Here is a 60948-nt window from a genome sequence, read left to right on the forward strand (position 1 = left end):
ATGCTAGCATTTTTTTGTTAGGAGAAAGATTTCATTAATTGAGAACTAAGGAAGAAATGTATTAACATGCTTGACATCAATATATATACCTAGAACGAGTTTAAAATCAGATATTTTTAGAAAGCCACCAGTTTCAGTTGCAATAAAAGGGTAACCTATTACTCTTAATGTAGGACTGGCATAATTTCTAATAATTTAGAAAGCAAACAAATTTGATGGGCTAATATAGCAAACATTTTTGAATTAATTTTAGAAATTCCATGGCTAAGGATATGTAAGTAAAATAAGAGAAAAGGGCAGATATTAGTGTTTCTTTGGAGGTTTTTTCAGAGAGAAGCTTTAAAACCATCTCAGCCATTTTCCAACTATGTAAGCAAGGGTTTTAATGTTCTGTATTTTTATGTCTCTGCATCATATCTGAGATCATGCTGAAGTCAAGTCCTCAGACATAAAATAAGCAAAATAAAATTCTTAGATTAGCATGGAATATTTTGCATGAAATAAATACAAGGGGTTTTCAGCAAGATAAAGCAATTTTAAATCCAGCTCAAAGCAAACTAATCTAAACCAGTGTTTGTTTTGCTTTATTTCCTGACTGGCAACCAGATGGAGAGATGAGTTTTCACACAGGACAATCTGGTGACAGTAGCTCTCCATAGTCACATTGAGGCAAAATCCTAATTAAAAATCCAGTTCTGTTCTAGGATGTCCACAATTATTCTTTACATAACAGTGCATGAAGTAGTCCAGCTAAGCAGTACAGTGTGGGAAAATGAAGGTAGCTCTGATGGGGAGTAATGCAGATCTTGTTTCCTTTTTCACGGCTGCCTGAGAATGATCAGCTGAGGATCTGTCACCTGGCTGTGGCAAAGGGGCAAACGCTAGATAACACCTAGATGTGAGATATACTCCTCCACCATACCACTAGCTGAATTTGCAGCAATTTTCATTTTCCTGATTTCAGGTGTTTTGGAAAAGGAATCCAGAAACAACTTCCTTCTTTTTGGTTTTTTTGGTTTTGTTTTTTTTTAATATTCTAACTTTAGGCTTGAATTTTCTCTCTTCTGCCCCGTTTTATAGCTTTATTTATTCTTTTTCTGCCTGAGCATCAGATGTTTCTACATAGCTAGACAAAATTTAGAATCTTGTAGGTAATTTCAATTCAAAAGAGAAATTTGTGTTAGATGCAGAAAGCAACAATATTTGGATTTCCTCCTCCCACACTTCAGAAAATTACAATAGCCTGCCATCTGAAATACAGCAGACATCACTCCAGTGTTTTCTTGCTCAGAGCTATGAGTTTCTTTTAGTCACTGTCAATCAAATGTAATCAAGAATGATAACTGACACGTTTTGGGATGCCTTCTGTCTTAGTGTTTTCATGTGCTGCTTTTCCCAACTTGGCCCACTCTTCTTTAGCAGTACCTGTCAAAGTTACATTATGAAGGGTTCTCTATTTCTGAACAAATTGATATTTCTCCTTCATTTTTTGGAAGAAATAAAGGAGTACCCCATGGACTGTTACAGCTATAGTAAGTGAAGACTGGTACATAATTCCTCAAGCTCTGCACTGATAAACAGTAAACTAGCTGTGGGAAATTGGGATTTCTCTGTCTCTCTGGGATAGCAGTTCCCTCATTGATCACACAGTTTGTGTGCACTGCCCCAGCGCATCTGATCCCATTTCCCAAGAGAAATTGATACTTACTACCTAGGGAGGAGTTCAGGCAGAACCTGAAATACCAGGGACATTTCAAATGGTTGTGTTGGCTCCCTGATGCCAATAGCATTCCAGGTATCCAGAGAAGGGTGAGAGCAGTCATTGCACCACCACGCCTATGCAGAGCAACTGGAATGCACTGATGGCCCAGTGAATTCTTCTGGAAAGAAAAGTACACTCAGCACTGGTAGAATAAACTATCCATTGTCTTGAAGAAGACAAACTATGAAACAAATCCCCAGAGAAAACACAGCCACCAAAACACCACCCCATGACAGACTCACATAATAACCAACAGTGCACCCACTGCACTGACAGCTCCTGCAGACTCCAAAGGGGACAGCGGCTGCGGGAAGCAGCATTGCAGAGGTCCCTCACTCACTGCACAGCCAAACTGAGTGAAAGAGAAGTGGCCAGCCACCTTGCAGAAGCCAGAGCTATGCAGGTAGTATTAGAGTGGCATGAAGGGGGAAAATGGCCTACAGGCCATATCTAGAACTATTCCTGAATGTCAACCACAAAACTGTGTGGGAATGAATAAAGCTATGGAAAACAGCAAAGGGTGGAAGCATTAGGATAAACACATCAGGCCAGCTAAGGTGTGTCAATGGGTAGTTCATCAGAGACATTGAAGACCAACGTGAGCTCAACATGTCAGTGCACCCATCACAAACAAAAAATTGCAGGAGAAAACAAGAACAGAGGTGTATTGGGTCTGACTGAGGCAGAGTTAATTTTTTCCCTTGGCAGCCCCCACAGTGCTGTCTTTTGCATTGGTAGCTGGCAGGGTGTAGATAACACCCCAGTGCTTTGGCTACTGCTGAGCAGCACTGTCCTCCCAACATTCCATCCTCCCACCAAAGGGCTGGGAGTGGGCAAGATCCTGGGAGGGCACACAGCCAGGCCAGCTGAACCAAATAACCAAAGGGACAATCCACGCCCTGTGATGCCAGCTCAGTCAAAACAGCTAAGGGAAGGAAGAAGAATGGGGGTGCATTTGTTATTCCTCAATGTCTGCCTTCTAGAACAACTGCTATGCATGCTGAGGCCTTGCTTCCCGGGAAGTGTCCAAACATCGCTAGCTGGTGGGAAGTGGAGATTAATTTCTCCCTTCGCTTATGAGTGCACAAACTTTTGCTTGTTTCTTTTTTCCACTTTAATAAACTGCCTTATCTCAATGCACTGGTTGTTTTTAATCTTATTTTCTCCCCTGTCCCGCTGGGAAGGGGAGTGATAGAGCAGCTTAGAGGGCACCTGGCACCCAGACGAGGTGAAACCACTGCAATGGAGCCAGTCAGTGCTCCAAGCAGAACAGTGCAGCCAGCACGGACTTATTAAAGGGAAGCACTGGCTTCTTGGCCTTCTGGAGTTCTCTGGGTGTATCAAGCAGACATGTGGATGAAAGAAATTAAGAAAACTGATTCTAAGTGATTTTTAAAAATATTTCTATTAAATAAAACAGTTGCCACAGAACAGGAGGGGGGAAAAATATTTCACAGTTTAATGTGAATCAAAAGACAAGGCTTAATGAACACTTTGCAGGATCAAGAGGAGTCTGCTGACAAGTTCCCCTGGGAATTATGCTGGTTACAGCTTCATTCAGTTTCTCTATCAATGAGCTGAAGAAACCACTGTACTGTGAATCCTGCAAGCCTGAAGCCAATTCCACTCTTCGAGGTGGCCCAAAGCAAAGTCATAGGTCCAGAATGCAAAAAATTCTTGACAAACTTTCTCAGTGGGTAAAAAGGTGGCAGCTGAGTTAACAGAAAAAGGTGCAATAAGGAAAAACTACCCTAAATTTTGCATACACTGTGCTGCATTCATTAAAACTCAGTTGTAACTTAGGAGGATTTTATTAATTGTTTGCAGTTCTCTGAAATCATTGTACAGCAATAAGCTAAAAAAGCTAATAAAATATTGGACATCAAAAGAAAGGTGTTCAGAGCAGGACATCACTGTGTCTTTTTAAGAAAGAAATTTTGGCCTTGTCCAGTTTGGGACTGCTTTGCCTAGTTCTGGTTTCTGCTTCTGAGGAAGGAGATGGAGGTGGAGAAGGTACAGAGAAGAGCAGCCAGACAGTCAAGGTACCTGAGAGCCACTTTATGAGAAGAGATGTAGAAGTCTGTGAGTCTTTAGTATGGGGCTAAAGAGGTTTTAAGGAATCATGAAGGCCATAAAAGGTCTGAAGATAAAACTGTTATTCATAAAACCCTGCAATTAGAGAGCTAGGAAATGCTTGTTGAAACACTAGTGAGAATCTTACTGAAGACAAGTTAAAATACTTCTTCATCCAATGAGCATTATTAAACTTATGAATGACTGGAAAGCATGGTAAGGAAATTATATCATCACACACAAAAAAAAGAGATAGACTGATTCATGGACCACAATACCAGACTAAACTAAGAGAGGTTAGGGATGTAGCATCTAACATTCCTAATACAATGATTGGGAGTGCTGGGTGAGTAAAAGGGGAGTGAATGCTAAACACGACAAACTGAGTCTGTCTTGTGCTGCCCAAAGTAGAAGAAATATGAGATATAGCCAATCTTTTAATGTCTTAAAGGTAGATTGCATAGTATTAATCAACCAACAGATGAGATACATGTCAAAAGTTGCAATACAAATTCCTCTTCCCCATGTCATTCCTTTTCTCCATTAACTCTTTAGAGACATCTGCCCCCATTTTCACATTGGTTTCACTTGCTCTGAAATGTCTTCTTCAATACTTTAGGGCTGGTAGATTTTGATCTACTACTACTACTACTAAAAGCAGAAATAAAAACATCTTTAAAAGATTTTTTTTTTTTAACTGACAGTAGCCCTAACTAAGGTTGTCAATCTATCTTAACCCAGAAATAGATGTTAGTATAAGGGTTTGGAGTTTTCTCAACTCCAAATTGTCAGGAAGTGTTTAGGTGTGCCACACCATATCCAAGCTGACAAAATTTGAAGATTTCATTCCCAGAGGAGATGTCAGCAAAGAGGAAAGAAACAGGAGCTGTTCAGAATCCTAAACACAGAACCAGAAAGACAGCATTTGCTAATTCAGTCCCTTCTACACTAGTCTTCTTATACACACCATTTCAACTCTGTCATAACTTTGGCAATGTTTAAAATAGTTTTCTCATAGTAAGTAGAGAAGGGAAACACATGGAATGAGGTGAGAAATGCAGAACTTTGAGGTTATAATGAGACTGCAGGGTACACCCTTGCTGACATTTGACTGCTCTTTTGAGATTTACTATGTCAGACGTGAGACTTCACAGGACAGTGAAATGAGTAGTTTTTACCCATATATGCCCCTAATTCTCTGTGAGAAGACTACAAAACCATCACATATGTGAAAGTTGGATGTGTCAGGGAACACAGGTACTCTGGTGGCCACCAAAGCCACTACACATAACCACAGGTCTTTTAGTGGAGAGAAAAAGAGAAATGGTAGGTTGTACACACCCTTCCAAACCGTAACATGACATATGCTAAAGCAATAGAAACTGAAGTGCTGCAACCCCATTTTCATTTCCCCTAATTAATAGAATTATCTTGCTTTTGACATCTTCACTTTATCAGAGTAAAAACACAGAGATTCACACTAAAGAGTTATGATTTTGGACTGCCCAAATGACATTTCAGCTTAAGCATGTACTGTCTGCTTTCAATATATAAATCTATTCTAATCAAAGTAATTAAGTTCAGCAGAGGAGACTGAACATCGGTGAAAAATGGTGGAATTCAGCCTCCTGTATCAAGCAAGTCTGCTTTTTAAGTGCTTTTATGTGTTGTCTAACAAGATTTAATTATCAATTCTGTTAGACATAATGTTTAATTATTCTAAAGTTTGAATGAAGTAAAACATAAATGGAGAGCAGTATAATCTCAATATACTTTTTAAAAAGATCATGTTCAACACAGATTTTCAACATTTAAGTTTTTTTTTTGTATGTAGCTCCCAGCTTCAATTCCAGAAAGAAAAAAATAATGATAAAGGCTGTTTAAGGGTTTTTTTGTATGTAACTCCCAGCTTCAATTCCAGAAAGAAAAAAAAAATAATGATAAAGGCTTCATGTCAGAGAATGAAAAACTGTTTTAAACTTCCCTTCTTTATATTTTAATTTTGCTACACACATTCTTGATTCAATAAATGGGGGGTTTGTCCCTCCCCTGGTCCTTTTCATGCCAAAATTAACTATTAAAATTTAGCAGGCAGGACCCATAAATATTTTTTTCTACAGATTGTAGATGTTATAAGGCATTGCCAGAATTTTGATCTTCTGATCCGCGTGAGCAAATCTATCAAATGACTTCTGCTAAGAAAACAATAAATTTCACCGCGAGGGGGTGCTGAAGGCAAACCAACAGAACTGTTTTTCCTGATACCAGCGTCCTCGTCTGATTTTCTGTGTGAAAACTTCAGGTTCAGATTAGAATTTCATCCCAAAACACAACAGACCAGACATGTTTGGTCAAATTGAGTCAGCAAAATCCTGAATAAAAAAAATATTGAAATAGTCTATACATTTACCTTTAGGAGAACAAGGATGCTATGTAAATAATGGCCCAGAAGCTTCTCAAGTGCTGATATACCGTAATGCATTTAGCACTGTTTCTCATAAATGCACATTTACATTTATGTAGTCAACTTAAAAAGAAAGGTCTTTTATTAGTTCTAGGTTCTTGGTGAGTAGGATGTACAGAGGAGGGAGAAAAATGCAGAAAGAATTTGGGGGGCAAAATGAAAATAGAGCTCTATTTCTCCCAACAATTTTAGTTTTGGAAGTGATTTAATACTAAAATTAGGTGAAAGCCTAAACTGATGTAACTGAAGGACACAAAGTTAAGATACTGTTTTACTGTTAACATAAAAACTCATCCACAAGAACCAAATGGGAAAATGACTATCAAATATCTAAATAATTCCTGTCAAATCATCAGTGTGGTTTTGTAGATTGCACGTCAGTGAGGAGTGCAGAAAAAGATAAATATTTTAAAATACAATTTCTTGTGAAAAAAGACAAGATTTTAATTTTTCTGGTTTTACCATTAAGATCTTTTTCTAGGCATCCAAAAATTAAAAATCATTTATGTCTTAATTATCTTAGAGTCACTTATCTTTGTTGCTACAATACTCTTTTCACTTGGAGTTTACAGTCTTTGGAGCCACTGACTTGATCTTGCAACTAGCAAGTCCTCATGATTTGGCCAATTTACATGGCTTTTTAAAAAGAGGAGAGAAAAATAAACTTCTAACTGTAAACTAGTGCTTTCACCCAGCAACCATGGAAACTTTCCATTGAAATTGAACGGGCACCACGTGGTACTGTGAAAGCAGGGCTCACATCTGAGCTGTGGAGTAGCTCTCTGGCATGGCACTGGAGCAGTGAAAGAATCAAAAATTAGATTATTAACAGAAAAAGCTGTTTCAAAGCTATGCAAGAACCACCAGCTGGCCAAAATTCAGATTGTATACAAACCCCTTCAGAGGGGCAGCACCATAGTGGTTTAGGCTTTACCACTTTAGCATCTAACCTGCTCTAGTTGGCACACCATCTGCTGAAATGGGACTAATGCTTTCCTGGGGAAATGAGAGATAGGTAGAATTACTAATAATTGGCATGGGGGTTATATGAATATGTATGATCTGAATTCTCTGTGTGTGTGGAAGCAGACCACTTTGGCTGTTCTGGCCATTTTTATCATTATTTGATAACAGCAGATGGAATTCACTGTGTCTTTTTAAAATATTGAAGTCATTTCTCTTCCCTGCTGCAATAAAGTTTGAAAGTGACATTTATAGTCTATAGGTCAGATCCTGAGGGGTGCAGTCACACACTTGCAAGGATATCTGGCCAATTCACTGTATGAAGAAAGAGTCCAGTTCCATAAGTCTTGTGGAACTAAAGTCCCTGTCGGGAGTTCCTTGACAATTGATTTTAAGAATGAAAGGCATTCAAGTTAGATTGGACTAGTCTTCTGTAGGTTTGTAGCTTCCTCTGGAATGAGAACTTACGTCTGTAAAGCTGTATCTAAAATATTATGCCTTTCTAAAGCTACCATTACGTACTGGCGTTTGTATCATATTCTTATGTGCATGTCAAATCCACATAGATTTGTATCAGACTGGTTTTCTAGTCCAAAGTCAATCAAACTGATTGAACTGAGCCCAGAGAGACCAGCAGTGGCTGGGAAGTTGCTATTCACAACTCAGTCATCATTTCAGTCTGCTCAAAATAAAGTCTCAAAATTTTGGTGTCACCAAGCTGGACTGGAGCGAGTAATGAAATCTGATATTTCTCATATGCAGAAGGACACAGAAAACTGTGTGCTTCAAAGCTAAGCGTAGTCTGTAACTAAGATGTATTTATGGGCAAAAACTCACCTATTTTTCATAATACTGATAGCAGAAAAGTATAATGATACTTTACCTATCTTTTCACAGCTGATGTGTGTGAGAACATAGGTCTTTCACGTTTCTTCCTCTCCTCCTCCAATCCACCCTTCCCATTCTGCCCCCATTAGCCAGAAATTAAAAGAGGTACAAATTGTGCACTTTACTATTTAAAGTTTTTGGGACCTCTTCCCTGTCACAGTCCTTTCTATTGCCCAGTCCCACAACAGGATTTGCAGGCTCCCAATAGCCCCACATGTGCTGTAGTTCTGCTCCACCCTGCTCCAGGGTTTTCTTAGGAAGGTGTAGGAGTGGGATAACCAAGGAGAGGACAAACACAATTCCAAGCTGCTACTCCAGCAGCAATTGAATAAGAAAAGGGAAGAAAGGTATGCTGCACAGAAGCAAAAGCATTTGGGGTTTGCAGTGCTGTGTTAAGTAGTACTGGTAACATCAACATTAATAATGCTGGCACCTCCTCAGTATAATTTGCATTGGGAACAGTGAAAATATATACTGAGCATCAACAGAATAACGTAGTTGTATACATCCACACATGAGGAAATCCAGACATTTGAATCACCCTTTTTTCTCATTCCAATACATTTCCATGGATAAAATGTATGCTCCGTGCACTTCTGTAGCACTCTTGAGAAGGTGAAGGGAAAAACTGCAAAACTGAAAGGGAGAATGAACTCTCCATATGTAGCAGGCCTGACTGTAACCACCATTTATTTTGCTCCGTGTCATAAACAAGTGGGATTCCAAACAGATCCCTTTATCCCATTTCTGTTTGCCAATATCTACATAAGCCTGCTAAGGAAGGATGCAATACACCACCTCTTTAGGCTGCTTGCCTTAGCAGTTACCTTACCAGTTTTTCCCACTTATATCTCAGCTCAATCTCACAGTTAAGTTGAAATTTATTCAATATTCTGTTCATTCTTTGATTTTTTTTTAATGTTTGTAGGATGAAATAAAAGCATACATGATATTATTTCTTTAATTCAATTAAAAGCAAAAGAAACCAGAGCTCTTTTATTCCAGATGCAAACAATTTATTATACAGGTCTATTAAATTAAATAGCAAGTTACATCATTTTGTTTCCAGGATGCATATCTATATGTATTTATCTGATTATTTCTTCCAGGGCTGGATATATGCATAAGAGTGATATGCAAGTGACACAGCAACAAGGATAATTGTTCTTACCTGGTTAGCAACACATACAGTTCTGGCCATGTTATGCAAAATAATTGTATGGACTTCATCCAGTGTGTTAAATCCTTTTATCTCTAAAGCAGGGTGAAAGTAACAAGACTCATTAATTTCATTCTGCTTTTTAAACTAAAGTCTGTTCAGAATTTATCTGCTGGATCTCCACCAAAAAACTCTGTCACAGGTGCAGCCAGATCACTGAAAATACTTAAAACCACAGGGTCATCTTGATCAAGCCCACATGGGTCACTCATAGCTGCCTTAGAGAAAAATAAGAGAAAGATACCATGAGAAAAAAGAATCAGCTAACCTGAAAGAGAAACTTCTATTAAAAAGACCCCAAAAACCACCAAACCTAAAAAACCAAACTGAAATACATCCGCCCCACCCCCCAAAAAAAACTCAAACAACAAAACCAGCCCAAGACAATCTTGACTGAGACTTCAGTTGTGAGCAGTGTGGTATAAGTGGCCACATTTGGGTCCATATGCATTCCCTCAGTCATTCCTGTGCACTACAGACCTCTCCAGATTCTGAAACCTGATTCATTCTCATAAAAACAAAGAGTCAATATGTCTGCGTAGCCCCAGTCTCAGAAGCACTTTTAGATCCTTCTGATTAGAACCAGGTTTGGTAGTCAGTCTTAATGACTGGGGAGCACAATCCTTGACTGTCTGCCAGAAGAAAAAAAAAAAAAAAATCAGGACATGTCGTGAGAAGTTTGCAATTGAAATTATTAGTACAAACCTCATTAAATAATTAGGGAGCATTTTGTATTTTCAAAATAAAAGATGAAAAAGAATTAAAGCGGGAAAGATCACATGTGTGAAATCTAAAGACCTTAACAGAAATTAAAACAAAACAATGGGAAAACTTGTACTAGTAATAGCTGCCAGACCTTGCAGAAAACACAGATTCCACAAGAAGATCAGTACACCTTACCTAGAAGGCAGCCTCTTTCGCTTGAACTGCTGTTCACACATGATGGTCTTGTAAGGAGTGCTGCTTGATTTTTGAATCAAAGAACTCTGACTTCGCTTTGTCTGTCTGACAGCTTCAGGATACTACACCTAAATTATACCTATTCCAGCACAACTTTCATCCTCCTCTAACTTGCTAAATGTACCCCAAATTCAGGTATCCTATTAGATCATCGCATCTGGAGATTTAAGAGAATAGAAACCACTTGCAATGTGTGAACAGTTTTATTCCTTGTGGCTCTACCCTGCCAGAGTCAGCAAGGCACAGTTATATAAAGACTGTTCTCAAGTGTGAAACAATGTCCTCAAACACCAGTTCAGGCTGCATCTCAGCCTCACGGGCTCCCACAGCTTTAGTACCAGGGCTAAACTGGTGAAAACAGACATGTTCACCCAGAAAGAGACATGTTGAAACTGAAAATTAAGAAAAATTGCAGCTGAGGATGAAAAAAGGCATAAATTGCTCTCTGATTAAATGCTTTTGAAGTTAATGGAGAACTTTTCCCAGCACTCAAGGACTGGAAGTACCATCTTAAATCCTTTTTTGGTCCTTATTATTGCTAGCTTTTCACAGAGAGTAACAAGAAAATATAGAAGTATTTCTAATAATGAATTTAACCTGCTTTTTTCAATACAGATTCTGTAAGCAATTAATATCCTTGAACATATTCATTTAATTAAATGTATTTATTACTTTAATTTGCTCAACAGAAGCTGGCAAGAATTATTTCATTTAATCTCTAGGCTGCACACCCACACACGCTTTCCTGCAAGAATTTTAGATTTCATATCAGAAACCTGAGATCTTTTAGTTGCAGAGCATCATGAATATTGTTTATCCCTTTTAACTGGCTCCAGTCATCAAAGTGTTGAGGAAAGCAGCTGGGACTGGGAATCTCTCAGGAACAGAAAGGCAGTACTAGGGAATGGTAGTAAATTTACATCTCTGAGTGATTTGAGGGCAGTAAAGACCCTCCTAGGAAACAGAATCCATTTTAAGATGGCATGCATACATAGCTGCATCCAGAACTTAATTTCTGAAATGGATTTTTTCATGTAACAGTCATGAAAATTTTTGACCTGTACTGTTTAAAGGCTCTGGCACAGGGGCCATTTTGCTGTTATCGTCATTTCTTGCACAAATACTGTAATGTCTGTCATTCACTGAATCAAGAATTTTCTTTGTGTTCCTGAATGCTGTCTTTAATCACTTAAAAAGTGAACCAATCAATGCTGTTACATTTCACAGTTACATTTTGAGAGTATTTTTAACATTAATAGAACTTTCTACATTGCAAGTGGTTTTGTTCATTTATTAATTAATTGGTCTCTGCCCATGCCATGGCATTTTAACAGCCTGTTCTGCAAAGCTGTGATATTAGATTATTGGATGATATTTCTAGCAGTTGTAGAAAACTCACATGAATCTTCAGTTAATTTTTGAATACATTTCTTAAAAGCCTAGATTTGCTTGTGATTTAGAAGTCTTGTTTGCAGCTGACAACAAGACAGATCAGGTACCTGTAAAATGCCTAATAAACCTCCTCATCGTTCCCAGAGGAAGATCCATTATCAACGAACCTTAAAAAGGAACATTCAAAGGGCTCTGATGGTGACCTAGGGTGCATCTCACCAGGCTGCACTGTGGGAACAGACCTGCTCCTGGGAGGCTGTGGAGAAACCTTGACAGAAGTGAAAATATAAGCAGCAATTTCTCTTCTGCCATGGTAAGCAGCTATGGTCTATCAAATCAAAGCGAGTCCATAGGACTGCTGCTTCTTATGTGATGGACACAGGCAATGAAGGGGTTACCATGTCATATTTTTTCCCAATTGCTGTAAATGTGGCTGGCTAAGGATTCAGGAAATATTTGCTATAGTTCTATGCCAGCACCTGATTGTGAAAGTCTGATTAGATTGAATTACTGAATGTATTGTCTGGTTTGCATAATAGAACAAAGAAAGGACACACCCTTCTCCTAATCCTATACACAGTCCTGGTGCTGTATTTCCACACTGAACAGATTTGCAGGTTTTCTACGTTAATTTACTACTCTTATGGGGTGAAAATATAGGTTGTACTTAAAAATAGTGTCACCACACTAAATATTACTCTAGCTTTAGAGCTGTTTTCTTCTAGCCATTCCTAAGGTTATCTACCTCCAAGCTATCATGTTGTTACACATCAATGCATCATTTACTGACCACAGTGCAAAACATTGTTCTCTCTGCCTAGACAAACCCACAGCAGTAGTCCAAGAACACCTAAATAGACCTGAGCCTGGCTTTATTTTACTGTGACAATATTAAATGTAGCTCAAGAAGAAATTTTAATTTTGCCAACTACAAGGAAGTCAAAAATAAACTGCGAAATATTCAAAAGGCTTTATTTTCCACTGGTTTCTTTCAGCCTCTCATTCTCTGTGGCATGAGAACAGTTTGATCATGTTTTCACAGAGGAGTGCTCTGTTTGGACTTAGATACACGTGAATGTATTGCACCAGTCCTTACAAACACATCTGTCATGCACTGGGGAGTTGGGCATAAACCTATCAGCTATTTGATGAATATACTGAGCCTGTTAGTCCATCTTGTCGTTCCTGCTGCAAAGTGCCTGCTGCCTCAGTGGAGCTGCTACTTTTGTCCCTCTCTTTTGTTTAATATTTCTTGCTTCCTGTCTTGTTGAGGCAGAGCTGTGTCTGCTGTGATAACACAGATCAAACATTTTTGAAACAATGAAGAAACCCGAGTGTGCAAGGATTTATTTTCAATATATGTGATTCACAATCAGAGAGCTAGGAAATGGCAGGTACAAATGTTAAACTGTAAGATTTGAAGTGTAGCCTGCTTTATATATCTTGAACGCAAATGAAAAATGAAGCTGGGAAGCTGCAGCATCCTGGAGTGAGTACCACAAAGCCAGTCATTTATAGAAGACAGCCACAAAACCATGAATGGGTGGAGACAGGAAGAAAATCCACTGATGTGAACAGAAGAATGATGTGCTTTGGGGCACTGAGGTCATTTCATCAGTTCAAGAGGACAGAATCAAACGAGCATGAGAAACCTTGCAGGAAAGTCGTCATAGCTGTAAAAATAGGAGCTCCTGTAATGAAAACTGATATAGTCCAAATGACATCAGGGAAGGAGAAAAGTAAATGGGATTGGTGTCATTTTGACATCAGTCAGCTCTACAGTATAATCAATAATTTGTTTTTTCAATTTTTTTTTTCAATGGACTGCAATTTAAAATAACCACAGAAAGTCTGACACCCTCACAGAAAATAGAGCTGTAATCTGTGGTCATAATTGCTCAGTTACATATAACTCTCATTTTTAAGGTTCAAACCAATAACTTATGGGATAAGCAGCTTCCTACATACTGTTGCAAACCTTGTAATGGTACAGTGGTGTTCATCAGACATCAACTAGAAAGATTCACAGAATCATTCAGTCTGGAAGGGACCTCTCAAAGTCATCACTAGATGACTTTCAGCTTCTGCCTCTAAAAAGGTCTGCTTCAAGTAGGTCACTCATGTTCTTCTCTAGGTGAATCAACCTCTGAAATAATGGAACTTCCAAAGATGCTTTGGGCAATTTGTTCCAGTGTGTGACCATCCTCAAGATTAAAAATAAATATCCCTATTTCTTACATAAAATTATACCTGACAATCACATCTAGAAGAAAATTCTCACCTACCAACTCATGTCTCCCATCTCAAAACCATGTGTTGGCAAGAGAAGTCTTCACTCCATCTTCTACAAAGTCTCCCACTAGGCAGCTCTGGACAGCAATAACAGTATTGTGTCTCAGTATTTTCTTCTCAGAGCTTTCAGCTAAAAGCTGGATTTGTTCAAGCCCAATCCACTCAGCTTTTCCTCATGCACCTTTTACTCCAGACCCTTGAGCATCTCAGTGGCGAGTCCAAAATGGGATGCAGTACTTCAGAATTGATTTCCCAAGCACTCTGCAGAGGGGAAGAGTTTGTTTGCTGGCTACAGTCATGCTAATACAGCCAGGGGTGCAACTGGCCTTCTGCATTATAAAGAAACACTGCTGGCTAATGGTCACTTTGTTGTTCACCATGATCCCCAGGGCCTTTCCCAGAAGCTGCATTCCAGCTGGTCATCTGCAAACTGTGTCTGTGCACAGGGTTATTCCATCTCACATGCAGGACTGTACCTGGTCATGTTTGACTTTTCGCAGTACCTGCATTTTTCCAGGCCACAAAGATCCGTCTGAAGGGCAGCCCTGCCCACTATCATCTGCTGAGAGCACAGTGAATATCTTCTCTGCCTCATCATTCAGTTCATTAAACCATATTACACAGCCTCAGAACTGACCCCCAAAGGACGTGACCACTAAGCAGCTGTCAGATGGACTTTGTCCCATCGATCCCTCTGAGACCAGAATGACATGCCCAAATGAAAAAAGGGGCAATTATAGCTCTTCCCCCGGCTGTGACTGGTGAGAGCATATGATTGCGTTGGCAGAGGCTGTCCCAGGGCAGGAGCTGCTGGACTGTCCAATTCCCCAGCTGTGTGAGGGAATGAATCATCCGAGAATGACGAGACCCACACTAATCATTCATATGATGCCACACTATTCATCCTACAAAACTAGACACAGTTGAAGCAGAGAAGCTTTCTGCAAGCTCTTATCATCTCCCTGGTAGTCAAAAGGGTGGTCACCTCTGATCTGGGTTCTGTTACCAGTTTTGCAGTAGATTTCCTATATATATATCCTATATATTCCCTATTAACCAGGGCTATCTTGAGCTATTTACTTGGTTAAAATCTATGCAAAAAATGCTATCATAACTTTAGTGATAAATATAGAAAGTGACTTAATAATAGAAAATAAGACTACTTTTTTCAATGCATGTTCCACTTTTATTAAATACTATTTATTCTTATTAGTGAACAATTGAGTCTAATGGTATTTGCAAGGGGTTTGAGATATTTGGAGGAAAATGTAAAGTGGTACCATTGTTTCTTAATCAAGTACTGTGACAATTATTTCATGGGGTATTTAGATCAAGGCATTGACAAATCTCCAAACCAACTTCCTCCACACCCCAGCTCTTCCCCTGATGGTGCAGAGCTTGCAGTGCTCCCATCAGCTAGGCGGGTCCCCTCAGCAGGAATATGAGTGAAGCCATCCAGCATTTCACTTTGAAAAAGGAAATGCATTTTCCTGAATATGTGCCAGGTTCTACTCCACCCCTAACTCTCTGCACTGCTCAGTTATACGCTGTTTAATGGCATGAAAGCTACAGAATTAGTGATCCATTACTACACTATCACTGCATTTTCAGTGACAATGACTGACTTTATTGTTTTATAAATAGAAGCATGAGAATAGGTATAACAATGAACCGTGTAGATAAATGAGCCCCTGACTCCTAGATGATTCTAAAACTTTCTTTTGAACCTGAAAAATAGAGAACCAATTGTTGAAATGAGGTAGGATGTGTTCTAAATACCAAGTATTCAAAATAATGTGAAGAACCACAGAAAATATACTCTGTCTATATGAATATTAAAAGAGTGATAAGTTATCTATGATAACAGTTTTGTAAGCTCTACAATACTTAATTAGTAGATACAGCAATTAATATGAAAACCATTCTATCCAAGGTAGACCCTGTAAAGGCATAGAGCAGTGAAATAGTAATAAAGATCAAAGACAAAAAGCAGTAAATATGAGAGACATAGCTACATCAGTTATAGTTCTTCTGTGTTAGTAATTTTCAAAACAAAACTCAATAATTCTGGAAGGGTCATCCAAAGAAATAAGAAGAAGAGGTAGCAAAGGAAATTACCTCTGTCTCCAGATTCTGCCCTTTATTACCAAAAAATTTAGCCAGAAGTATTCTGAAAATACCAATTAGTTTTACAGTGAGAGTAATTATTCATCAATAATGAATACGGTTGATGACTCCATTTCATTTCACATCAATCCAAAGCACCTGTTCATCCTTATCACTTCAGCATGATAGAAAAAAATTATACTTCCCTAAATATTTCATTGAATGTGCCATTCACCCTATTTTTAAAATAGTACCAAACTAAGTTTCAAAGTAAGACAGTGAAAAATTTCATTTGGAGAAGAATGACATAAAATATTTTTATGTTCTGGATTTCTTCCCCTCTGCCACACTGTTTTTCAGATAAAACTACACACCAGATTCAAAAATCCTGAAAATATAGCAAGAACTCTTGTACCATCTGTTTTCTGCCCCTCTGCTGAGGTAACATCCTTTCTGCAAATTTATGTCAGCAAAGATTATATTAAGGCATATGCTGAAAAATATAACAGCTAATTTTTCAGAGAGGCTAATCTTTAAGACTTATTTATAAGAGTAAAATTTAAGTTAAGAAGGGGAGGTTGAATTTGAGTTGAATTTGAAGTCTCCATACAAATATAAAAGGACTAGTATGGCAATATGCACCTGGGGCACCATTATGAAATTCCACTTACTGCGTGTTAGGCATATCATTTTCTGAACTGTGTATTTCCTTCTATAAATAAGGTTTCCAAAGAATAATTGCATGAGAGGAAAAAAACACAGAGGATAAAAATATTTTTTTAGTAAAATAACTTTTAGCTAAGTACACACAAAAAAGTTATCCGTTTTTGCTTTAGACGTATTTTAAATTAAAAAAATAAACTCCAGGTTTTTCTACCAATTGTTATTAGAATTCAGAAAAATGGCTATTACTGAAAACTATTTTCTCTAGGCCTTCTCACCACATGCATAAGTATTTCTTGTCTTAAGACTCCATGATTTAATGTGAACTGTGAGTAACATGCTTCACAGAAGTAATTAATAGGTGATTTATTTTGTAATTCATGACTTAGGCTCAGAAATCCATAACAAAATGGGATCAAAAAGTAGGCACTTGAAATTGAATTTCTTCTTGGAGGACACCTGAAAGCATCACCCTGTTCAGCACCATTTTTTTAATGAAAGATTAGGAGGTTTCATTTGAATTTTACTGAGCACTTAATTGTTAATTTTCACTCACGGACATTTTGCTCATAAGTTTAAGACTCAAAAGTTGTCCTAAAGCATGGGACTGGAGCTTTCAAGTGGTTTAACTGCCTCAAACCCTCTGGACGAGGTCCTGCTTTCAATTATGAGGCCATGCTTACAATGAAATTTCATTATTTTCTCTTTAATTCAGAAGATACAAGGCTACTTCTACTATTTGGTTTCCTCGGATGTGTCCTCTTCTTCTTCCATATGGGATTTGAGGACTCTGGATACTTACAGGTTTTTTACTAGCATTCAGTAATGCCATCATATCACATGTTTGAAAAATCTTAGAATGCCTCTCAGATCCACCTTGCTGCAGTGGAAACCTGCCCATGCTTATATCTCTGGAAGTAGATATTCTCAGTGATTCAGGTTAAATTTTCAACAAATCATCTCAGGACTGAAAGCAGTAACATTTTATGTACATGGCAGTGGGATGCATGGGCTTTGTACAGATCCTGTATTTCTAGAATTTATTTACATAGGTTTGTATTATCTGTGCTTTTCTCTTGGGCACCAAAATCCTCCATTACCCAGAAATCTGTGTTAATTACAGCTGGTTCTCAAAGGAGATTGGATTTTCAAGCTCACAGGCACAAAAGAATGGCAGAGCACTGTCTTCCTCTCCCAGAGCCTTCATCTCCTCTGACCTTTGCATCCCAGGTATCCCAAGTGAGCAACAACATTTTCATTCAAAAGCAAATTGTAAATTTGATCTCAATGCTGCAAATTCTTACCTATTTAAATAATTTCACAGCTCTGATCATTTTTGAGGAAATTCATGGCTGTGGTACATCATGCCCCTAGAAGCACAGACAAGGCCTGAAAGATCCCACAATCTGGATACTACAGGTTTGAGGCAGCTCTGAAAGAAATAAGTCATTTTGCAGAGTACTGAATATCACTACAGTTAGAAAGATAAAGCATTAAAAAGTTATGTTTTTTATTAAGAAGATAAAGTGGTTTGCTATAGCTACCAAGACTCCTGCTACATAAAGGCATTCTCTGTTCTCATGTCACCAATAACAGGAGACAGGTTTATGACAGCACTTGCCACTGGTTGAAGGGACAGGTAAGAAGAGGTAAAGGGAAGAAAGAGCAAAATATGCAGCTATGGAAGCAATATTCGAGTTAGATTAAATTTAAACACTCTTCTTTCTTGGAATTTATTTTTGATTAGAAAAAAAAAAGGTCGCAGCAGCAAGCAAAGCTAAGGTAATTCACAGTAACTACTTTTCTTCTAGTTTTGCAGTTCTCTTTCCTTTCCATACTCCCTGTGAATAAAGCCTACCTTAGAAACCCTAACCACAGTCTCTGATGAGTGCAGTTGTGAATTATGATGAATAATTATGAAGCAGTCTAGATTTGAAGATTTTATGTATACAATCATGGCAGAATACCAACAAGGTCATTGCTAAGATCCTATGTAACTTGAAGTTTTTATTAAGGACTTCAGAGGAAGAGAGCAAACCAAATAAATTCAGGGTTTTCTAAAGGGCCACTTGTGAAAACATCTAGAAAAAGTGATCCAAACAGTGAAAATTACACTTCTTAAGTGAGAATCAATTCTTCTGAGAAAATATAAGTATTACCAAAACCTTCTGTGCCCCTTTCCTGATTTGAACCTCATCAAGTCAAACAGCTACTGTCCTTACTTCATACTCCTCCTTAAAAAACTGTACCAAAGTTCCTACTTTCTTTCTGTTTGTTTCTCCCAGATTTTGATATTTGCATATAGTCACATTTTTCACTAAATTTATGGGGAAAATTTAAGAATAAACAGAAGTTTGTGCTTTGTCCTTGACAAACCTTTTCCATGTGATTCCAATAAATAGTCAGAATAGCGCCATACTTCACCCTGTAGCATTCAGAGAAGTTAATTATTAAGGGAAGATGGATAAAGAAGGCAGGGTTAATCTTCTCTTTAGTATAAAGGAAGTTTTATTCTGATTTTTCCTTGTTCATAGAAAGAAAGATGTTGTCATGTTCAGCCACTTTACACAGGAACTTGTCCCAGTCATCCTTTACAATGATTTAGGTGTGTCCCCTAAGCCTGTTACTCTGCTTCTGTGCACAGGGTATGAAGAACCAACATATGTCATTAAAATTCAACAAATCCCCCTTTTCTGTCATTTCCACCAACTTCCTGCCTGATAATACTCCTCTTCTTTCTACAGCCCATACCAGCGCAGCACCAAAACTATGCCTTTTCAGTCATGTTTGTGTACTTTCAAAAGGAAAAAAAAAAAAAAATTCCCCAGAGAGCACTACTTGTGTTATTGCTGCATCAGCAGGTTCTTGCTTGCTTCCTGTGATCACCAAGCAAGGAGCAGTAGCCACAGGCAGAGCAGCTCCCAAAATCAACAAACAGCCAAGCTGATGGGTAGGATCTGGTTTTAAACTGAGAGCAAAGAACTGAGCTGTGATTTAAGTCATAACTAGTAATAAAAAAATGAGGAAGATAAAAGGAGAATGGGAATAGGCTCAAATGTCTGGGGACCGCTGTAATAGCTCTCATTCCACTGTGTATTGAAAAGTATCAGGTCAGCTGATAACAAGAAAATATATTCTAATCTCATTATTGCTGCTGAATATTGAAGTGGGAATAAGCTAGGTGAGCCTGTCTCAACCTTCCCATTTTGTGTCATTTTAACATGTAAAAGACAGAAGAATTAAAGGCTTGTCCTTGAATAGATTACCTCTTCTACACATACAGAAATGCTGTATAGGTTACTGTCTCTCTTATCTTCCTTCCAACCATTCTTCATCACAATCAGAAATCTACAGCTAATTGTCAAATGGCACTCTCCATGACTAATTAACTATCAGGGAAGCTAACATTACCAGGAATAAAGTGTTTGATGGGGTGTTTCCCTCTATTTCACATTCAAAGAGTCTGTTATAAATTGATGATTCCACAGCTGACTTTTCTTTCAAATGCCAAAGCCTTTCCTATGTAATAGAATGTGAATTTAAAGTAGAAAGGCATTATCCTTTATGAACCATATCACTGCAACACCATAAATCACTTTTCTAAATGATTTCTTCATGTTACATGAGTAAAATGCTGAACCTATCAATCCCTCTTGCTTTATGAGTCTCGGGACAGCACAAAGGCGTGAAAGCTGAAGGAGTATATATTAATCCTTCTGAAAACTCACGACTCAGCTAATGTAAAGAAGTGAGCAGGCCTGACACAGCTCATTTGAAAGCTACAAAATGAATAACTCAAATGGGGAAGGTAGTGCTAGCACGTTCTCACAAGGAGACATAACTAATGGCAATCTACTGAGCATATATCAACAAAATCTGAGCACGCTAGTAGAAACATCTATGGTGGAGCTGTCAGCACGACAAAGACAGTGGGTTCAGAGGAGTCCACAAAATTCATCAGAGGGCTGCAACACCTCTCCTGTGAAGACAGGCTCAGAGAGCTGGGGTTGTTCAGCCCAGAGAAGAGAAGGCTTTAAGACCTTACAGCACCTTCCGATACCTTAAGGGGGAGTATTAGAAAGACAAACCTTTCAGCAGGGCCTCTTGTGATGGCACAGGGAAATGGTTTTAAATGGAAGGAATGTCAGTTTAGATTAGATACAATGAAGTTATTTTTTTACACTGAGGGTAGTGAAACACTGGAGCAGGTTTCCAGGAGAGAACTCCTCATCCTTGGAAAGTCAAGGTCAGATAGGATAAGGCTCTGGGAAACCTAACCTAAACAAAGATGTTCCTGGTGATTGCAGGGGAGTTGAACTAGATGGCCTTTAAAGGTGCCTTCCAACCCAAACTATTCCATGATCCTGTGATCTTCCTTAATATATTTAACTGGATACTCTTGTTTTACCCTTTCTACTATCTGGTAATCGTACACTGCAGTCAGATGCTACAATATTTGAAAAAGCTTATTACAGCAAGATTTTTAAATTGCTAACATTTTAACAGTATCACTAAATTTGAAGTGGTTATTTGATAAATTCCTTATTATAGTGAAATGATGGTTATACAAATATTCCTTCCCCTGACAATTACCATCCATAGCGACCAGCCTCAAGGCTTTAGGTCACCTCTTTCATCCAGAGGTGAAAGAAGGAGACACACACCCCACAGCACCTTTGCCTTGTTGGAGAAACTTGGGAAATCAGAGATACCCCTTGGATATTAGCTACACCAAATCCAAGTGGCAGTAGCAAAACCCAGAGTCCTCAGCCAGCAGCTGTTAATGGTTAGCATACTTTTAAAATATAAGTATGCCCCTAACTTCCTCCAAAGAGCAGACAAGGCTGAGGGAAAGGTTTTGCTTTTAAAATATATTGTCTTTAACATCCTAACCTGTGGAATCAGTACTTGGCCAACTGTTGGACGGCTTCACAAAGCAGGACCACTGGTGTGTAACTTCTTCTAGGACAGAAAGAATCCTTGTGCCACTTTCATCAAAGAACCAGAAGCCAGAGCTGTAATTTTTGATTGTGTTTCTTTAATAAAATAAACATCCATATACATAAACAAAGCAATGACATGCTGTTGAACAGAGATTTCTCTCTGTACACTACAAAGGCTGTATGGAGCCCTCCACAGGCATGTAAATTATGACATCCACTGGAGGATGTTATGATCAATAGTTTAATTTCAAATTTGAAGAGTGATTCCATGTATCTACTGATCAATAATGATCTGATAACCTTTCCAAGTACCTGCCCATAAAGACTGCCTCTTTGAAGACATATTCCAGCTGCAAAATCACATAAAAATTAAAATAGGCTGTACTGTGAAATCTGAAAAAAATTTCAGTGTTATTCTAACCCCTCTGAAGGCAAGATGCTTTTGATTTCAATGTGAATGGAACATGAATTCTCTCCATATTGCTTTCCAAGAACATATAAAAGTTATGACACGGTGAAGTAATGAATTCAGCTACAAATTTCTAAACTATTTCTCCTTTACTGACTGTATCATCAGAAACTTTGAAAGCTCTAATTAAGGACAAGGCTGTCTCATACTTTTATGGGGTTTGATCACTTTTAATTTCTTCTGTTCAGCAATCTGGAAAAGTTATAATGATAGACATAAATATCATACTTTAAAATATACAAGTGAGCACTTTGTTTATTGCATTTCTTCTCACCTCCACAACATCACTAAAATAATTATCAATGTACTTAAAGAAATCACAGTTGACAGGATCTAAGAGACACTAAGTTAGCCTAGCAATATAAAGAAAAAGGTAATTTAATATTTGAAGTTCTTAGCAAATTCAGGTCCCCTAGAATAAGTCAATATCTATTGGCATTGGAATACTATTTAAAAAAAAAAGCCCTCACTACATGACACAAGTAGTTTCTCATACTGTCTGACAAATTAGCACTTCTGTTAATTTGGCACAAACATTTGGCTTGAATAATTTCCTAGAATTATATCCATTACAGTTTGATGCCTGTGGCTGAACAAATTTCTCCCTTGAATAGAGCAGAGATGAGTTACTATTGACACCCACAGAAATGTAATTGCCTCCAAAATCCTGACTAACAACAGCCTCTGAACTCTGCAATGCCCCATCAATGTTTGTCAGCTTACACTGGCTTTAAAGCAATTTGTAGTTTGTCATCAGAACATTTGTCATTATATGAATTGTTCCTGATTTCTAGCCAGAAAGATCAAATGGAACTACTTGTTCTACATTTTTGGTTCAAAATTTTTGGAATTGTGTTTATAGAATGCAAAAACAAAATAAGAGTATGCCTCAGTCACCAGTCATTAAGTCATTAATGTATTTTTTTCTTAAGTCATAGTAAGAAACGCAGGCTCAGAAGATACTTATTCAATAATTTAGTTTACAAGGAAAACCAAAATAAGTTTACTAGTTTCCAGAGTTCTAGGAGTCATCTTTTAAGCAATGTGCATTGCATACCATTTAGCCAAAATTTTAACTTTAGTACTAAGCTACTGTGCTTCATTTTCCAGATGCAGTTTCTTTCCCTGAGTCTACTTAACACAAGAGAAATCCTTTGCAGCTTAGAAAAAAAAAATAACAAACAAACAAAAACCCCCAAAACCAAACAAAAAAAAAGAAACAAAAAAGCACCCAAAAAACCAATCACGCCCCCAAAAAACCAAAACAAAACAAACCCATAAAAAAAACAAAAAAAACACCCCCCTCAAAAAAAACTAAAGAAACCCCCAGAAGGTACACAAAATGCAGAAAGGTACTTTATTTACTTTTAAGCTGCTTTTTTTGATGTGTGCATGAATATTGCATGAATTTCAAGCTATTCATGCACATAGGTGATTACAGAAATTTCCATGCAAAAGAAACATTTGTCTGCATGTTATCATGCTGCTTATGATGACATGAGACTAATTCACAACTGTAATCACAAGGTCTGAAATGCTCTTTTGACCTGTCTGAACTTCTCCAGCATCCTCTCCCACACAGACATGAATGTGCACAGCCACCCAGGCACAAAAATTGATGGACAGATTGCACTTCAGATCAAAAACTCAGTGGGATTATTGCTTTGAGTACGTTGACTTACCTGGATAGTTTAGGTGATCTCTTTGGAGTCTCATCCAGTCCAATGCTTGCTTCACATCCTCCCCTCAAATTACTCATCCCAAACCATAGTGCTTTGTGTAAAATTTATTTTCCTTTTCCATCTGTGTTATCCAGTGGTTTTTTGTTCTTGTCTGGCTGTCCTGTCAAGAGGCTCAGGGAAATTAAACAACGGGTGCAGGGTCACATATGCGTCAGCTCAGCCACAATTGGCATCAAGTTTTCAAAACAGACATATAACTGCATACAAAATAGGAAGAAAAATATGAAACCTTGTCGCTTTGAGTGCTGTTGAGTTTGATTTGGTTTTTTTTTTTCTACAGATAGGCTTAGGCAAATTATGACGCTATCAAGAGAGGTTCTCTTCTCCCCTTTCTCCTGGTAGATCCTTGATTGTGTTATAGAACCACCTTCTTGCTCAGAAGTAGTAAAGTTCGTAAGTTTTCCACTTCTTGTACCACCTCAGAAGGACAAGTTGTAGAAATGAACAGTGCTGTATCCAATTTTTAAAAAATGAAAGACATTTTTGGCTGTTGGCACCTATATTAAACTCTCTGTTAGACAACAGAGACCCACTATTGCTGTAATCTTTCTTGGAAGCTAAGAGAAAAACAGTACAGCAGTTCACTAACGTGAAGAAAATTAATCTCCTTTTCTGTCCTGATTTCTAAACTTTCCTGCTTTAGGCCTGTAAATTACTGCATTTAAGAGAATTGTGAGATGTATAAAAAGACAAAGGATTTTATGAGGTAATAAAATATTTTCTGTATTTATATTACTGTGTGCCAAAGAAAAGAAGTAGTAGATTTGAAAAAGAAACTCAAGTAAGATCTGTGTAAGGCATGGACAAGCTTCAGTTTGGCTCAAAAGTTGTTCAGATACAGTTTGACAATAAAGCATGCATTACTATTAAGAATATATGAGGATATAATACTGTACTATCTTACTACTAAGGATAGATGAGATTTTAATAATATATCACCTCTCTATATTCTATGTTTTACTTCCTGACATCTTCCCAAGACGCATGCCAACTGCCTCATGATTATTTAATGCGTGTTTGTAAGTTTAAGATTTGACACTTGTAAAAGGTCTTCTGAGGAGAAAAAATTCGTGCTCATCCATAATTTCTTTTGTAATTCCACAGCTCTACAAAATAATTTGTGTTTAAAATCAAACACTGACTATCACCTTCTAGAAAAACCATAAGATTTTCTGGTCCCAACAGATTCCTAGAGAAAGGCAAGAATTTTAGTTAATTTGCCAGATTTTCACAGCATCCACTCTCTCAAATTAGAATTTGAGATTAGAAAAAAAAAAGTAATAAAAATTACTTCTTTTACTATATAAAAGACAAATTATTTCTCTTCTTGCAGTACTATTGACTAGCTCAGTTCCTAATATGGAATATTTTCATTTTCCTTGACCTTGAAATGGAACAGGTGATGCATAGGCATCTATGGTTCTATATGCATGAGGCTCCAGATTTTCTTCTATGTCCCAGCACTTCAGATTTTTCTAATACCCTTTTAGAGTCTGGAAATCACCAATATGGGCTTACTACTTTTAATTACTTCACACCGCTTAAAAAAAAAATCTTTGGTCAAAATCCTTGGTGATTTTCAGTTCTCTCCTCATGAAAAAAAAAAAAAAAAAACTACCAGAAAAACACCCTGCAGTATTTGGCATGCCCTTCAGCATTAGTACTTTTAGAATAAAATATGTCTTCCCTTTGTTCGTTATCAAAATCTATTTATATATTTCCATTGGGAAATATCTGAGACTTATAAAGCAATGAGAAAAAGCACTAATCCATTCATTAGCTGAGCATTTGATCTTTTCCAAGACTATTCAGGACAAAAAAATTAGGCTTCACTATTTTTCTTCTACAGCAATATAATCTTTAATGAAAATAATCAAAATCACAAAGCTGTTTTCTGATAGGTCTTTGAAAACATAATCTCTGAAGCTCTCTGAAAGCAAGCTGCAAAATGCCTTTGAGAACAAATATATACTGGTGCCGAATTATGAAGCTCAGACACTGTATGGGGGTAGCATGACCAAACTCAGCCATACACACTCTGAAGAAAAATAAATACTAAATCATTTTAATGTAGTGTTAATCTTTACTCAAGATGTCCCCAACCCCTCTAGTAGTATTTTTTCTCTTTTTTACTTGCCTATAAAAATAGAAAGATGAAAGATATTTTCCTCATTCTCCTCCTTCCCGTTTTTTTTCATTTCCCCTTATCTATTTCATCAGCTCAGCAAATTAAAACAAACCAACCTCCAATACAAGAATTAAAATATAACATTAAATAAATATGTCATTATGTTTCAAATCAATTTTAAGGATAAGCAGGTCAGATTTTCTCCTGATACCAACTGATACACAGAGATTTCTACCATTTTCTATACAGTTAAATATGCTTATGCTCTGGCAAACACAGGAGGAAGAATGTAATTTCAGATTTGCTCTTGCTCTTCTTGTTTGCTGAAATATTTATACTACACAGATTCTGTGTTGGTTCAAAAAAATGTCTCTCTCAAATATGATATATTTCAAAGCTTTCAGTGCTAGAATGAATCTGAAGCAGATCTTGAATTAATTTTAACACTGGCTTTGCACTAAAAAAAGTACAGAAGAGCTTCATGAAAAATCTCTTAGATGCTCCAGTTGGGGACAATCCTTTACCTTGCAAAGGCCAAATTATTTACTGTTCTGTTTAATATTTCCTTAAAATAAAATTAAAAAAAAAAAGGTAGCACTTTCCACAATGTTCAAGAAAGTACTTATCCTAAAATTTCCCTCTAACTCCAAAACATAAAAAAAATAAAAGGTAACACTTTCCACAATGTTCAAGAAAGTACTTATCCTAAAATTTCCCTCTAACTCCAAAACATAGAAATAAGAATTCTTAGACAATATTTCAAGATTTACAATTTCTCATCCAGTGCAAAAACATAAACACAGGCGTAGAGTCAGACTACAAACCCTCACATGTCAGCATTATGTTTGTCCAGTCAGAAGCCAATTCTGGAAAAGATGACCAGCACAGGAAGTAAAAGTAAATAAAAGCAAGTAAAAAAGAGAAGAAATACTACTAGAGGGGTTGGACACATCTTGGTTAAAGATAAACATTAAATTACAGGGATTTAGTCTTGCCTTGCATAAACAATCTGCCCTTCAGATGCCCTCCTAGCCATCCTGTGCCATCACTGCATTTAGGAAAACAGCACAAGTATTTCTAACATATGAACTTACCGTGTTCTTGCCCACACACATTCTTAGCATGTAAAAAGGCCCATGAAAAGGATATTCACACCTCAAGACCAGCTGTATGAAGCACATGCTCCTTTCTTTTGAACCTCTTCCTCTTACTTTTCCTTTTTCTCCTTTAGATCTTATTTTGGGAAAGGCAATGAATCATTGATCCTAGTTCACACACAGTTCATCAGCCACCTGAAATAATTCCTTTTGTCCTTGGCCAGCAACTTGCATGTTACACCCACAGTGGGCTCGTTGTGGTGACCCTGAGTAGCTGCAGGTTATAACTCAGGGCAGGTAAATTGTGATTAGCAGCACTGGTGCTAAATGGAAATTCACTTCTCTTACATATTACACTTATTCTTATTATGACAACCCTTGAAAATGCTTGTCTTAGACTGCTAAAAGTCTTAAGTATTAATTGTGAAAGTTTTCTACAGAGAATTCTAGAAGCTAATAGTTAATCTGCTCTAACCTTAGGATGACTTCCTTCAGGTCATCAAGCAACAACCACTACCACCTTGCTGGAACCAGACCAGGCTTTAAGCCAGCAGCTTTACCTGGAGCCCCTTCCCAGGGCTGCACAGACCCTGGAGCAGTGACAGCACGGACTTTGCCAGGCACAGGTCTGATGTTTGTGTGGTGCTTCCTCCTCTCTGCCATGTGAAGGGATAGAGGTGATCTTTGAGTCACACTGCAAGTTTTAATAGGAATGTCCCACGAAGTGAGCAGGGAAGAGGTGCTGCAAGGGGGAAATGGCATCAAAACAAGGGATAGAAGCTACAGGAGAGAACGAGCTGTAAGTGATCAGGCTGGGCAAATTGTGGGGAGGAAAACTGAGCCACAGTCCTGAGGAGAACTGCTGGCTCTACACACTGGTATGCCCTAGACTAGGTAGGTATATGAATGTGAAGTGTCAGCATTGTAATACATAATTCTTCCTTTTTTAAAAAAATCGTAATTTTTAAAACATTGGTAATCTTCAAGCAGATTTCCTTAAAACTTCTATTTTATAACAGAAAAAAAATACATAACCCTACAATCTCCGTTTTGAGTAAACTATAAAAACTTTTCTTCAAATTTTTATTCTAGGAGCTCAAAGCTATTATTATTATTATTATAACTGTTTTGTTCCCTTGCATTTCATTGTACATCAGATATTCTATACTATAAAATATTGACGATTTTACAAGGACAATAACCTTCCAATGATTGAACACATTACCTAAATTTCAAGAAAAGCTAATCTCTATGAAATTAAGCGGTTCCCTATCTCAGCTTGTGCAAAATATACCATTAACCTTCCTGAAACTGCAGATGTGACAATACTGGAAAAAAGTATACCTCTACCTCCACAAAAATCCCTCTTAGGTACCATTACAAGTTTAATGCTGATATAAGTAAATTTATATAAACTAACCAAGTAATTTGGGTATTACCTAGGAGGCATGACATCTAAAAGTCAGTCTCTGTTGAATAAAATTAAAAAACATACTTGGAACAACTAATTCACTAAAGTTTTTCAAAATAATTTTTATGTGTGTTGTAGGCTTTTCTCAGGGTTCTTAAAATTGTTTCTCTTTTCAATATGTCTCTTTTTTAAGTGACACCATCATTTGTATATTTAAGTACACCCTAAGACTTCTCTTGAACATTGATCTATTTGTATGTGATACATGCCACTGATGTGATTACCTATATATGGACAAATCTCAAGGGTTTATTATTTTGTTGTTCTTTCACAATCCTTTTTCATTCACAGTTGTGCACAATGGTAATGTATAAAATAAATTGGGATTTTGGGGTAGCTTGAGGCAGGGATTGCTTCATTCTCTTGAGACAGACGTGGTTTTGCCACTGAACAATGAGGTTAGCTGATCTTAGGAAGTTACCAGATCATCTCAGCAGTACAGTAGGGTAACATCAGTGAAAGCAATATTTAGTTCTTACTTTTATGTATTACAGTTGGAAGTCCTTTTATTATATTAGAATCATATATTAAATTCATACATTACAAGCTGTTGAGAAATTAGTCTTTAATTATTACAACAGCAATTGCTGTTTCTGAAACAATTTTCAGGCTAACATTCTGCTTCTTGGCTATCCACAGAAAACTGTTCTAGGATTCAATTTAAAATTAATTAAACTTGAAAATTGATTGGGGTCAATGTTAATTTGAAGATTTGACAGCGCCTATTTTTTTTTTAACATGTAAGGATTTTTTTTCCCCAAATACCACTGTTGGAGAAAAGGTAATGATCTAATTATGAGACAATATGGCTTTCATTTTAGCAATAAATTATCTTCATAAGAAACCTAGATATACAGTAAATTAAGTACCAAAAGATGACAGTGAGGTTATCTTCACTTTCACTATTATATTAACTGACATGAGTGCACAATTCTTTGATGAACACATCCTAACAGTTAACTGGTATGAAGATGTTAATGATGTCAATATTGAAGTTTATGTAACAGCCTGTAATCAGAGAAAAAAAAAAAATTCTCCCTGAAAATACAACAATAGTAACAGTTGCCATCATTCTGTAATTTTTTAATTTAGATTTATCCACTGAAATAAAAATTACACTTGAAGAGAAAGAAAACATAAGGGGAAGTTAGAAAACTTTAAATTGATTGATTGTCACAGGTGAGTGACAAAAAGGAACAAGTCTTCCATGGTCCTGTGCTTTGTTATTTCCTACTTTTACCATAGCCCAGAAAGACAGGAGTTTCTAGAACATTGCATTTCTGAACTTCATGCTCATGAGAACTACAGAGCATCTTTGAATTTGTTGCACAATGAAGTCTTGAAACTGAGACTCTCAGAGATTTCGGCATCATCAGACTGGCAGAAAACTCTGCTTGACTAAAACAGTTCAGGTAACTTTTCCATTAGCTCAAAATAGGACTTTTGAAAGAGCTTTGCTTCAGAAAGATCAGGTTTGAGGAAGGCTAGAACGCTCACAGACTTATTTTCTTCTTGGAGTGATATAGGGCACACAGCCAAGGAAGAAAGGCGCCCTGGAAAAAAGTAAAGTATGCTTTTCAGGGGAAACAGGCATTTGTATTAGTGGGCACAGAAAACCTTTTGACAAACAAAAACTCCAAACAGAAACTGAACAAGACAGCTGCTGTCTCCTGATGGAAGCAGAGAGCTGGGGCAGAAGAAGCCCAGCTTTTTTTGGGAAGCAGCACTACCAAAAATCTCTTCTGCCCAGATAGCCCTTTGGTTCCTGTGGTGTGCTCAAACACAGAAACACCCAGTAAAAGTTTAAGAAATTCAAGCTGTTTTCCTTTCTTCCTTAATTGAAAGGTGTATAACTGAAAAGCCACATGAATTAAAAAATAGATGCAATGATCACACGATAATAGATGCCCTATCTATTTTTCAAAGGGCTGCAGCATCTCTCCTATGAGGAAAGAATAAGAGAATTGGGATTGGTCAGCCTGGAGAAGAGAAGACTGACCTAATTTTGACCTTACAGTACCTGAAGGGAGCCTAAGAGGAAGGTGGGAGACTTTTTACCAGGATGTGTAGTGACAGAATGAAAAGGAATGGCTGTAAACTGAAGGAAAGTAGGTTTAGATTAGCTATTAGGAAGAAATTTTTCCTTTGAGGGTGGCAAGGCACTGAAACAGGTTGCTCAGAGTTGGGGATGTCCCATTCCTAAAAATGCTCAAGGCTGGGTTGGATGGGGCTCGGAGCAAACAGGTCTAGTGGAAGGCACAGCAGGGGTGTTGAACTAGAAAATCTTTTTAAGTCTCTTCTAACTCCAAGCCATTCTATGAAGCTGAACAAAGCATCTGCCCTGGGGCAGAACAACTCCTATTTCCAAGTCATTCCTCAAAGCCTAAGAAATAGCCATTGGTCTCCACTCCCTACAATATCCTATTCCTATTCCACATGGCATTGAGAGGAACCAATAGCTATTACCTTATCAGAAAAAAAAAATCAAAGTGCATACTAATGGTGCAAAAGATGCCAAAATTGGCTAAACCTTAGCCTTCGAATAGGAAAAACATAAAACCAAAACCAACCAAACCAAAAAGATGGACTGCAAGTAAATTGCATGTGCTAGGGAAAAAAAACAGAATATTGGAATATTGTTTCCTAAGTATCAAGGACTTAGCCACTAGATCTGGCAGCTTTGTAAGTATTGAGGTCTTAATTGGAGAAGGTGACATTTCAGGCCCTTGCTTGCTTTGGTCCTGCCAAACCTTGCTTTGGTCCCAGGGTTGCATTATCAGACATACAGCAAGATTTCAGCATCAGGCAGTGTCTCATTCCTTCTCTTCTACCACAACTATGAAGTTTGAATGTGGGGTAGAAATAGTACTGTAAGCATAAAATATGCAGCTCTGTCTGGATCATGAGAATTTTACAGGTGGCTGAAAAATTACTTCTTACTCACCTTTCACTACTTACCATGGAAATATTTGAGATTAAGTTTATTTTTCACTGAATTTCTGGAGTGAATAGAACAAACATAAAGAAGAACATCATGCAGACCTAGTAACAAAATCCCCTGCAAGATTCCCCAGGGGAACAACCACACAATGTACTGAGCATAAAGCAATACCAGCCCCAGCAGCAGGAAACAGGAGAATGTGCTTTTCTCTTAAGCAGCAAAAGCTATGAATCCTTCCTGGTTACTGTTTGAGGACTTATGTTACAAAATAAACAGAAAAGTACATATTGTGGACAATATGAGCACTAATTACTTGCTACCAAGGCTGGACTTTTAGTTTGTTTGCTTAAAAAAAAACCCTCAAACCAAACAAACACCATCACCACCACACCTGGTTATAAAGCAAGAACTAAGGAACTGCTGGCACTCACTTGAATTTGAGTAGTGACTCCAAGTCCGAACTACATGAAAAAATGTGAACAATTGTTCATATCTTCTGTAACACACTATTTATCTTCGATCTTCTGTTTTATTTGTGCAACTTCCCAGCATCAAGTGAATATATGATGAACAATACAATGTCTAAATTTTTATTTTGGAGATACATAAGAAATATGTGGTTGCTTGAAAGGCAAGAGGCAATATATTATCTTTGAGGTACATCTGGATGAAATGGAGACTTTGGTTATGAATTCTGTAAATTTTAAATGGAAAAAATGATCAAAATGTTAACTTAATATAGTATTTATGCATACCTTTCAAAAATAATATTCTAGTTATATCCTGGCAATTTTTTTTTAAACTAGAAATTACAATAATTGGTATACAGAAATACATTGAAAGTCAACTAGTAAGGGTTAAAAAATACAGAACAGTTAAAATAGTAACCATTAAAATTTAAATGTTTAAGTCGGATACCCAAATTTTACAGTGTCTCTCAGGATGTTCTTCTGTTTTAGAACGTCTTTAATGTATAGAAGACTCCACAAACCTTTTTGTGAATGAAATTTTTATTTACACACTGTATCCAGAAGCAGATACATAAATCCTTATACAATTATTTTTCAAAAATGTGCAAGAAATTACTATAATTTTGTTTACAAACCAAAACACATTAAAATCAATGGACTTTGGATAATTCACTCTGTGGCGTGCTTAGTACAAATAGTGCACACCAGGTCTGAAACAGAGAAAAGTGTAAACTACAGCAACCTGGATTGCAAGTATTAATTTCATGGCACTCCACCATCACTATAAAAATTCTTTAACCCAACAGGTATTCATAAAAAATTCCTTTAGAATTTTTCATTATCTGTGTAGAATTTAGACCATTTTCCAGATACAACAATGCCATATTTTTCACATTATGAACTACTATCTAGGTAATTTTTTATTTATAAACAATGCCTGTAATTTTTATCCTTTGCAGTCATAGAAAGATTTAAGGAAATTAAATTGGCAATCATTAATTCATCTATAGCTTAGCTCAGAATTTGAAAGTTCAGTAACAGAGAAATACTTCTCATCATAGCCCATATATTGCTGGTATGCTGTTTTAAATTTATAATTCCAGTATTCACATAGATGAAATGCATCAAAACAAAAACTGCACAGATTTTATTTAGGCCAGCAGTCAACATTCACAGAAAGAAATTGGCTTTAACAAAATACAAAGTCAGCTCATCTGAGAACAAAAAAGTTTAATTAATAATTGCATTTCTGATCCTTCTGACATAATTACATTTTGATAAAAAGATGGCATTCACTATGTCAACAGCAGGATAAATGCTATATCCTTCAAACAGATCAAAGAATATACATCACTTTCAGTTGTTTATAACACTGGCTTACAAAACAAAACAAAATTTTAAAAAACCCCAGGAAATTGTGCAAATTTATTATTTCTAAATACAAGGTGTTGTTTTACTCTTCTAAATGGTAAAGCAAAGTTATCAGTAATGTCAATCATTTCAGCCACTGAAAGGAGTTTTATTTTGAAGTTTCATTTTCAAAAACCTTTTTCCTCAATTCAATTGCATAAAAAGCATACCTTTTGAACCCTTAAACTCTTGTGCTGAATAAATAGCCATATTTCTACTCTATAAGGACCATAGTCTGTTAGCTTTTGTTCCTAGTGTATTTACTTCCAAAGGTCCCCAAAATATCCTCCATCATCTTTCTTTTATTTCTCAAGGACACTTTGTTCCTCTAATTCTCATGAAGCAGAAGTCAACACAAATTTTGTGGTTATTCTGAGTGTTATAAATTGACTCATAACTAAATGCTACTGTGTTTCTTTTATATTAATCTTTATAATAAGAAATTGTAAGTGTCTTTAATATTTTCAAAGTATTTTTTCTGAGTTTATTCTCCTGGTTGGCCAGACGCCTCAGCATGAAAAAGTACTGTGAGGTTCTGATTAAAGAAACCTGTAAAAATAAGTATCTGTGTCTACTGATTTAAAGTATTTGGAGCTTAGTAGAAATATCACCACCATTTTTTATTCGGAAGCAAAGTGCTCTATGGTTCTTACATCCTAGACCTCAAACACTTTTAAGTGTTCCTTTTGTGGTAGCTTTATGGCAGGGGAAATGACAAAGTTAACTTGACCCAATTAAGTTCACAGATGAACAACACAGCAAGGAAGGCAATTCAGAAACTGGATAGCTGTTTTAAAACAGTTTTGTTTTTTTTTTATTTTAAAAAGCATCATTTATGAGTGAACAACTGAAATTTATAAAGGCATGGGCAAGAATTTTAGTATGTGTGTTCTTGCACGTTTTTCAATTCCACAATAAGACCAGGATATCGTAGCTTCAAATATTTAGGTTTCAACGCAATGACTGCTAAATTAATGCACGTGGCATAGTATAAACATATGTTTAATGTATTCAATAGTGGTATTAAATGACAATGAAAATATTTCATATACTATAATCTTTCAAAGATTCTGTAGAATGCATAGGCCCTATAGTATGGGGAAAGAATTTTTAAAGTGAAGAAAATGCCAAAGGTTTTCTTCCAAAAGTATGCATCTGAAATCCATAAAAAATGATTTTCTTTTTCCTCTCCACAGACAGAATCAGAACACTGTACCATACAATAGGTTATTGTGCCTTTTTGAATAAAGTTAGTGATCCTGATTCAGGGGAGGGGGCATGGGACATGACTGGGGAGGGGGAGAAGTCAGTAGAGGAAAAAAAAGAAAACAGAATCCTCCCTTTCATACATATATCTCCATGGCAGAGCCAACAAATCACATGTATAGACTGCTCTAGATTATTTTCTTTTTTAAGTTTAAAACTTTATCAGACTAAAGAGGAAATCCTTATTCTCCCTCCCTTAAAAGCAAAGGCAGTCTTTATCTACCTTTGATTTTCTTTTTTTATTTTTTAGTTAAACATTATGGTCAAAAAATAAATTAAAAAAATATAAATTTTGTCTATCAATTCAGGCAACCCAAGATGTAGTGCTACTGCACCACCTTGCAGCAATACTGTATTCACTTCTAAAGACTCATTTTAGGGGACAGAAATGCTAGATTAAATAAGGAGAAGAAAATGACCCAAACAAGAAAGATGTATCAAAGATGGACTTTTTTCCTAAGGTGATCTTCACTCATTAGCCACTTCTACCAGAGAAGGGCAATATGACATTTTAAAACACAAAACTGTGTGGCAGAGGCATGCAAAGCAAGGCCTATCAGCAATGCAGAGGCAGGCCTCCTTCCCAAACCAGCTATGACCCCTTTAACAAGTAACTCATAAAAGTGATAAAAACATGGGAGAAAAGAAAACCAAACTAAAATAAAACAGGAAAATGCCATGGATTAACCTTGCATGATGAAAATATTACAGTGTAGAACCTGTACTCCCCACTGAAAGTCTTTTTTTCCCTACAGAAGGTTAGAATAACTGTAAGCTTTCCAAATGCCAGAATCTTTGACAGATATCATAAACACTTACCTAATTGATTCAATATTTCATATGTCAAAACATATTTCATGACAGCAAACTGAAACATATTCTGCGGTCACTGTATATCCAAACATCTCTTCCCAATAATTTGAAAGGCTAGGAGAATAGCACTTTAGAGATGCATTTAAACATCTTCCGTATAAAATGTTATCAGTCCTGTTCCTTCCTCCTCAAAGGATATAGAAAAAAGGGGAAAATGATCCAAAGGATATTAGTGTATTCCTGTACTTTCTGAAGTGAAAGAAAAATGTAGAAAAATGGAAATGATAAAATTTCAAGTAACTTGAACATAAATATGGTAGAAATAATCCTATTAGAAGTTTTACCCCATCCCCAAAATGGCTTACAAATTTATGTTCCCATGATAACAATTCTTAGAGTCTTCCCACAAATCCAGGAAACTTCCTTCCCTTACTCTGCAAGAGTAGGCAGGAGGGAAAAGGAAAGAAAGAGTGGACCTGGTAGATGTTAATTTATTAACTGATGGCATGATTTCAAGAAGTAATATTTTACAAGACCCCAATACCACAATTTTCTTCTAGGTACTGTACATTGACTTTCATAAACTGTTTTTTAAAGGCCATTTTTTGAGGACAAAACACTGAGACGAGAAGAAGGCTGAACCAACCTTCTCAAACACAAGAGTGTACAGACAGTACAAGGCTTAGGAGGAAGGCTTTTTTTTTCCCAGAGATATGCTGCATAACCATGTTCTTATCACACAGCTCTGTCTATACATTGGGGCATATCTCTACAGAAATGTCTAATTACAACACTAGGAAACAGTTTTTAACTTAGATGTAAAATCAGTAATTTAGAATACCAATATGTTATTTATCCATGATCATTTTTTTCCAGAGGTTGTTTTAAAGGAAAAAAAAAATCCATTCAACAAGTTTCATTTAACTTTTACTTATTGTTGAATACACATGAAATGTGCTTTCAATGCATAAAAATCACAGTGGATAGCAGCAAAGGACTTGGGGGAAATTAAGGAGAATTTGATCATTCACATTGTGATTAATCTGCACATTGATGAAAGATAGCTATTTCACACTTCTAAAAATAAACTTGAGATCATTCTTTCCAACAAAACAAAACAAGAAAAAAAAGCCTCCCAAAATACACAAACCCTGCCCCCCCAAAAAAAAACATAAATCCAAATGCATTACTTTTCTTTTACAGACAAAAATGAAATATTTTTATGGCAGCAAAAGATTTTGATAATAATGAAAGTCTGTAAACTGTAATTCAATCTCTTTTTGTTGTTGTTGTTCCCAAAGTGCAAGATGCAAGATTCCCGTAAGCTTTCAGTAGTGCTTTTCCTGTAAATAATCCTTCATTTTGTTTGGCAAAGGCAGTTTTTGAATCAGGTCTATTCTGGTGTACTGACGTATTACAAAACGACACAGGTACTGTAAAGAGCGCACCTGCATAAACCGGGACACTGGATTTGTCAGTCTCACTGGGTAAGTTGCAGATCCTGGTAGCCGGGATCTGGAATAGCAGAAAGCTCCATTTTCAGAGTCCCTGATTGAATGTTCAATTAAGTCAACTATAGATGTATGTCCCTCCACATCTGGCTGTTCATAAAAACTAAACCTACCATTTGAGTGTTCAATTCTAGTGTGAAGAGTTTTTCCATGGGAACGAAAACTCAAACTTAAAAGATAACGATCATCAGAACTATCTCGAACAAGAAACGAGCCATCAGGCACATTAGCTAATTTTCCCTCTGCCTCCCAGCGTGTAATGGGGCCCCAGTACCATCCTTGTTTTGCAAGTTTTTTCAGTTCTTCTGTGAGGCTTGTCACAACCATAGGACCGCTGTTCTGTACAGAGTCATAAACTCTTCCAACTCCTGGGGCAGTGTTAGGATCAAAATTCAAATGGCAGCGCATACTTTCAGCCACATGGGCATCTGTGCCATTTAATCCATTGAAGTTCCTTTGGATTTGATTATTCTGCATTGGAGGTAGCAAAGGTGAGAGTGGAGGGACATCACTATGATTAACTCTTGGGCTTTGCAACATGACTCCTGTGGTACCAATCAACAAACCATTCACCGTCTGGTCCACAAAGATATCCGGTGCAACGACTATGTCCTGATCCACTTGGCTCTCATCTTCATGGAAAGCATTTCCCCCCACTTGAGAAGAAACAGTCGAAACTTCCATGGGTGAGGAACTATCCAGACAGTAACTACGTGATCCTTCCAAAGGATACATTCCCTCATCTAAAGGCACAGTATACTGAATGTAGTCCTGAGGCATTAATCCAATAACTACAGGCACATGTTCATCAATATGAAGATGCAAGTCCCCGTTCTGAGATTCCGTACTTTTTAATGCATTGGTTTGTTCCTGGAACACATTTTCTGACTGCAAGTCATGGAAGTCCTTTCGAACACCATTCAGCGCTGGGCTTGGATTAGAGGAATGGACCAACGCCTTGACTTTCACTTCCATTTTGATGCAAGTCTCTTCTGAATTTGTAGGTCGAAGTGGCCATGGAGTTGGGCTGTAATGGTGATTACGGAGGGAAGTGGATCTCAGAGGTCTTTGAGCTCGCACATCTTTGAAGGTTATTGGAGCAGATGAGGAAGAAAATGTGTCATCATCTGCAGAGCTTACAGATGGTGTGCTGCCTTTGCCTTTCTGTTTTTGTTTTGCTGAAAGCCTCCTTTTTAACGTACCCATTAAACTTTCACTTTTTGATCTATTTTTGCCTCCTTTTTCATCTTCACTATTGACTTCACAGCTAGCCAAATCTTTACCATAGCAGCTGCCAAACAAGGAGTCATCTTTTCCGAATTCACTTAATGATGGCTGCTGAACCACTACAAAGTCACTTTCATCTTTACTTTTATTTAAGTTAAAGGACTTGCGAATTGTTTTGAGACTAATTTTCTTCATTATGACAAGTTACCAAATCTGGCTGATCAGCAGTGCTTGCGGTGATATAGCCCTAACACACGAAGAGCAGCTTCTGCTTCATTTACGTGTTTTATCCAGCCTCATTTAACTTCAAGAGCCATTTCCTAGAAAGAAAAAAAAATAATTACATTCACAAAATAAAAATTTCAAAAATTATCTATAAGGGTTCCCCTTCTCCAAGCAGAACAGAAATTGCAGTACTTTAACAATGGGCAACATATAAAAGTAAAAATAGGTTGCTGACTTTGAAACAATTAGGCTCAAAAAATGAAACTCCTACATTTCCACAACTTCATTATGCTTTCAGCATGATAATTTTTGAAACATCCACACACCTTATATTACACTCACAGGCACATATATTTAATGCATTTATACATAATTTTCAAACACATGAATACTCTTCTCTTTCCAAAAGCTCCTAAAAAATCCCCCCACAAGTAACTACAGAAGATAAAACTACAGAAAACATTCTAATCAACAGAAATCCTACATCCAGGTTAAACTGAGATTGGTTCTAAAAACAGTGTCTTATAAGGTTATACTTTCTCTACACAAGAAAGCTGAGTAATATTTAGAAGGTTACATATTTAGAGCAAAACTAACTGTAGTGAAAATACAGATTTTCCTTAACAGCAAAGTAACATATATTTACAGCAAGTCCCCTCCTGAACTTCCGTGAAAGAAAGGATTTCCAATCTGTTTTAGCCACAGAAAACAAAGTCACAGCCTCTTATTGCCTAAAATTATTAGAACTTTTCTTCCTCCAGTATTTCTGCCAAGATCTAGTGGACACAGCTGCAAGATGCCAGAATCAGGTACCCATAAAATTGATCTTTTGTATTGGTATTTTCCTCAATTGAGGGTTGACTGTGTTTTGGGGGGGGCTTTGGAGGGGCATGGTTTGTTTTGTTTTAATTTTAGCTAGACCTTCCAAAGTAAAGAGCTCTGCAAAGAGAAGGACAATGCATAAGAAAGAGAAGAGAGGGAAGTTGCTACTCGCACAGAAGTAGGTACTACAATTAGTAGTAACTGTTATTCCATGTACCTCCAAATATGTGTGATGTTAGCAGCACAACCTGCAGCAGCAAGCCTGGCTCCAGGCTAAGCATGGCAAGCTGAAGGAGTCTAAGAATCTTTCAAGAAATCTTCCAACCTTGGTGGACTGAGGAGAAAGTAAAACAGCCCTTATATACGCACTTCCCACTTTTCTCCCGGAGTATCACAATATAAGCAAACCGAGAAAAACAGTGCAACAGACTGAAATAAGTTTTATCAACTAAACAATACTGTTTTCTTAAATAAACATTCAAAAACTGCATAAAAGCCTGGAAGGACAATGATTACTATAACCAAAAAGCAGTCTACTGCCTATTGTTGTTGCCCAGCCCAACTTCTCTGGTCCTCAAGTATACAAAAGGTAAAGGATCACATCCAAAGCAAACTAAAAGGTAATGTGAAACATGTACGGATTCTGAACTTCAAAACACCTTGAAAAACTTTAAGTAAAACTCTGCTGCTAGAGGGGTGGACACTGCTCCATAAAAAGCAGAAGTAGTAAAGACTGATTTACGTGGATTGTACCCCAGTCCTATCTGCATCAACCTATTTCAAAGACTGGTTCTGTGTCCTTGTCATAACCTCTGATATTTCCCAAGTTCATCTTTAGAACACATTCAGGTCTTTCCATTTCATTTTCTTAATTTATTAAACTAAATTATACTTTTCTTTCTTTCAATGGGGAGGAAATAAAAGGTTACTCCAGTCTCTAAACTGATTTACTTTCTACCAGCAAAGAACAAACATGACCAAAACACTTTCTAAACAAAAGCCTAAGAATCAATTACTTGCTATAAATGAGTATTAAGACTTAAAAAACCAGAACCAGTATTTTATGATATGTTCACTAGTTATTTTCCACTTTTAACAGGATACCTGTTGTATCAGGAGTCATGAAATCCTAAAACACCATCCTCCAGTTACACAATGTGAACACAATCCTGAGTTATGGGTATGAATTTTCAAAGATTAAGACACTATGTTTACTTTCCTACAAGTGCAGATAAAGGGAGACTTACATGTCAATTAAAAGGAGGCTCAAAATGTCATTGACTTTCTAATCCTAAACCATTTGGATTTTGCCACCTTTCCAATTTGCAGAACTCTTTTTGCCATATGTAACCAAACCTACAAAATGAGTTAAAATTGCAACTTCAGGATTGCATTGCTTCTCCTAAACTAACAAAGTCAGAGCATTGATTCATTTGAAAAAATTAACTCTGCTTTTGTGCATATAGTACCAGAAACCTGGGAACTATCACATTAGCTCCACCTGTGAAATCCACAGTGTTCTCCAACTGCTTCTGACATCCACAACCTGATATTATTTCCACTTTTCCAGAGATGTTCCCCCCTCCTTGTGGATTGTACTGCCTGCAGATACCAATCTCATCACTCTTATGACCAGTACCAGGACTCCAGGAAACAGCCGGAAGCTGAATCAGGGGATATTTAGGTTGGACACTAGGAAAAGGTTTTTCACACTGAGCGTGGCTGGGTACTGGAACAGGCTCTCCAGGGAAACGGTCAGAGCACAAAGCCTGACAGAGTTCAAGAAGTGTCTAGACAACGCTCTTAAGCACATGATGTGATTCTCTGGGCTGTTCTGCACAGAGCCAGAAGCTGGACTCGATTACTCTGAATGGGTCCCTTCCAACACAGTATATTCTGGATTCTATAAAATGGTTGGTTTATTGGTTGTATTCTTGTAAAAACTCATGTCAAGGTATAAGAAAGGTTTGATAATCAACTGTAAAGCCCATAAACAACATGCATCTATCCAGAAGCCCAGTTCATTCATGCATGAGAAGATGATAAAAATCTAGTGACAGTCCAGGTCAAAGCTCTTCAAAGTAAACTGAACAAGCTCATGTCACGAGAGCAAGTCTCTAAACAAGTTGTCCATATGAGACTCACTCTATGATACCTCCTACACATATTTTATGCAGGACAGGAAAAAAAAAAACACCCTGAAGTCAAATACCCTAATTGATCCCGATACTCCTCTTTCTTTGCATGTACTTAAAGAACACCAGCTAATTCTGCATTGCATATCAATGTGTTTATAAACACTGTATAAACAGCCCTCAATATATGATACACTCGTATGCTCGCAAGTATAGAATTCGTTGCGGTCTTCATTTAATAGAGCTGGAGCAGAAGAGGCCAGACATGCACCCCTTCCTGGAATACATTAAAATGAATTATGTAACTTCTTCACAACCCTCAGCACAGCAACAGCTTCACTAGTCCTTTGCATGAATTACGGCATGACTGAAGTCTCCCACCGATGTGCTCTTCCAGTGCCATCTGCTGAACAGTGAATTAGACAGCCAAACAAGAGACAACTCTAGAAATTCTTCTGGCAGTTATTTGCAACTATAAACAGACTTGAACTCTACCAATGTATTCCCAAAGCCTGGTGACTATATGTGCAGAAACACCTGGAACACATAGATTGAAAATGAGATTAATCAAATCCAGAAAGAGAATGAGATCTTAATGCACAGAATAATGTGAATGAATGAAATTCAAACTTATAAACTTTCATCACGAATTCTGCATCTCAGAATTTTTACTATTATGCAGGTTAACAAAATACAAGCCAGATCTCTGGATGAAAACTACCAGCTTACTACACAGTAAACACCACATCCTCTTTTGCACATAAAAATAATGAAAACCAAATTTGCACACCTCACTTGGAGGAAGAGCAACATTTATCAATCACATACAAATGTGAAATTACTAGTGAAGATAATTAGGGCTAAAAGTTCACTTTACAGACTGCTTCTTGGAAACATGAAAAGCAGGCAATGCAATGGTACATTAATTATTATGATGGCTAACACTGATGTATGAAAAATTATGGAAGTTTTAACTATATATTAATTTCTGCAAATCCGGTTTGAATATTCCAACACTTCAGAGTAGTTTCAGTTTGATGGTACAAAACAGTTTCAGTACATTGGAATCACATAGCTAACTCTACGCAGTGTTTGCAAAAGTACACCAACAAAAAAAGTTTGATTGTACTGTCTTTATTAATTTCTGATCTTTTTCACACTTTTATGTTAGACATACTCATTTCCCAAGACAAATACTATAAACAATGCTACCAAAATGCACTACAATAGAAATAAACTAGGAATAACTTTAAGGAGTTAGGACAGAAAACATCATACTGGAAACACACAGCAAAATACAACTCATGTTTGAACAAAGAATTGTCCTTAAAAAGTTTAATAAAAAAATTTATCACAAAAATGACTTCAAATTATTAGTCAATGCTATTTCAGAAAAGCTTTCTAAAATAAATGTTAATCTGCTTATTTATTTCCTTAAAGTGAAACAGTTGAGCATTGAACTTGATTTGTTTTTAGCCCACATCATCCTGCATCATTCCTGAAAAGTCTGTCTTTCACTCAGAAATACATAATCTTTATTCTTATACTGGTTCATCATAAGACTTCCATCATTTACAATTTCAATTTATCTTATTTTAACATAATTATTTATATTAGGAAAACAACTAAAAATACCTCAAAAGTTTCTGCATTCCTGGGCATGAAAACAACTAGGTTCTCATTACAGTCAGATAATGAATCCTATTCTAATCTGCAGAAGTATAAGAATATATTCCCCAGCTTTCCCCAAATTGTCACTGAAATATATTCATGTGTTCTTTGGAAGAGCATGTCAAACACAGAATCTTAAGGTAATGCAGATTTCAAGTGCTGTATTTTGGAAATTTCTAAATGTCTATATTTTCTCCAAAGTTACTAAATCTATTAATATGCATTATTAAGAAGTTGGTCTCCATATGCATTCCCATCAATTTTACTTCAGTACTGAAGTCTGTATAACTGGAAGTTTTTCTTCAAGCCAGTATACAAAATATTGACTCGAGGTATTTCCTGCTATGCACTTAGAGTTTCAGGCTATATGAGTAGAAAAACTATGCACAAAATACTCAATAAGTAAAGAGAGATTCAGTATCTACTTCAAAGACCATCAGTTTCTAAAAGAACATACACACTACAAGGCAACTTTTTGCTTTTTCTCTACACGTGCCATAAGCACGCTGAAGATGGTGAGTTTTTTCCCTTTGCTGATCTTCAAGCAAATTCCTACATTATACTCCTTTTCAGTAAGAAGAATCTTTAAATTAAGCAATCTAAATTCCATTGCATACTCTTATACCTTAAAAACAACAAAAAAAGGTAAATGGTTTTAGTAGTGGCTTCCTTGCTAATGGATAAACACTCCCCTAATATGATCACAAATTTCATAAAAGCCCTTCTGACTCACACACTGCTTTTCCAGTGAGCTCAGATGTACAACTTCACATAAAATTGGAACAAGGAAAAAACAGATGAGAAGCTCATCTGACAGTGCATTACACTTATAACAATTCAAGAGTACTTAAAGCCTCCTATTTTTAAGCTAACTAATCAAACACCTGAACCATGAGTTATTCACTACAAATTTAAATTTATACCCTCTATGACTGGAGCAGTTGAGGAAAGTACCATCAACCTCTCTACAGGGCAATATAATTGAACAGGTTTTATACAGATTACAATTTAAAACCAACCAACCAAGAGTAAGTCACATCATTTAGTCACATCATCTCTCCTATTTTTTTTCCTCCTTTTACAGAACTTAAACATAAAACAGTCCATGGGCACTACTGTTCCAACAGAGGATAGTGTAACCCTAATCACTACCAACCTTTAGCAGAGAATAACCAAGGTACACCTTTGGTAATACATAGAAAAGTGGAGTAAATTAATAATGAAAACTTGACACAATGAAATTTTACTTTGTCACTTCTGATTATGGGAATTAAAAGTATGTAAAACCAGGAACACAGCCACTGGAAAAGTCCAAATACCTTGACTTCTTTTCCCTGGCCTGCTGTTGAAAAAGAATGTCCTTTAACATTCAGATTTCCTTGATTTGATTTTTTTTATTCATTTGCTTGCTTTGAACACTATTTTATCCATGAGTGCTTGCAGTAGGTCCTGTTTTTTCCCATATTTGGTTGCAGAATGGAATATTTCTATCTGATTGGTGATTTTCCTCTGGGGAGTAACTTAATGGCGTTAAATGGCATCTCTGTTATGGTTTGTATGTGTATATACAGACTTGTAACTATAATAATTTCATCACTACAACAGCCAAACCCAGTTACTAATATTAACAGTCCTCAGCCAAGGTTACATCTCTGTTACCCAAGGATGGCTGGCTGGGATCTGTATCTGCTCCCGAGCTACCATGGGCACACTAACATGGGGGTGTTAAACTGAAGTCGGCACCAATTGGTGTCGGCTCAAGAACACACAAAACATTGTGATACCAGAGCTGCTGTTGGAGGAGGAAACTCCAGGGAAGCTGGGTGGATGACAGCCAGTAACCACTTGAGCCATTCCTCCTAGATCTCTCACAAACTGAGAATCAACACTTAAATAGGGAAACAAGCAGACTGTACTTTGCAGACATTTACTAAAAGACAGACACAAGCACCACCTTCATCACTTTCTTTTAAGCAAACATATGACAATAAAGCATACTGTTAACAAATTGTTTCAAGCATGTGGAAAAAATACCAGGAAAATGAAACCACAATTTGGCTCTAAGACCATGATTAACAGCAAGGGGAAAAGGAGAAAAAAAAAAAAAAAAAAAAAAAAAAAAAAAAAAAAAAAAAATTACCCAGCAGTTCTATGTACACCAAGGTGCTGAAAAAGAGAAAAGAACATTTTTCATGAATCAAATGGGAAAAGTCACTAAAGAAATCTGATGTGTTAATGTGTTTCACTGCAGAAAATCCCATCCATTGACTGCAAATAAACGTTTGCTTTTAGTTTTCACACAGCTATGCAGAAGCAGATGAAGAGTGAGAATAATGCTCAGTCAGGCTCTGCTTTCATTTCTTACTATTTTACAGGAATGCAGCAGCCAGCCTTGGAGCAGACTGTCAGGTAAAATTAAGTACTTTCATAAGCAAAGGTTAGACTTACTGGGAGATAATGCATGAGAATTCCTTTCCAACTAAGGGTCCATCCCTCATTCCATCCTTACAGAAGATTACACCAAAATGTTTTCCCTCCATTGTAAGGTATGGGGTAGCCTGAGCTTGATAATGAGGATTTATGCTTATCCAAGATATTTATGCAATCCTCTTAAACCATAACACAGTTTGTTAGGAGTCTGAAAAGCTGTAAAACTATAATGCTCTAAAAACAGCATTTCATTTTACAATACAGACCAACATCACATTCTGTAAAAGGAATCAATTTTGAAACATTTTTGCTCTAAGATGGCAAGGAACAGATTCTGTGCCTATGTATTTGAGCGCAGCACAAGTGTTTGAAATTAATATCAGGAAAATGAAAGGAAGAAGAGGAAAAATACAGTAAAAACAAAATAAAATTGCATTTCTGCACTTATTTTCATTGAGAACTATACATAAATGTCTAAATGCTGGAATGTATGCTGAAAAGAACACAATATACGTAACTGTACGAATGCAGGTACTAAAACTTAATGCAGTTTGGTTTCTGAATCCTCAGTTATGCATTTCCAACCATAATTTTAGAAATGCTATCCATCCGTTCAAAGCATATGCCAGAAAGACAGAAATAATAAAGCAGACAATTCTCTCAAAGTGATTTTTTGTGGTCAGCAATAATCTGACCACTCTTCATGTCAGTGACAAAATTGTGAGAAACACTTTTCTAGCTCTTCCCAAAAAAGGAAAGAAAACACTCAGCAGACATGAAACAGCTAAATAGTACCACTTCACATTGACTTATATTAATTTTGGTTTCATTTTCAAAGTTCAGGCTGGTGTTTCTACAGCAAGCACAGAAACACTGTTACTGTGTACAGCTTTCAAAACACAAACCAAGACAGCTGAAAAAGGCCTGCTGCAAAAAAAATATTTTGACAAGGAGACATTAAACAGGTACCATGAACGATCTTTTCCTACTGTGCTATCAGAACAGACATTCAACTTCCCAGGCCAAACATCTGTCACCAAAGAAACCCACAGTACGAGGAGCACATACCAAATAGGCAATACAGAAATATACCTCTCAGTTAACGCCTCTAATGCTACATTACCTGTTTGTTTCCTACTTCCAGGGAAAAAAAAAAATCACTAGAAAAAATAAAAAAAAGGGAAGACATTGTAAGGAGAAAGAGGAAAATACAAGAAAAGTAATAGAAAGACAAGCCTCATACCATATGGTACCATTACAGAGATGATCATTCTAGGAGGTATTGAAAAACATCTGGAGGACAACTCAGTCACTGGTCACAGCCAGAACACTGTCATGAGAGGAAAGCCCTGCTTGTTAAACCTGACTTCCTTTTATGACAAGGTAACCCACTTAGGTGATCAAAGGAAGAAAATTGATGTTATCTTTTTGGATTTCAGTACTTTTTGGTACTGTCTGTCACAGGATCCTTCTGGACAAAACGTCCAGCACACAGCTGCATAAACACAGCATGGGACTGGTGAGCAACTGGCTCACGGGTCGGGCACAAAGGGTTATAGTGAATAGGGTGACATCAGACTGGCGACCTCTCACTAGTGGGGCTCTGCAGGGCTCCATCCTCAGCCCTGTGCTTCTTTCAACATCTTTATAAATGACTTGGACACAGAACTCAAGAGATACTGAGCAAATTTGCAGATGAAACAACATTGGGAGGTCCTGCAGAGAGACCTTGACAAGTTAGAGGGCTGGGCAATCGCCAACCATACAAGTTTCACAAGGGCAAGTGCCCAATTCTGCACCTGGGATAGGGCAATCCCGGATGTACAGACAGACTGGGGAATGAGATGCTGGAAAGCAGTGCCTCAGAAAGGGACCACAGGGTTCTGGTCAATGGCAAGTTGAACATGAGTCAGCAGTGCCCTGGCAGCCAGGACGGCCAAGCCTGTCCTGGGGGGCATCAGGCACAGCATCACCAACCGGGCAAGGGAAGGGATTGTCCTGCTCTGCTCTGCACTGGGGGAAGCCTCACCCCACCTCGAGTCCCTTCCAACTCAAAATATTCTGCGATTCACGTTTCTGTTGAAAATTAAAAGGGTTTATACAGCATCACTACATATGTCACTATAATACAGATTTTTAAATGTTGCCCCCTAAATTACGAGTGGTTAATTTGTTATAGTCATCTTTTTTTGCTTCTGCCTGTCCCAGTCACCTGACATGAAAATAAAGACAGAGGAAGTAGTTTTAAATTACTATAGCACCAAGCAAGCATGACTGATAATTTTGCTTTCTTTAAGGTGCAATATGGGATACTCTCTTCTTCAAGAGCAAAAAAGAGAAAACAACATATCAGGAAAGCTATGAAGTCACATTCACAAGGGGAAAAGCAAACCAAAAACAAACAAGTCCCAAAACACAACAAATCCACAACAAAGTTAAACCTAACTTTTAAACACCTCACTTGCCACACTATCTAGCCAACAGGTGGCTTCATAGCCCATGTTTGCAAAACAAGTATCTTCACCAGTAAGTGGCAAACTGCTCATCTTTCCACTTACATTTGTCATTTATGCTTGCTTATATGATGGACATCCAGGACCATATGTAATTGGCCTTTATTCTTACAAATAAGAACCACCTGGCATAAAAGATATAAAAAAAAAAAAAACCTGCATAAATTAGCTCCAGGTAATAAGAATTCTTTCTAAATATCCAGATGGAAAAAAACCACCAGCCTTTTAAAAAGTATGCCAAAAACATAGTAATTAAATTCTTCAAGCAATAATTCAAATTTAGTTATCTAATGTATTCCAGCAGGAATAAAAGAAATGTTGTTAAACTCTAAAAGATAAATATATTTTATAGTGGTCTGTCTACCAAATACACGAGCTGAAACAAAGGCACCTGAAAAAAGTTTTCAAGATAGTGACTGGCTTTATAATTCACTACACAGAAAAAGAGGATTTTGTTCTTCTGCCATATGCAGCACAGTCATGTTCTGCAATTGGAGAATGTGTAATTGCAGGAAGACTCATTTTCCGATTTTTCAGCTCTTCTAGAAGGCCCGAACAAACAGCAATACACAGCAGCCTTACACCATCTTGTACCATCCTGCCTTGGATCTCATGACTGAGGCTGACTCCAAATTAACCTCCTTAGTACAGTTTTTCATTGAGACTGAATGACCCTTTGAACTTGTATGACCAGGTAGAATCTCCAATGTTTTTACTGTTATCACCCCCACCTGCTTCATTCAGGGCATTTTCAATAAGAATAAAAGCATTCTTTCCTTGGAAGATAACACGGTCCTCTCAATTCAAGCTAAGATGCAGCAATTCTTTATGAGACAGTTAACCCTCTACATAAATGGAAGGATTAAATGAACACATTTATGGTCTGATGGGAAAGAACACAGTGCCTTGATTAAAGAGAAATAAAAGTGGAAAGATCTTCCACAACATCTGAACAGAGTTCACACATGCAGAGAAATCTCCAAGCATGCTGAGGAGTAAGCAGCTAATAAGCACAATCCCCAGAATCACAGAGAAGAAAGGTCTGACCTCTGTTTTGGGACTTTCTTCACTAAATTATCAGAGAAATACAATGTATTTGCTACACAGATGTCACAAAGGTCCCACTATTCCCCTCCAGACCATATAAAAATGCTTTTAGCTAAAGGCAGCAACATTTTCCAAAGCAATAACCAATTGTCTTACTAAAATACATACATAACATACACATAATTTGAAAGTGTATGCATCCTTTCAGTAAAATTCATTGAAAAGAGAAATAGATATCCAGTGAACTATGAAAGACCTGGGATGAAAAGGCATTGCCTACATTTCAGCAATAAGTATATTTAGTCAACCAAGTTCATTCTAATCCCTGCAACAACAACAAATACATAAAATACTGCAATAGACTGTCTCACATAAAGTAAGAGGCTTCTATTCCAGAAGCCAAGTTCCCTAGTCACTTCTCAAAAGTTCAAGAAAAAAAAAAGCTCAAGAGTTAAACTCACATTCAGAGACTATTGTTTGTTTTAGCATTACTTCCCATAGAAAGAAAACTCAACCATGCAAGGTTTCTGTATATGCCCTGAAGTCCCTCAAGGGCTGCCCAACCAAGTTTTATCAAATAAGTAGAAAGGCAGTGTCCCAACTAAGAGAGCAGCCATGGCAAAAATTCATATATTCTTACATATACAAAAATCCAAGGGCATTTCTAAACACAGGAAAAGCTTTATCTGGAACTCAAAAGTATTTTGAAAACCAAGGAGAAAAGTGACATGAAACATCTCCATTCCTCAGAGAGATGATGTTCACAAAAACTGCTTCATTGTAAGATAAAAATGTTTACCTCTGACCTTAAAGATACCACCCACGTTCACTAGAAGTAAAAGTATTTTGTTACTGTGACCTGTTTTTCAATTCTGGTCAACTGTTAAAAAGCAGAAGGCTTAGGAGATACTTTTTATATCACTGCATTAAGAAATCAGTAGCGCAAAATATTAAACCTTTAAAAATTATCTCTAAGTTCCAATGACAATTTTACTTTCTTGAAAATTTAAAACATTATCACTGAAATAATCACAGTCAACTTCTCTCAGCAAGTAAAATCCTTTGTGCTTTACCTCTCGAACAGCATAGTGAGAAAAGTAATTTTATATCCTTTATCTGAACCATTTATAGAGGAAACATAGTAGACAATTTCATTAAGGTTCCAAGTCTAAGAACTCAGAAGTTGAGAAAAGCTAGAAGGGTTTCCTAAACAATTCTCTTCTTTTTTCACATGTGGGACAAAAATGTTTACATTATTTTACATTATTTACATTATTTTACATTATTTACAATGTTTACATGCTCTTCAACATCCTTCAAAATGTATAGTCCTACCAATTACTTACAGGACACCAATTAAACTCAAAATTCCAGACAGAATTATTGACTTCATTGAGGACATTTTTGCTGTCTTCATGTCCAACATTTAAATGTTAGTGCACAGGCACTCAACGCTCTATTCAACACTTCATGAGAGTCAGAACATAGAGAGATTAATTTCCACTTTTTTAAGATGGATTCATAAGCTGAATAGTATGCACCACCAGGCAAAACTAAGGTAGTTTAATTCTGAAACCTAAATTTGGATTCACGTAATGTGGAGTTATGGTGAAAACGAGTGAGAGCTGCTGGGGTTTTGAGAAAACACCTACCCTACCTAAATCTGAAATCTCCCACACTTCTCTAAGATGGCAGCGGAACTAAACAACAGCAGCGCCAGGAGTTGATTGCAACAGCAAATTGCTGCAAGAGATCACTTAAACTTCTGGTCCCTTTCAGAGGTTTGCTGACAATGGAGGAATCAGTAAACCTTCTATCACTGTCCTCTAGTCATGATCCAACTTCCCGACTTCCTTTAAAATGTCACAATTCAGCAGATATTTTACAAAGTTCTTTCAGCCCAGTTGTTTTATTTATCAAAGCAGTAAGCAAATGCCCACGTTACAGTAAGAAGATGTATCAGGTAGCAGGATGAGGAGCAAAGGATCCATCAGTGGTATGTAGCTAAAGATGTTAAAAAGATGCAGAAAGAAATAAAAGCAAACCACCAAAGTTACGGAGAACAGTAACAAAAAAATAAAACAAAGCCCCTTCTTCTCTTAAAAAAAAAAAAAAAAAAAAAAAGTGCAGCAAAACCCAAACACCTTTCAAGGTTAGTTCTAAACCATTAATTAAAATGATTGAAGTACAAACCACAAAGAAAGCTAATTCAGACTAAAAAACAGGCCAAGGCCCAGAGTTTAAGTTTTGCATGATACAAGCTCTGAGTTGGCTAAACTGGTGTCACTAGCATGGCACAAAGCATTCTCACAACCCCCACTCCATTCTGCTTGTAACAACAGATCTGAGGTTGATGGCCTGCTTTCCAAAAATACAATTGAAAGCAAAGTACATTTTGACAAACTACAAAGGTCAGAACTGCAACTACTCTTACTTAAAATAAAGAAATCTGGCTTTTGTCCAAGTTAGGATTATTTTTTTTTCAGTATCTAGGCATAAGCAGTCCCTCTAAAAATCTACAGGAGTTGCAAGTACTTTGGGCATACTACAACAATCAGGTTCCTTAAAACTTTCACAGACATGCGGACCTTTGTTGTTCTTGAAAATCCTTCACATACAGGGAGCAGCTTAATTGAGGAAGCATCAGAATTTCAGAGATTTTTTTTTTCTTTTAAATAAAAGCTCCTCAGTAGCCTTTAGTCTTATTTTTTGTAAAAGCAGAAGTACTTAGTGTTAAAAGAACAGTATCGGTGGCTGCCCTGTCGTTGACACCTTTATCTACATGTTTAATACTGTCTATCATCACCCAGAATCATGCCATATAAAATTCACTGGAAACCACTTCTTTTTATGGACATCATGAGAAGTGGAAGCATGATCAAAGAATCCTTTTGGATCACATACGGAGCTTGCACAAATGGAAATCAAACTACATAGTCTAATTTACTTGGGCAGAGGTCCTAGACACCACAAAAGGAGAGTCTCACTTAATATATCCTATGTGCAGCAACAGTTTCAGATGCAGGATGAATTGGGAGAGAAAGTCAGATGCAGGTTTTCCCTCTCCAAATCAGTTGCTTACTCCACCAGGATGAGAAAAAGCACACTATCTAGATCATTTTCAGCTCTGTTAATCTTCTTCAGAATGGCTTTAGAAGAAGGAGTAGAAACCTTTTCACACTACAGAGCAACCAAAAAGCTGCTGTTCAGAGTAGTCCTCATACAGAAAGGACAGAACTGGAAAATTACTGTGGTTATCTTACATTCTGAATGAGGGCTCCACCTAGCAAGCTGTTATATCCTATATTTCTATATCACTGGGAAATGCAGCCTGTACTGCTTGCAGTCTGTGCAACCTATAAATGCAAATAACAAGGAAATTTTTACCTACATACCTTTGTATTTAATTTCATATTTCACTGCAGATACATTTTGTCCTTCACATAGAAGATATGCCCAATATCCACCTATTATCGATGGTCCTAAATAAATAACAGTGACAACAATCCACTCACACACACTTGGGAATCCATTTAAAAGGCAAAGGAGCATTTAGTATATCAAGCATAAGGAACCCACTCTTACATAGTTGCACCTCAACTCTGGAACACACCTACTATTTCATGATACAATTCAGCTGAGATTGTCATACAGTATCAGCTACAGAACGATCAGTCTTTCATGGCCAGGAAAAGAGATCCAATCAGTGAAACAGAAAGTAAGGTTTATTTTACAGACAAGTCAGCACAACACAACAAACCAGAATGCAGAGGGTGAAGGGGTAGGAACAGAACTTCCTTCTCCTTGTTTAAAGACTGGGGGGATCTTGAGTCAGGTGGACCCCAAGGGGCAATCATCCTGAGTACCTCTAATTAAGCAGTCTCTCCTGGACTATGCTCCAGTAACACTATCTGTATCAGTCAAGCACCAAGCACTATGTGCCCACTAATCCCCTCTAGTGTTTGGCCTCGCTGCCCCTCCAAGGTCTTAGGACCCACTGCAGAGAGTAATCCAACCTCGGCATTTCAGAAAATGAGAATGCAAAACACAGCTTATTTAAAATATTTCCCTTCCCGATTTCCCTGGCAGGAGGCCAAATAAGAACAGAGTAAATGAATCATCTTCTTTATGGTTTAGAGTCTTTCCACACATAGGAAATAGGAGATATGGCTGTACTTAAAGTACTGTCAAATACACCAGGTAAACACACCTCTAGAAAGAGTATTATCTGCAGCTAACATCACAAAATTACTTTAACACTCTGTTTCCCCTAAAAATGAAGGTGAAACATTAAATAAATTTCTAAATTCACCCTTTTAAATCCAAGGGTGCTTTTAGGAAGGCACATACCATTACACTGCACAACTTGCATGCTGATCAGAATAGGAACAGAATTTTGACTGCACAGGCAAAGCTGTTCAGCCATCTTTTTCATAAAGTCCTGACTTGCCAGAGTAAAACCTTTTTACAGGACTAGACCAGTTCTGACAAAACTTATTCCACATGCAAATTTTCTCATTTTGGGTCAAAATGAGAGAGACTCTTAATTATTCATGATTAAGATCAGGAAAGTCTTTCTTTCTCCTACACCTACATTCTCATCACCTGCAGAGAGAAACAGCTCACTACTCCAACCAGCGAATCTGATGGCAAACATATTAATGGCAGTTTTTAGACAGACACTGTTTTGTCCTGATGCACGCTGGAAGATGGTTGGTTTGGGGTTGTTAACGGGGTTTTTTTTAATAATTGCCAGTAGCAGAAAATCATTTTACACTTAGCCCTAAACTATCTGATTTTGTTAATATTCTGTCCTAACCCAACAAAGATTAATTAACTGTGAGCAGATATTTAACTCAATGGGACTCCTCACTGTACATTGTATTCAGCTTGCACATGAAAAAATTGGGCCTTACACTGAGCAACTTCACATCAGTGTATAAATTGTTATACACAGACAGGATCAGAGATAAAATTTTCACTGTCTGCATGAAGTAATGCACTCTATCAGATTTACACAAACTCAAAGCCCTTAAGATAGCTATCTCCAGAGCAAGGTCAAATTTCTGCAGAGCCAGGAGTATCGAAGGCTGGCTGCAAAAGCTAGCTAAGCTTCAAAGTTCAACCACAAATAAAAAAGTCATGTACATGCACACTGACTTTCTTTTCTCCTGTTCTGACATTAAATTTAAAGACACACTATAAATAAAATGAAGGAAAAAAAAAGTATTAGCCCAGTTTTAAAAAAAAAAGACAATCAAGGGGATACATACTTTTCAATGCTGATACATAGAACTTAAGTTCTTTTTTTTCCTCCCATCAAAAAACATTTAAAACACTGCAGATTCCAAAAGCACTTATTTTTGTAATACATAGGACATTCAAGTCAGTACTGATATAACAACTTCTATTCAATGTCTTCTTCTGATCATCACTGGATTAGACAACAGCTCAGGTAAGTGCAGCTGGTGAATAGAGACTTTTATCCCTGCAGTAAGGGACCATACAATATTTACATTCACAGCAAGTATTTTCCCAAGTAACTGGATTTTTTGCACAAAATAATGCCAAAGGCTAACGGCTAGTATTTTATTACGTCTCAGTTTTACTTACTACTACTAACCAGCAGCTCCCTTCCTTTCAAAAACCAAAGAGAGGACAAAAGTCAATGTTTCAGTGTGCATTGATCAGCACTGGTTTTGCCTTTTTTCCACTGAAGAGAGAACAGGGAGGGGAAGGAATAAAAAAGCCACCAGCCACCTACCTTACACAGACTGAGACTTAAGCTCTTACACACAACTCAGTGACTCGTACCTCTGAATGCACAAACCAACTATTCTAGAGCCGGTCTCCTAAGGCTAACCAAAATTCCACCCTGGAAAACTCCCCCAGCACATGTTTCACCCAAACCAGTATCCCTGCACAAACAGCTTCTGTTAGTGTATCCGGCGAGAATTCCTTACTTGCCCAGTTCCCACCAGCTCCTGAAAGAACATCCATCCAAAAAGCTGCCTACCCTGTTTTTTGGAGTACAGCTTCCACATAGCTCATCCTAGAAGGCACACCTTCTGTAATCAAAAACCTTTGCCCTGCTGACATTTGTCTCTGTTTCTCTATTTTATTAAAACGCATAATCTGATACCTGATTACTAACCCAAAGGAATTCCAAGGGTATCAAAACCCATTACTGAAGTCAAACACAGTCAAAATTACAGCTTGTAACTGCCCAGTCCTGCAGCACTTACTGAGGTAAAGCCAGGAGAGACAGAATTCTCTAAATCAGAAGGAACAAAAAAAGAAGGCAAGTTTGACCACTGTGTTGTAGACATCATGGGATCGAAAAGAAACATTTGGAGTAGCCTACTATGTTCCCAACCTATTTGAGGAATGCAGACTGCTTTGGAGAAGGAAAAACAATCACCTACTCAAGACTCCTACAAGCTACTCTTTTAGCACATTTACCAGAAAACGTCAAGATTAATTAAGAATAAAACTACTCAAGAAAAAAACAAGAGATCACACACTGTAAATCCAAGTCTGACTGGAATCTCACTTCCAACAATGTTTTCAAAAGTAGCACTTTATGTACTGTTTTAAGCAATACAAAATATCCTTGAGGAAAAATGCAGATTTAATAACTTTGGTAATCTCAAATGCTAAATTAATCACTTTATCTCCTAACTGCATTCACCACATGAACTCAAGATCATCAAAACCTAACACAACTACTCTTACAGGTCAGTATCATATACATCCACGTTAAATGACACAAGTACAGCTGCTGATTACACAGTGCAATAAGAAGCAAAGAACAATACCATATATCTGTGTGATTTACTTAACAATATGCACAGGTTCATTTTCATGGTTTAAATTTTTAACTTCAGACCACTTAAACTCCCAGAAAAAATTACTAATATCTACTATCTATACCTTCACTTCCAGAGAAAATGGCTCTCATCCAAAACTATTTTACAGCAGTTTACAGCAAGATTGTTTAGTGTTTACAACAAAAATCCTCACATTTTACAAATCTAAGATTTTTTTAAAATTGCCAACCTATTGCACTTGACAGATTACAAAAAAAGACTGCTTCCCAGAAGACAGAGCATGAGACACTATGTGCCCGAAATATACAAAAAAGGAAGCAATGTTAGGGGAGAAGCACCTGGACAGAAATGTCTATATACAGCATTCTATGCTTTGCTTTACCTGCAAGAAAGATTTGCTTCATATTCCATCAATGGAGTTTAAAGTCAGAGGCAGAACAAGTCAGCCACTCTATTGACATCCATGCTAAACAAACACCTACGTTTAACTTGCATAGTTTTCTTGGTGATGCAGCAACCAAGAAAGAATTTTTAGGTAACATGTGGCCTCATAAATGAGGCCAACTGAGTTCCTCAGAGTTCAAAGTGTTATGTGAATGGTTAAGGAGACAGAAAAGGACCAATAGTTTCCAAAGTATTTTATTTTAATATTTTCCAGAAAAAAAAACAACATGAGAGATAACAGTTTAATTAATCTTTTAAAAATTAAAAATATGCAAAGATAGGTTCTTAAATCCACATTACAGACTAATGAGGAGCAGTTAGATTTGCAAAGCCAAACACCTCAAAGCCTTCTGAAATTGTCTGGAGTTCCAAATGCTTATTGTTCTCATGCCTGTACATGACAAAAGACCACAAAAACTACCAAAACAAAATATCCAGAGTAACTTTTTTTAAGTGAGCTTAAGGACCTGAAGAGCTAAATTTCTAATGCTTTGATCTGAAAATTTTAATTCTCACAATGAGCAACTAAGCCAGATTTTTCTCCACATTGCCTATTCAAATTCAGTCTGTGTAGACTCTAGCAAAGTTTGTGTACCCTTTGTCATAACCTTGATGTATCAATCAACACTTTACATAGAGTCAGCTTTCCATTTTCATCCAGAGCAATAATTATAGGCCAGTTTTCTTTCAGTTTGCTTTTATGCATCAGGAGAGGCTGAAGTAGGCAACAGGTTTTTGTTTCAATAGTTTTTTTCAATTCAGTTACGGGGGGAAAACCTTCTGCAACGAAAAAAAACCCCAAAGCCATGAGTTTCTAAATGTTTCTTTCAAAAGTAATGTAACTATTTTTAACACAGAAATTTCTTCAACTTGCATAGTGCAGTGTTTTAATTCAGAAATCAGTTATTTCAAGAGGAAAAAATAAAACAATAATAAAAGAAGGAATGCACTGTGTACCACGAATCTTTATATTGTGCTGTATCAAAAATGTATTTGAGTGGTATGATATGGTAATCCTGGATAATAAATATCCCATTAAAAGCACAATCATCTTCTTTTCTACAAAAACATACTGTTATATGTAACTTGACATTTGAAATCATCAAGAATGATTTTTTAAAATGCTTTTCTTAAAGGATACTTCCTTCTCTACTACTACAAATTTATTGGGAGGGACCAGGACAAAGGTGGTAAGAACTTGGGACCTTTGTCTTCTGAAGACTGATATTTATTTCCAGAAAAGTAAGTGTGCAACAAAACAGAAAGCAAACAAATTTTGGAATAAACATAAGGACAAGGAACATTACAGATATAATTCTTTCTCTTCTGAAAAATAAAAAACATAAAAAAGAGTAAACTCAAATTTCTGTATTTGCTCTCAGGGTAATACTTTACAGTACAAAATATACAGTTACATGGCATAAGATATATCTATTCTGTTTTTCATCCTACCCAATTTATATTCAAGCCATTTTTGCATCTGCATTACATTCCCTTTTATACTATTTGTATCTTATTTTCTTCTTTGGAGCGTCAGAACTGCTTGAGCTACCCTCTCTAATTTCTTGCTAATACACATTAAAGCCCTATCAATAAAACACTGAGGCACACACCAGCTGAGAACAGTCGTCTCCTTCCTATCTATTTTATGTTATTGCATTGTACTACCCAAACACTACTAAACTCGTGCTGTGTAGGCCCAAGAGGGCTGTAAAGAAAGAGAAAAAAAGGCACTGGAGTTAGGGATTACCCTGGACTATGGCCCCAGTTTTGCCAACAATAGCATAGCAAATATGTAGTGAACTCAGGGTAGCCCTACCAAATGAAGTCCTGCAATTCAAATTACTGTAAGACTATAAAAAAAATCATAAGAAATAGCAGAAATAATTTACTTGCTTTGTACGAACAACTTTTTGTTAAAAGTTCACTCTCTCACTCCACCAATTGATTATGTTAAGGAGAGTCAGAAGTTGTAATCTACTCACAGAACAGTAAGAACCAGTTACCATTTCTTCAAACCATCCCTCTCCAAGAATAAGCCAAGATTACTGACCAACTTCACAATCTAGGATTAAAGAAGTTAATAGCATGGTATAAATTAATACACAGCTGTTTTTTAGATTTCAGTACCTCAAGTTTTTATGAAACTTAGAATTATCCATCACATCTTCTGAATCCATGCAAACACTTTGATGCTGCAATACATGCAGCACATTAAAGTGATGTTCATGAAACCCCTGGAAACAACACAGAGCTTCTCCCTAACTACTCCATACCCATGCAGTTATCCAGGGATTTAGCTAACGTGGGTATGTCTGCATAACAATACACTGTTATCACTTAAACTTCTAAGTATTAAGGCTTAATTTCATTAAATTTTAACTTTTAAAAAAAATCTACCTAAATCTCAAAACTTGGGACAGAGGGAATGCATCCCTGATTAAGCATACAAGAGGTGAACCTGTTTCAAGTAAAAGCTCAGTTCCAAACACAGTACAATGCCACAAACTCAAGAAATCTCGAAGAGGAAGTGAAAATTCCCTTCAAGTACTGTTTAACACATCAGAAAAGTAAGCATTTTGAAAAAGCTGAAATTGTCTTTCTTAAGTTACACTGTGAGTTATGACTACTGTCCTATTGCAGAAGACTCAAAAAATACCTACACATTCTCTAGTTGTTTAGAGTCTTCCAGCCAAGCTAAGTCATTTATTTTATAATTGCACGAAAGCTTCCATATTTTCTACCATCCAAAGATGTATCTATTAGCACAAACAAAAACTATAAACAGAACCAGTTCTGGTTTTTTCCACCCAGAGTAGAAATGCAGATGCATTATTCCTTGAGTACTTGTGCAGACAGCAACTATCCAAGACAGGAGGCCTGCAGCAGGCATTTTTTAACTAAAAAGGTGTATTAAGAGGATAGATAGACATGGCATAAACGTTCCTGGCCTGTAGGAAAGAGTGGTTGGGCCCTCACAGTGAAAGAGCACAAGAATTTTTTAAGGGGAAGTCAGTTTTCCTGACTAAAGCATATTCTACGACCAACTTCTTTAATGCAGTAACCTACTCCACAAGAAAAAAAAAAAAAAAAACCCTGTGTTCTAAAGTAAGATGATTGTGAAAACATAGGAAGACAAAAATAAAGAGGACATAAAGACATAGCCAAAGCACCCTCACATCACAGAAGTATCATCCACTGCATCTCTCAAAACCCCGTTGTTTTGCAAAGGCTTTTTTCATAAGCAAACGGGCTGGCATGGGCTAGTTGTTTTCTAAGAGAAGTGGCATAATTACGGAAAGAGAGTGTAAAAAGCAGCTTGAAGAACAATGAAAGCGAGCAAAGTTTGAGGATCTGGTAATGCTTTTGTTAAAGTCAAGTTCTTAAGGGTTGCCTGTCACAGAAAGGAGCCTCTCTCGCTCGCCCCTTGGGGAGCCCTTGGCGCACCCTCACCTCGCAACAACCCGAGGATCCTCCACGGCACAAACCCTGACACCGGCTGCCCAAATCGCCACCCGGACACCCGCCCCGCCGGAGACAGGGACATACAAGCCTCAACTGAAGGCGGGTTTCACGGCGGGGTAAAGGGAAATCAGTCCAATTCCGCCGCCCCCCACAATGGCACCATTAGGCGCGGGGTGCATTCGGGCAGCGGCCCAGGGTAGGAGCACGGGATAGGAGCTCCGGCGGGCCCCGCTGCCGCGACTGGCGGGGACGAGAGGCTGGCCTGGACCCCCTCCTGTCACGGCGGGGGCTGGGCAGCGCCTCGCCGGCCCGAGCCCGGCACTGCTTCCCTCCTGCCCGCCCGGCCGCCTCGCAGGCCGCGCCGCGGCCCCGGTGCCTCCGCAGGGCCTGGCACCGCCGCGGGCTCGGGGAGCGCAGCAAACAAAGGGAGCGGAGGCCGGGGCCGCGGCCCGGGAAGAGGGCGGCGGGCAAGCGGCGAACCGTACCGGCCCAATCCACGGGCTCCCCCTCCACCGCAGCAGCCCTCCGCGCCCAGCGGTGAGGGGAGGGGGGAGCCGGGCCGCGGTGCGCCCGTTGCCCCGGGGACGCTCACCCAGCGGAGGCCGCGGTGTCCCGCTCCCGGCGCGGGCCTCTTCCCGGGCACCTCAGCGGTGCGGCCCGGCCTCCGCCGGCTCCCAGGCTCGGCGGGGAGCAACCTCCGGGGGTGGCGGAGCGGCACTCACCGAGGAGGAGGAGAAGGAGGAGCTGGCTCTGCTGTTGCTTTCGCGGGGCCCGGCCCGGCTTCGGCTCTGGCTCCCTCCCTCGCCGTGCCGCCGCCTCCCTGTTCCTGGCGCCGCCGCCGCCGCTTCCTCCGCCTCCTCTGCCCCCACCCCTCCGTCCTCGGAGGGGCGCACGGGGGCGGCGAGCCCGCGATGGCCGCCGCCTGCCGCAGGCACGGCTACGGCTGAGGCTGCGGCTGCGGTGCCCGCGCACAGCCCGGCGGCGGCAGGAGGGCCGCGGGCATCCCTGCTCTGTCCTCCGCCTGCCCCGCCGCCCCCGCCGCCCGACGGACTCCACCAGCCCTCTGCGGCCCGTCTGCCCCGCAGAACCCGGGCCC

At 37.7% G+C, this 60948-nt stretch overlaps 1 protein-coding gene across 6 annotated transcripts; it reads right to left on the reverse strand.

Moving 5' to 3' along the window:
• Nucleotides 1-32575: 32575 nt before the first annotated feature.
• On the reverse strand, nucleotides 32576-60696 carry SOCS6 (suppressor of cytokine signaling 6). Of its 6 annotated transcripts, none has more exons than XM_041472888.1 (3): nucleotides 60575-60655; nucleotides 45264-45289; nucleotides 32576-38590 (listed from the first exon to the last, which is right to left on the reverse strand). In XM_041472888.1, exon 3 carries the CDS (start codon nucleotides 38463-38465, stop codon nucleotides 36861-36863), a length of 1605 nt encoding a protein of 534 aa, XP_041328822.1. In that variant the 5' UTR covers nucleotides 38466-38590; nucleotides 45264-45289; nucleotides 60575-60655; the 3' UTR covers nucleotides 32576-36860. The 6 variants fall into 6 exon arrangements, with proteins under 6 accessions (XP_041328822.1, XP_041328813.1, XP_041328803.1 ...); XM_041472879.1 differs by lacking the exon at nucleotides 45264-45289 and adding an exon at nucleotides 58373-58452 and having other exon boundaries at nucleotides 60575-60611; XM_041472869.1 differs by lacking the exons at nucleotides 45264-45289; nucleotides 60575-60655 and adding exons at nucleotides 58373-58452; nucleotides 60445-60553.
• Nucleotides 60697-60948: the final 252 nt, after the last annotated feature.

This window comes from Pyrgilauda ruficollis, unplaced genomic scaffold (assembly GCF_017590135.1).
Source record: "Pyrgilauda ruficollis isolate IOZ18807 unplaced genomic scaffold, ASM1759013v1 scaffold109, whole genome shotgun sequence".
NCBI classification, from domain to species: Eukaryota; Metazoa; Chordata; class Aves; order Passeriformes; family Passeridae; genus Pyrgilauda; species Pyrgilauda ruficollis.

Bases quoted from the DNA above. Each gene is read 5' to 3' on its own strand.
- SOCS6 (XM_041472843.1), bottom strand. From the start codon at position 38,465: ATGAAGAAAATTAGTCTCAAAACAATTCGCAAGTCCTTTAACTTAAAT.